The sequence below is a fragment of the Leptodactylus fuscus genome, chromosome 1 (assembly GCF_031893055.1).
Source record: "Leptodactylus fuscus isolate aLepFus1 chromosome 1, aLepFus1.hap2, whole genome shotgun sequence".
In the NCBI taxonomy this organism is placed as follows: Eukaryota; Metazoa; Chordata; class Amphibia; order Anura; family Leptodactylidae; genus Leptodactylus; species Leptodactylus fuscus.
The window spans coordinates 112311018-112383106 of NC_134265.1; the positions used below are offsets into that span (position 1 = coordinate 112311018).

Below are 72089 nucleotides of genomic sequence, written 5' to 3' on the forward strand. Positions count from 1 at the left end.
TGCACATATAAAACAACCTTTTCCTTCTACTATTACTTATTTCCAGTAAACAGCTTCTGTCCTCTCACCAGTAGTGTGAAAAGGGGGTGAGGGGATGCAAGTAGCTACACAAGGCCTTACTGAGTGGGGAAACAGTGGGGATGGCAAAGGTCTAAAGTGACAAGCTGTGCTGGAGTTTTTGGTTTGCAGTCACAGCAACTACGGGGTCATGTGTGAATCCATCACGTACATTAGTGAAGGGGTCACAGGGCGACATGGTGGTCTTTGGTCATCAGGTAGCCCTAGCCTATTTTGTATCCTTTTCATAACAATGCCACATGCCCCATAGACGTGATAATACAATACACTTGGTATGTAGACAATCTCGTATTTTACTATACACTTCTAGATATTAACCAGCCAATCCAATCGTTAATAAAACAGAAGAGAAGCTAAACGCAGTGTGTGAATTCATCGGTATCGGGGTAAACGTTCAGCACCTATGTGGCAAAGAACAGTGATGACAGGTTCCATCCCCCTGCCCTAGCGGCTCATGTAGTACCAGTCTGAAGTCCACGGACAGCCGGGGTCTCCACCCATATAGCATACAATGCCCACTATCTAGTATTATGAGCCCCTACTCGAAGACCTGTTGTGTTTATTATGATGAGCGCCGTGCCTCTCGACGTGACGTCATGGGAATATAGTAAATAACTACGCCCACAAAGAGCACGTGACTGAACCTGCCCACGGCGCTTGCGCTTAGTTTGCAGAGCGTTCTGTGGACGCGCTTTGTGCTCGTAACTCCCGAGCGCGCAGCCGCGGCCTCTCCGCCAGTACTAGCCCGGTGCCCGCTGCCCGCTGCCCGCTGCATGTATCTTCTCGTCTGCCATGGGCCTGCCCCCCCGGGATAACCGTACCCTTGACAACTGAGCTCGGGCCGACATGTTGTGTCCACAGCCGGAGAGCCGCCGCTGACAAACACTGGGCCGGAGCCCCGACCCCCCTGAGGAGACGCCGCCATGGCCGAGCAGACCTATTCGTGGTGAGAGGGGCCGGTGTGGTGGGGATGTGATGTTGTTCTGTAGCGGATGCTGGGGGTGGGCCGCACCGGTTGGGCGGAACGATTTCGACTGAAGGGGCTTTGTTTGTATTCCGGGCGGCCGTGATGGGTAGGATCATTGTGGGAGTACACAGAGGTCGTTGTGGGCCCCGGTAGTCGGTGGGGAAATGTGTGGTGTTTGCGGGCGGATGCGGTGGGCAGGATGGGCCGAGGGTGAGGGTTGTGTGGGGAGGATGGCGTCTGATTCCTCTGTACACTGATCATTGTGCCATTGACTGTACCTGCTGCCTATGGAGACGCCGTCTTTGTATGCGATGTGCGCCGTGTACAATGAGGGCTCTCCATATGTAAACAAAGGTCCTATAGGAGGCCGGGGTGCCAGCTCTTCAGGGGCATGCCTCTGCCTCACCATTGTGTGCCAGCTCTTCAGGGGCATGCCTCTGCCTCACCATTGTGTGCCAGCTCTTCAGGGGCATGCCTCTGCCTCACCATTGTGTGCCAGCTCTTCAGGGGCATGCCTCTGCCTCACCATTGTGTGCCAGCTCTTCAGGGGCATGCCTCTGCCTCACCATTGTGTGCCAGCTCTTCAGGGGCATGCCTCTGCCTCACCATTGTGTGCCAGCTCTCCAGGGGCATGCCTCTGCTTCACCATTGTGTGCCAGCTCCTCAGGGGCATGCCTCTGCCTCACCATTGTGTGCCAGCTCTTCAGGGGCATGCCTCTGCCTCACCATTGTGTGCCAGCTCTCCAGGGGCATGCCTCTGCTTCACCATTGTGTGCCAGCTCTTCAGGGGCATGCCTCTGCTTCACCATTGTGTGCCAGCTCTTCAGGGGCATGCCTCTGCCTCACCATTGTGTGCCAGCTCTTCAGGGGCATGCCTCTGCCTCACCATAGTGTGCTAGCTCTTCAGGGGCATGCCTCTGCCTCACCATTGTGTGCCAGCTCTTCAGGGGCATGCCTCTGCCTCACCATTGTGTGCCAGCTCTTCAGGGGCATGCCTCTGCCTCACCATTGTGTGCCAGCTCTTCAGGGGCATGCCTCTGCCTCACCATTGTGTGCCAGCTCTTCAGGGGCATGCCTCTGCCTCACCATTGTGTGCCAGCTCTTCAGGGGCATGCCTCTGCCTCACCATTGTGTGCCAGCTCTTCAGGGGCATGCCTCTGCTTCACCATTGTGTGCCAGCTCTTCAGGGGCATGCCTCTGCTTCACCATTGTGTGCCAGCTCTTCAGGGGCATGCCTCTGCTTCACCATTGTGTGCCAGCTCTTCAGGGGCATGCCTCTGCCTCACCATTGTGTTCCAGCTCTTCAGGGGCATGCCTCTGCTTCACCATTGTGTGCCAGCTCTTCAGGGGCATGCCTCTGCCTCACCATTGTGTGCCAGCTCTTCAGGGGCATGCCTCTGCCTCACCATTGTGTGCCAGCTCTTCAGGGGCATGCCTCTGCTTCACCATTGTGTGCCAGCTCTTCAGGGGCATGCCTCTGCCTCACCATTGTGTGCCAGCTCTTCAGGGGCATGCCTCTGCTTCACCATTGTGTGCCAGCTCTTCAGGGGCATGCTTCTGCATTACCATTGGGTGCCAGTTCTCCAGGGGCATGCCCCTGCTTTACCATTGGGTGCCAGTTCTCCAGGGACATGCCTCTGCCTCACCATTGTGTGCCAGCTCTTCAGGGGCATGCCTCTGCCTCACCATTGTGTGCCAGCTCTTCAGGGGCATGCCTCTGCCTCACCATAGTGTGCTAGCTCTTCAGGGGCATGCCTCTGCCTCACCATTGTGTGCCAGCTCTTCAGGGGCATGCCTCTGCCTCACCATTGTGTGCCAGCTCTTCAGGGGCATGCCTCTGCCTCACCATTGTGTGCCAGCTCTTCAGGGGCATGCCTCTGCCTCACCATTGTGTGCCAGCTCTTCAGGGGCATGCCTCTGCCTCACCATTGTGTGCCAGCTCTTCAGGGGCATGCCTCTGCTTCACCATTGTGTGCCAGCTCTTCAGGGGCATGCCTCTGCTTCACCATTGTGTGCCAGCTCTTCAGGGGCATGCCTCTGCTTCACCATTGTGTGCCAGCTCTTCAGGGGCATGCCTCTGCCTCACCATTGTGTTCCAGCTCTTCAGGGGCATGCCTCTGCTTCACCATTGTGTGCCAGCTCTTCAGGGGCATGCCTCTGCCTCACCATTGTGTGCCAGCTCTTCAGGGGCATGCCTCTGCCTCACCATTGTGTGCCAGCTCTTCAGGGGCATGCCTCTGCTTCACCATTGTGTGCCAGCTCTTCAGGGGCATGCCTCTGCCTCACCATTGTGTGCCAGCTCTTCAGGGGCATGCCTCTGCTTCACCATTGTGTGCCAGCTCTTCAGGGGCATGCTTCTGCATTACCATTGGGTGCCAGTTCTCCAGGGGCATGCCCCTGCTTTACCATTGGGTGCCAGTTCTCCAGGGACATGCCTCTGCCTCACCATTGTGTGCCAGCTCTCCAGGGGCATGCCTCTGCATTAACATTGGGTGCCAGCTCTCCAGTTGCATGCCCCATTGTGCTCATTTCTTCTTGCACTGTAAACTTCTCACTATTTGGCTCAGCTCCATATTTCATCTTATAGGAATGACTTGATTTTCAGTAATCCTTTAACAAAGCTGTACCACGCAGCTGCATCTTCTGCAATGTTCCTACAAGATGCACCACAGATGGCTTCAGGTGGCCTGGAGTGTATGGCGTTCTCATCCCCTCTGGGACACTATACATCTTGTGCTGTCTTGACTGGAGGACTAGTTTGGTGAGAAGAATTGAGTTCCTTCTGACCACAGGGACTACATAATGATCTATTAAGAGGAACTGTAACAAAGAGAAGTTTCACAGTTGGTGAAATATGTGAAAGACACTTGTTCTTGCGTTTTTTTTTTTTTTTTTTCTATTGTAATATGGCAAATTTAGTAATCCTTTAATCTGGAATTGGCAGGATTATTTGCCAGTCTATGCCCAGCATATGGTGGTTCTCTTATGAAGTGGCATAGCTTGGGTTCTGCGCACCAGTACCATCAATGCAAATGCTGCTGTGGTTACTGTGAAACCTCATTCATGGCTATAGATGCACAGTATGGGGCCTGAGAGTGGCCTAGGCCAGGCACAATCCATGCCTTATCAGTACAGCTAAGTGTGATTTCCTTGACTTGAATGGTGTTTATTCAGTTCTCTATATTTACTGACCCCACTGTTTTTTTTTGTTTTTTTTTACAACCTGCCAAACTATCTTGAAAGGGCAATACAGTTGACAAGTTGCAGTGAACTACAGCAAGTACATAGTGGGGGAATTGTATACATCAGGTAATATACATGGTCTTGGCAATATGGCGCATGGTACACTGTACTTCTCAGAATTGGTAAATGGGCCACAATAATGTTGTGACCACTAGGACGCTCTGACCGCATTGGTTGTGATCACAGCAGGTGGGCTGTCGATATTTGGTTTTTAATGGTGCATTGTGATGTTGTCAACAGTCTAATGTATGGAGGACACCTGATTGTCTTTTGTCGGTGGAGAGGTGTTGAGCTAAATACACATAAGGGATTACTGTCCTCCTGTTATCTAATGTGTATGCCCTGCCACCAGATGGTGAAGGACCTGGCTATTGGACTTTTAACATATCCAACCATTGAGTTCTGTGAAGCAAGCTGGTATTGGAATTGTCTGGTAGTGGCTTTCAATCCTTTCGCCATTCCAAACATGTGCATGTATGTTGGAAAAGTGTGCATGTTTGTGTCAGTCAGACGAGGGCTCTTGGGGTGGACATATCTACTTACCTAGATACATATCTGCAGTGTGTGTGTGTGTGTGTGTGTATATATATATGTATGTGTGTGTATATATATATATATATATATATATATATATATATATATATATATGTATATTAATTTTTTTTTTTTCCAATGTCGCTATTCCCTACATACTAGTTTCAACTGACTCCTGATCCTTATAATTATCCCTTCAATTTTGGTTAAATAATTTTTTTGGGCTGGGTAACAAAGTAAAATAGGCGTCAGCAAACTGTCACAAGGAGATTGGTGAAACTGGTTGTACCAACCATAGATCGGTGGGTGTTTCGACCTTATTTACATTTTTATAGCCCGCCTAATTGTATTTAAGGCTTTGATTTAAAAAAAAAAATGCAGTTTTTTTTTTTATGCAGTGTTTGCATCAAGTCTTCATATTCTTAGTCCCACTGAAATATGTCCACACAATAGGATCTGTGTAACATGGATCCCAACAACACTTGTGTGGGTCCTTAGTTCTTTAACTGTGCCAGCTTATGTTAAAGCTATGACCTTCCAGATTTCTCAGACATCTGCTTAGCAAGACTGACTATATGTAGGTCTCACTTTTTTTTTTTTTTTTTTTGTGCTGTGTAGCTACGTAGAGTGGTGACCTATGTTATGATCCGCCTATATTACCCAAAAGCGAATTTAATTCAAATCGCTTTTACCTCCATCTCATGAGTGCACCAACAGAGAGACGAACCTCCTCGAGCCTCAGTGTGGTTCTCATCTCTAGACCAGGACCTACTATGGTAGGTCTGCAACAGAAGGTTTGAGCTTCACATCGAGTTTGTGTGACCAAAAATTGTTGAGTCTCCTTGTGACTCTTTCACTCATGTATGTGAATGCATTGGCATTGCTACTCAGAGGATACGGCTACTTGTAGTTACAAAACAGTCTAGCAAGCTAGGAGTCGTCGCCAAAATAATGCATGCATTTTGTTAGTAATTCTTATAGGACATAGAGAGATGCAAGCAGGACTTTTTTCTCTACGCATTGGGTGAGTTATCAGTTTCGTGGACATTTAGGCCCCACATAGAGAGAAAAAAGAAATTCTACATTTTCCTCAGTGAACTTTACACCCCCCCCCCACTATACCTATCAGGAAAATGCCAGCATTTCTACAGGTATAATTGAAATGCAATCTTTTTTGAAAATTCAACTTTTCTACTGAGTTATATTATTTTTATTTTACTTTTTATTTATGAGTGGATAGAATTAGCCAGAATCCCATCCACTTTGCAGGTACTGTCAAATGCAGTGTTTGTGTTTGTTTTTTGTTTTTTTGTTTTTTTTGCCACGGCTTTTCATGGAGCAGGATAGAGCAGGTCCTGTTCTGCTCTGTGTCATCGTAAAGGATCGAAAGCCCACATAGATGTGGATGCACTCGGATGTCACTCAGAGGGTCATCCGACTGCATTTTGCTGCAAACTTGACCCCCATATTGGATGCGTACTTGGTCAAGTGCATAGGGTCTTAATGTCATATGCACATGTATCCTTAAAGTCTTTGTACAGCTTTATTGAAAAACTTTAAATTTAACAACTCCTGTTTTCCCCACAAAAGTCGTTTTTTTTTCTGTGTGGTAGTTGAGACAGAAAAAAATAATCACTTATTGCATGTAAAATTTGACTCTATGTAATCCAGCTCAGATTGGTCAATGGACAAAATGCTGTGTGTCTAGTTGTTTGTTCAGTAAAATGGAAGTTCTTTGTGTTTTATGCTGACATTTTGGATGGCAGACTGGGTGGTACGTGGGGCTATTGCCATCGTAAATTGATTGGGACTATTCTAGGTAAATGAACAGCGTTGTACAACACTTCCACAGAGCATCATGGCTGCTATTATAAAAAGGAGCCATGACTCAAAAAAATCTATATGGATGTGCTAGTCTTTTAGGTGTTAGCACAGATGTAGGTGACAGTGGAGCAAAAGCTTCAAATTGTCAAGTGCAAAGTAATTGTTCCAGCCCTTGTTTGTTCCAGGGTGTGATATTTTCTGAGGAAGCCAAAGCCATTTTTTGCTTTGATGTGACCATGATGCTAAGCTGTGAATAGACCAAGCTGTATCTTGTCATCATTAGATGTGAAGTAAAAGTCAAGTACTTGTTACTCACTGCTTCAAAACCCTTTGTGTAAAATAGAGGTGGGTCCTTTTCATGGGCGTAGTAATCTTTTAACAGAAAATATGGCAGTAAAATAATGCATGTAATATATGCTATTATTCACACATTACATTAATATCAATATACAGATTTTTCTCCCTGTTGTAAGTTTTGCAAGTTATTCTATGTAGTTTACCTACATAAAATACGGTTTTACCATAATCTGTGCTGTTTCAGTTCTAGGAGTTGTTCACATTTCAGTAAATAAATTGCCCTACTTGCCTTATGTGAAAGATGGATGTGCGCGTCTGTTTTTGTCGGCTGTTGTTCATTTGTTCTGCGTCAGTTTTTAGTTTTTGCTGGTGGATGTCATCTGCTATATGTCCGTTTTTACAAGACCATTAAAAAAAAATGGATGACTTTCATTGGTCTCTTTTTGGACTTGACCCACTAATCTGTTTCTATGGGATATAACTCAGACCTCAATCTGTTTTCCATTAAACTGTTCCATTGACTTCTACTGAGCCAGTGTGTACATGAAAATGGGCAATGGAGCATGTGCTTTTTATTTTTATAAATCAAATAAAGGGACATCTGAAGTTTCTCACTCCTGTTTTTGAGTCGTGACAGCCTTGTATTAAAAGAAAAACAAACCCACACAATTGTGTGAAAAAGGCTTTAGGCTTAAAGACCGTAGTGCCGTACCGTAGTACTTTACAGTCAGAAGGGCATTTCTGACAATCTGTCAGGACTGTCCTTCTGTACAAGCAGCCCCAATAGCGCTGTGCTCTGAGACTGGGGAGGAACGCCGCCTCCCCTCCTGATAATACTTGTCTATGGACGAGTAGAGGGGAGCAGAGGGGGGGGGGGGGGGGGGGGGCGACAGTGCGCTGAATTCAGCGCACTGTTGGCTGTCCAGCAGTATATAGAACTGCCTGAGCCCCAAACCTTTCATGGTTTGGGGCTCAGGCAGTTCTATATACTGCTGGACAGCCAACAGTGCGCTGAATTCAGCGCACTGTCGCCCCCCCCTCTGCTCCCCTCTACTCCCCTCTACTCGTCCATAGACAAGTATTATCAGGAGGGGAGGGGGCGTTCCTCCCCAGTCTCAGAGCACAGCGCTATTGGGGCTGCTTGTACAGAAGGATGGTCCTGACAGATTGCCAGAAATGCCCTTCTGACTGTAAAGCACTACGGTACCGGGAACGATAGCTCTTTACCCGGGGCACAGATCTGGATAGCAGATAGTGCGCTGAATTCAGCACACTGTCGGCTTTCCAGCAGTATATAGAACTGCCTGTGCCCCGGACCATGAAAGGTCCTCTTTAAGTTCACATCTGCGCATGGTTTTCCATGAAAGCTAAAACTGTGGTCCTCCTTGCATGACTTTTCTCTCTGCCGATTTCTGGCAGTTTCTTCAGACTCTGGTGCAGATTTAAACTTAGCCTTAGACTTTAGTGGACATGAAAGGACCAAGACGATGACTTTTTCTTTCTTCTGGAACAATTGGAATTTCTTCTATAGCTTCTACCGTTTCCGAGCAATCATTTGTTAGTTTTAGCATCCAATCCAACTTTTTGTGAATTGGACTGTCAGGTATGTGGTCCTTGACTCTCTGCTTCAATATAGGACCCACCCACCTGACAGAATATAACTAGCATTTTGCATACAGCACTTATTGCTCAGGAGTAGAGAGCGTAGTAGAAATTTAATGTCAAATCCTTACATCAGTGGAGCAGCATCTCTTGAACGCTGGAAGAAACTGGAGTTGGGGAAAGTGGTGAAGGGACCTGTTTAATTTCTATAGGACCATGTGATGGACAGAACACGGCAGTAAATAAGCCCTTATTGCATATGGAACTGTTTTTGCCAAGCAGAAGAGAGGATTGGTCTGACTTTTTTTTTTTTTTTTTTTTTTTATCTATCCTAGAAGTTGATGAGTAATAAATAGTCAGATCTACTTACTTAGCATATTTTATAATACTTAAAGGTATCAGTTTATACACGTGGTGATATTGGTGACTTATCTCATCCTGGTGGCTTTGACACAAAGGACATGTTTAAGTTCATGCACACAAATTTATTACTTCTGAATTGCAGTAGTATGGTAACTGAAGACTGTGTTTTAGGAAGAAAAAAAATCTTAGAAACCTTAGGCTACATCATTGATATCTGGTTGGTGATCAACTGCTCGAAGACATTTCTGTCTTACAGGCCACTTGCTGTCACAGTCTGACTGGGTTCAGTTAGCCTTCTCTATGGCTTGCTATTTCTAAATGGCACTACCTATTGTTGGCTGAAGGTAGAAATAGGCCAGAGTTCTGGTGTCGGGAAGTAGACGCTGTATTTTTTTTTTTTTTTAAAAAGCACCATGCTCTAACTTCTTCAAAAATGACCAGGTAGAAGCAGTAAAGATCCTCTAAGGATATATTCACATCTGTGCAGTAGTCTTCTTTGCAGTGTCCACCTGAAAATCTGCAGAGGGTTTGTTGGGCTCCGTGTAATTTTATTTTTATTTTTTCTCGGTCTGGCTGTCCGTTGTTTTAGTCCTCTGACACACCAGAATAAGTGTTAGGCAACGCTAGTGTCAACCCGACAATTCATTAAAAAGCCAATGTCCTTCATTCCTATGAAAGTAAATATGTAACATATTATGCAAGTAATTACACAGTATTAAACATTGCATAATGTAAATACATGTAATTTATTTTGAAGCTGGACATAGTAACATTTGTGGCAAGATTGGTCCCTAATGACTACAACCCTGGGTAAAACTCACCCGTTATAGACTACTGTGTTTAGCTGACTGCAAGTTTGCAGCTGCTGACCCAATGCAGTTACTGACTTTAGGTGTTTATAAAAGTGGAAATCCATTTTGAGGTGGTATAGAGCGTATGCCAGCTTTACAGCACTTTTTATATTGTGCCGTAGCGCATCCATACAACATTATTCATACATGAGTCCATTGTGTACAGATTAGTGTTAAGTTACAGTTTAATCTCTTCAGCTAGCCACAAACAGCCTAATGCAGTCATTCAACAAGACCATTGTCCAGTTTGACCCGGTCATTTTTAGTTCCAATTTTAGTTAAAGCTTATTATAGTTCTGATATGCCACAACATATTTCAGCATATAGTGCACATTGGCATATATGGCATCTGATCTAGAATCAATTTTACGCCTTTTGGTGTAGCATTTGTTGTTATCAGAAGCAGTCCTTAGAGCTCTCACTGCCATTTGGGGTGGCGTTGGAGCCGAGAACTGTAGAAGCAGGGGTGGAGAACCACTTGGGGAGTATCTTCTAACCAGAAGTGGCTAGTAGTTGGATCCGCCAGAGGGTGTGGCACCCCGCTGCATGGAACAAACAAAGACCATGGAAGCTGGCAGTGAAAGCACCAGGGCCCCTGGTTTCAAGCCCAAAGGGCAGGGAAGCGCTTTGAAGGCTAAGTGCAGTGCCCTGGGGGTGCTGGGTGGCCCCTGCGGTCCCTTATCTTGCTGGGGGTGGGAGCCCACTGAGTTTGGGCACATTGCACACACACTTTTTTTTTTTTAACATTTTCAGAGCACACACCCTATGCCTTTTTTATCCAGCATGGGTAATTTTTACAGATCTCGCAGATAGACTGGATCATACTAGGCACTCTATCCACTTGTTTGTCACTTTTTGTATGTCACCCTTGTCACAGTTTTTTTTTTTTTTTTGTGTGGATGAAGGGATGCGGACACCCTCTGGGGCCCTCCTGAAGTCTCCAGGATGGGTTGTGTGGCCATCAGGTTCCCACCTGCTGTGGAGGTGGACACAGTCTTAGGTGCTGGGAGTACTCCAGGTGGTTGCAGCCCAGTAGGAAACCAGACTGATGATAGGCTCTAGGAGTACCCTTGGTGGTGGCAGCCCGAGGGGAAACTGAGCAGTGTTGGTCTTTCTGCTCTGGCAGACTGGCTACTTGGTACCTTTTGGTCTAATAATCTTGGGGTTGTCGAGAGCCTGTTCTCTTTTGAGGCGGGTTTCTAAGCAGACGCATCCTGTGCTTGTGTTTTTTTTTTTTGTTTTTTTTGGGGGGGCACTTCCCACTATTTTCGTGCACTGGATTTATTGATGGCACAGTTTAGAGGCCTTCGAAAAAATCTGATCTAGAATGTAAAGGGGTTGTCCACTCTGGAAAATCCTCTTTGGTTAGAAGGCTCCTCAAAAATAAACTGTTTAAGGCCGACACCCCACGGGACGGAAACGCAACAATTTGCCCCCGGCGTTTTACAGTACAGGCAAAGTGGATGGGATTCTAGCGAATCCCAAGCCCACTTTGCAGTAAAAACGCCATGCGGACACACCGTGATTTCCAAAACCTGATTTTTGAAAATCGCAGCATGTCAATTATACCTACGGAAATGCCGGCGGTTTTCCCATAGGTATAATAAAAACAAAGTCCACAGAGGAAACCTGCAACCTTCTGTTTAAAGCACTGCGGGAAGAACCGCGATGCAATGCTGTGTTTTCCCGCATTGCTCTTTAGCTAAGGCTAAAGCCCCACGTTGCTTCCCCCAGCAAAAAAAAGTGCTGCGGGAAAAAAACGCAGCAGCAACGCATCACGGTTCTTCCTACAGCGCTTTAGACAGAAAGTTTGTAGAGTTTCTGTTATTATACCTATGGGAAAAACGCTGGAGTTTTTGTAGGTATAATTGACATGCTGCCGTGCTGGTTTTGTAAATCATCACGTGTCTGCAGCATGGTTTTTACTGCAAAGTGACAAGGGATTTGCTAGACTCCCATAAACTTTGCTATGACTGTAAAATGACAAGCTTTTTCTGCCACGGGCCTAAGGGTTGGTTCACATCTGCCTTTGTATTCTGTCCGGGGGATGTGCGTATGGAGACGCGCCCCCCCAATGGAATACAAACTCAATTGCAAGCGCTGTGCTGTAAAAGCACACGGACCCCATAGACTATAAGATCGTCTTTGGGGTCCATATGCTTTTACAGCACAGTGCTTGCAATTGCGTTTGTATTCCATTAGGGGGGTCTCCATGCGTACTCTCCCTGGATGGAACACAAAAGCAGATGTGAACAGGGCATAAGACTGAGGCTCCAATTTGCGGATTTTTTAGCAGATTTTGCTGCGTCTTTTTGAGCCAAAGTTAGGAGTGGAGTAAGGAGAAGGTAGAAGTATAAATGCTTCCTATATATTTACCATTCCTTTTGTAGGCATTCTTCGCATTTTATTAAATGTTCATTTTCCCTGTGGTGCCTCCGTAGGAGAAATGAAGCGTTACACTGTTTATGTTGTCCATGTAATGCATGGATGTGCCATGTTCTTCTGAAGCAAGATACTTACTGTATCTGCTCTACACTCAGAACTTCCTTAGAAGGATTTTTTGGGCTGCTGACCATTTTTGATACTGGTGACCTATCCTCGGGATTATTGAGGGTCTGGCTGTTCCAGGCATCCTCTGGCATCTGAACCCATACAGAGGATGGAGTAGTAAAACAGAGGGCTCTGTCCACAGACTATGGCCATAATGGTGTACTGCAGCTCCATTCCTTTTTACTTGACACTTATCCCCTGTTCACAGGAAGCGACAACCTGGATGTTCTCCTGAATTCTCCATGTGAATGGGTGTTTGTGCATATGCCTGACCAAATCTGTATTCCCTTCTATATAGTTGCCAGAAATCACAGTCCTGGCAGCTCCAGAAGTGAATGGGAGGGACGGCCAATGCTCCATTCATATGGAGTATACTGCGGAACTTCTGGATCCTTTAAGAGTCAGTAAGCCTAAGTGGCCATTTTCTTGTGGCCGGCAGGCATGCGTAGTCTGCTTTGCCCGAGCCCTAGAAGTTTGAACCCGGCTCCAAAAGAAAACGCGCAGAGAGGCTGTTCCTGAAGAAGGAGACAGCATTGGAGATTTCTCTTGCAGCATTGGGGATGCCCCTAGTGCTGCAAGAGAGCTCATTTGCATACAGACAAAAATCGGGATTTCTACCGAACGACGGTGTGGAGAAGACATCTAGAGGCAGGAGAAGAATAGCCTTTCTTAAGGCTATTCCTATGTTTGATTGAGGAAAAAAAAAAGATTTTAATGATAGAATCCCTTTAAACAGCCATTCATTGATAATATGGCTGTGTAAATAGAGCCTCTATGGGCTCGTTCACATGGGGCAAGAGGGGGTGGATTTTGGTGCTGAATCCACGGCAGAACCCGCCCCCTCACAATAGAGGTCTATGTAGACCGCTAGCTTACTTTTTTCCATGAGCATGTTGCCGCTCAGAGAAAAAAAGCAAGCTGCTTCAGCCCTGGCATCCGCCTCACAGCATCACTCTCCGGACTATGCCCATTCATTTGGGCCTACTCTAGAGTGGCAAGCCGCCACTGTCGCAATCCATGACAGTCGTGGCAGGCGCATTTTGGCCCTATTTTGACGCGGCTTCCCGTGCCAAAATCAGGACCAAAATACGCCTAACCGTGCCCGTGTGAACTAGCCCTAAGGCTACATTTCATGTGTTTGTAATGAGTATATGATGTGAATGCAGGAAAGGATTATTGATAGTTTTATCAGTAGTCTTAAATGTTAATACCTCCTATAAAAGTGCACTTTATCAAAAGCACAATCACTATGTGCTAATACCACTTGTAGTGATGTTTACAATGGCCATGGCTCCTATGAGCTGTTGCCACTGTTGAGGCATACTTGCACAACAACCATCTACAGGAATGACTGAGTCGTACATTAGTACATGGTTGTTACAAGTCTTGTAGAGTGGGTAGTGCTTTCTCAGGAGTTTGCTGCTCCAACAAGAGTCTAGTATTTATGTTTTTAGAAACTGGTTTAATGTAACTATGGGGGTGGAGGACAAATAGTGATTTAAGAAAAATAAAAAGAAAAAAACAAACCAGCTTTTCTGGTTGACACTACTTAACTTAAAGGGTTTGACTAAAAAATACTAGGCATGTTTGTCACTGTACACCCAAAGGTTAATGCCTAATTCTGTCAAAATTCGGCAGTTTTGCTAAGGGTCATTTCTTGAAATCAATAATAAATTCTTTGACAATAATCAAGGTAACAAAACGCCGCTGAGCATCCACAGATAATGGGGGTAAATGAAAATAATAAACATAACTTTCCTGTCCAAATTGTACAGCTCTTGATTGTAATCTCCGGGACTACAGGTTCCACCAGATCGGAAGGAATGTCAAGTTCATGGCTCAAACAACCACTTGACCAGTCACTAGTTTCACCAGTTGTATTGCATTCATGTATAAGTGACTGCTGAGGCGAGTTTAGCTGAGCAGTGTCGTGATGTTACTTTTGGTCTGTTCTGGGCCTAAAGACCCCTGAATCTGAACAGTGGAGTTGTAACAGAGGGCTGTATTAAAAGGTGAGTTATGCGGCGTTCACACTTGCACCGCTGTCTGGCCTTTATGTTTCTGCCTAAATCTCCGAAAAACTGCATAGGGGACGGCTTGCTGGCAGTCAGTTGAAAAACCCATTCATCTCAATGGGTTATTAAAGCAAACCGTCGGTGTCAGTATGCAGCCTCTCCATCGTGAAACTTTTTTTTTTATTTTTTTTTTGGACAGCACAAAGTCCTGCATGTACACCAGCTATGAGCATAGAAAGTCCTGGAGGGTGCACCTAATTCATTAGGAGGCGTGCATACAATATGGCAGTCTTAAAGATTTCCACCCATTGTGCTAAAGATTTTATTGGCATAAAGCTTTGAGGCTTATACAAGTTCTGGTTGCTGGTCACTTTTGGATAGTTGGAGCATCTGCATTAGATTTCTTTCTAAAGCTTGCCTTTGGAAAAAGCATTAAATTAGAGGGGTGGTCTGGGGACTGTTAATTTACTTACCTATCCCAGGCTATTGCAGCCGATAGACCCAGGGGTTCCAGCCACGTCACATCCCCCGGGTAATGTGATCCAAAGTAGCCTTCAGCCTCTGGGGTTGTCACTCCACCCCTACCTCCACTGATTTCACAGGTAATTATAAGAGATTGGAGGAGCGAGACAAGTTAGGGCCCGTTCACACGGGCACAGAGGGGGCGGATTATGGCGCGGAATCCACGTAATAATCCGCGCCCTCACAATGGTGGTCTATGGGGAAAAAAGAAGCGAGCTGCCCTTTCTTCAGGTGTATTTCACAGCTCATTGAGCTGCGGCGTCCACCTCGCGGCAGCAACCTCCGTAGTCGGCCCATTCATTTGAACCTACTCCGGAGGGAAAAGCCGCGACTGTCAGAAGCCGCAACAGTCGTGGCAGGCGGATTTTGGCCCGAGAGTGTAGTGACTCCCCACGTCACTTTCGGTGCCACAATCCGCCCCTCTGCTCCCCATGTGAACAGGGCCTTACCCTGAGGGCTGCCTTGGATCACATGACCTGGAGGTTATGATGTGGCTAAATCCCCTGAGTCTATCGTCTGCAATAACCTGGGACAGGTAAATAAATGAACAGCCACCAGAAAACCTTTTTAAACAGAACATCCATGTTGGAGGCATATCGTCCAAATTATTCAGAATTGATGGGACTAGTCAACCATCTGATGTTTACAGGCCTCTTGATTCTCCAAGATGTTGCAGCTGTTGAATGTTTTATTCGGATCAGACAGCTGGACTTCCATTGGCATGTATTTGCATATGATCAGAAGGTGGTGTGAATGGGCCCCTATTTTGTCTGGCCAGCCTTAAACACAGTTGTTTTATTCAGTAGAATGATTATCAGTTAGGGACACCCTCCACCCAAGGTGAAAAATTGTTTTGGGTGTAGTTGTAGGTGTGTAATTAAACATACATATTACTCACTGCCTTTCTAGCCTCCTTTTTTTTCCTCCTTGGCTGTGATGTGACTTTTTGTCTAGGCAGCTTGAAATCAAAGCACATGGTCCTGAGAGATCAGGAAAGCTTCTTCAGTCAGGACGATAAACTTGTCATTGACTGGTCTGCCATAAATTTACAGAAGCTCTTTGGAGAAAGTGAGCACTCCTAGAACTGCTGAAGATTGAAGATGGACAGCCATAGAAAAGTCATTTAAACTACATTCATGCGGGTAACACAGAAAAGTCCACAGCAAGCCTTGTCAGTTGTAGGTTTCATCCATTGTAGTTTCACTACAATGTCTCAGGTAGTGACATTCAGGCCCTTTGCTGATTGGCCTCAGAATTTTTAATTTATTTTTTTTCTTGTTCAATGGCCCCGCCTGATTTAAACGTTGAAAGGTATATCCATTTTTGCCTGGACATCCCCTTTGAGCCTACATGCACATGAATGTATGTACATAGTATGTTTTTCTCTGTACACAAGGCCTATAGCATATTTAGCAGCTAGCAGGCTGTTCATGTTATAGTACAGCACAGAGCGGAAAAGAGGTTAAAGCTCTGGCAGCTTTTAAAATTTTTCTATCTCCGCATTTTTTATCTTTTGGCAACTTTGCCATTTGAGGGCTTTTATTTTTTGAAACCGGTTATACCTACTTTTTAGAATATAACTTTAGCTATAACTTGTTCAGTTGATGGAGCGGTGTAAGGACATATTTTACAGGGTGCACTCTAGACTTTTTCTGTGATCTTTTTGGGGTATTTGCAACTCTGACTTTGAGCACGATTAACAAAAATGGCAGTTCTGGCATTGTTTAGCTCTTTTACCATGCATGGCAACTTTTGCAGAAATATCAATTGCTTGTTTAAAAAAAAAAAAAAAAATTACATAAAAGCCTACTGCATGGGGGGGGGGGGAATAGTGGTGTGATCAGTAGGGGGTCCAATAATAATAAATCAGCTCGACCCCCAACCACCAATTAGCATGTTGCCCCTTATTCTGCCCATAGGGGAAACTTGTTACTGGAATACCTCTTTAAGTTCTTAGTGGGGCATGCAGGGATCCATGTTTGCATTCAACACTACACCAGTTTTTTTTTTTTTTTTTTTTTTTTTTTTTTTTTTTTTTGTGGGAAGGGGGAGTTTTACATTTACTTTTGCCAGAAGTACCTCTTTAAAATGGATTCAAAATCAAGGTTATGATGCAGTAAAACAGGATGCTGACACAGAAACAAAGAAATCTGAGTAGTCCGTAAAGCTGCTTGCTGTCTATGAATGATATCACGTCAGCAATAACACAAGCGTTCGGATTTCCATTCGGGGGGTCCCAAGAAAAACCTAATCTGCATAAAAAAGGCTACCTTAGGAAACCAATAGAGTATAATGGGGTCCATGTGGTTTCCACCTGAAAAGGGGAAAAAATACGGAGAGGGGAACGGAATCCCTGAACATAGTACAACATAGGTGTGAACCCAGCGCTACTCAGAAATACATAGGTGTACATAATGTGGCCATGATTTACAAATACAGTACACACATAGGCAGCCTAAAATGCATAAATCAGATTATCAGTGGTTTATGCTGGATGATACATCTAGCTTATCTTTAGGTTGTCTAAGCTTATACCACGTATTAGTTGGCCTACTTTGAGCCAGAATTTTTGACATTATTTTGGTGCACTTATGGCTCATTTAAAGGGATTCAATCATTTGAATCCCTTTTTTTTTTTTTTTTTTTCCGACTAACAAGTAGGAATAGCCTTAAGAAAGGCTAATCTTCTCCTACCTGTCTTCCCCGGGCCACTGTTCCATAGATATCCCAGTTTTCTTCAGTATGTAAATGTGGGGTGTTCTCCAGCACTCAAACAGCACTGAGGGTGTCCCCAGTGCTGTGAGAACTCTCCAGTGCTGGCCTCGATCTTCTTCTGGCACACCTCCCCGCGATGTGGTATTCCATTAGCGGCTACAAGAAAATGGCTGCAGACTTGAATTTTAATCCAGAAGAAGACATTACGGGGAGGCGTGCCAGAAGAAGACAGAGGCCGGCGCTGGAGAGTTTTCTCGTAGCACTGGGGACACCCCCAGTGCTGTTTGAGCCCTGGGGAACGCCCGCAGTGGTGTGAGAGAACTCATTTACTATCCAAAGAAAACCAGGACATCTACAGAACGGCGGCACGTAGAAGACTTCTAAAGGTAGAAGAATAGCCTTTCTTAAGGCTATTCCTACATGTTAGGGAGAAAAAATGAGATTCAAATGATCGACTTCCTTTAAGCTGCTCTCCCTTTTTCTAAATATCCATACTCGCACACGTTGAAAATTTTTAGGCCAAACTAGATGTGCCGGAGATTTCATGTTTACACTTGTCTAGTCATAACAACAATAGTAAGGGCTAGTTCACACGTGAACTGCCTGCGCGGGTTTTGACACAGAGAGAGCTGCGTCTCTCTCTTGTCAAAACCCGCCGCGACCATCGCGGTCGCGGCTTTCACCTCCGCTGTCGGCTCAAATGAATGAGCCAACATGGAGGGTGCTGCAGCCGGGCGGAAGCCGTGCGGCGCAGCCCGCGCGGCTTCCGCCTGAAGAAAGAGCATGTTGCTTCTCTTCTCCGCTAGCAGCAGCCCACCGCTAGCGGAGAAAAGAAGCCCGGCGGTTTCCATAGACCAACATTATAAAGGAAGGTTTTGGACGTGAAATCCGCTGTCAAAAACCTCCCCTTATACTCACGTGTGAACTAGCCCTAAATCTCTTCCTCTGTGTGAGCAGTGACTAGCTCCAGGATCCTTTATACAGTGTACAGGGAAAGCTGGGTTTATACATATAGGCTGTGAAGAGAGCTGCCCCTCCTTGTTTCACTCACTGTGTTCCTGTCTTGAGCTTGATGCTTACTAAGGACAGAACTTCCCAATGACTAAGAGCTAGTTGGCAAAGATGGAGACACTTAGTGGCAGGAACTTTAGAGCATTTTTCTGGCAGAAAGAAGACACATTTTGAGCAAAGTTCACCACAGAATCGCATGCTCTATTAAATAAGACTAAGGTTGGGTTCTCATCCTCGCACGAATCTAAGGTGTTGCTGTCTGGCGGGGGGTCCGAATGACAGAGAGCCAGACTACTAAAACAATGGTTACCAGTGCACCCCATAGACTATAATAGGGTCTATCGGGTGTCCAATGTTTTTATACTGAAACTGGGAGAGAACTTTTCTCTGACAAGTTTTGGCGCAGTCTTCAATGGAGACTCTGGTGCGTGTGTGAACCTAGCCCAATTTGTATGATTGTGCTGATTTGTCTGCATGTTAAGCTTTATCATAATGTTGGAAAAATAGTAGCAGCAATAATACATTTCTGCTTGTTTATTACATCATAACAGCCTAATTCAAGAGTGTATAAGGGTCTAATGAAAGCTTTCTAGCTAAGTTACGAAGCTGTAATAGGCATACTGTACCAGTCCATAATCTCTACTCTACCTACTTATTCTTCTGTTTGCTTTTCTGAGATTCTATTCTTCCTTTGCAGAAACACGGATCTCCATAGACTTTAATGGGGTCCGTGTGCTTGCTGCAAGATTTCAGCAGGGAACATGCGGACAAAAAAGTACTTCACAATGTACTTTTCTGTCTGCATGACACGTGTGGAGATCTCGTGGCAAGCACACGGTCCCCATTATAGTCTATGGGGTCCGTGTGGTTTCACTGCACACCGCTTGCAAGCGCGTTCTGTAGTTGTTAAATATCTTGTATTTGCCGGTGAGACTTGTGTCCACTGTTAAATATCCTTGAAATTGTGGGATAGACTTGTGTCACATGTTGTAGGCCTTATCCACGATAGGAAGAAGTCAGCTTGTTATAAATCAGTGTAGAGGTTTATTAATATCTTGAAGGAAAACACAGGAACAGGGAAAATGTCCAAATAACACAAATATCAGTCAATTGTCAATAGCTTACATCTTCAGAGAGGTTAAATCATCTGGATATCTTGTAGTTACAGCTTGGTTCATGCTTGTCATCTGGTCTGGTCATCTGGGATATTCACGACATCTTGTCCAGGATGACAGAGAGGGATAGCAGACAGACCTGCCATAGATTCCCCATGGATCCCCCTCATGGATGACGACGACGACCCCCCACGTGTGTGTCTGTCACTCATTTATGTTCATGAGAGTGGGTGTTACCTTCCATCTTGTAGCTATGTAAGGAGATTTCTACTATGGTGTACTCTAACCGCACCCATGTACCCAAAATACAACAGATATGATGTCAGTAGAGTGTTAACCCCATGTCTGCTAGAGAATATTGTAAATATATAATATTTAACAGTAGTCCATTCAGGGGGGGTCTCCATGCGGACTCCCCAAATGGATTACCAAACGCAGATGTGAACCAAGGTTACCCCATATTCTGTGCCATTCTGTGTCTGCCTAAGGTGGATGTTATCTCAATAGGAAGATAACCCCCCCCCCCCCAAAGGCCCGCTGAGCAGTGTCTACTAAAGAATCAATGGATTGGAATCCTACAGGAGAATTTGAGGGACTTGTACTTGTGGTGTTCTGTTTTCTGTTCCCATTACATAGTGTGTTGTCAGTCGACTATAAATAATGATTAACCTCTTCAGTCACTTCAGAAGCATAGGAAAACCTCCCAATAATGTTACACTTTTGCATGAATATTATTGGTGTAAATTACACAGGTCCTGGAAGTACAGATCAATTTCTAAGTATTCTAATAATACATTGTAAAAAATGTGGTTTTGTTCACATGTTTCATCATTGGCCCATCAAAGATCAGTGGTGGGGAAAGCATAGATGTGAACTTGGCCTAAGAGGGAAAAGATAAATGAAAAGGGGAATGAGAAATGCCATCAAGGCTGTGGAAGCAGAATTAGTTGTAGAAGCAGTCAATAGAAGTGTACCAACTCAAAATTAAAAATGTCATTTATAATATTTAATAACTTACTAAATTACTATAGTACACTTGTTGATGATTATGCATAAGCAATCCATGAAGTCAAAAGTGTGATTTACTGAGTCCACACATCTGGTTGGAGTGGACTATTTTGCTCTGCTATTAAATCGGAAGGAAATATGTAGCCTGTATTAATGTATTCATTTTAGCTGCCGCAAGTCGCTCCCCTTACACTCCCTGTACGTCCTAGGATTTGCTTCGTTATAGTGCTAGATCCATAGTTGCTGAATTTTTCTACTAATTTTCATGCAGCAAAAAGGCTCTGTATACAGCTACTGTTGCCTATGGGAAAGCGGCAGTATTGTGAAGGTGATGTCTCATGAGCCTGGTTATTTCAACCGGTTTTGCTCAGCACCTCATTTATCAGACTCATCAAAGAGCTAATGTATCCACTTTAACCCATGACTTATTCCCTGTAAACAGTATGTTCATGTGATGGAGACAGCTGCGCAGATGCATGTCTATCCCATGATCATGGACTGACTTTAATCCACTGGATGAATGACGGCAAGCACAGATCTAGAAATTTCGTTATGCAAACACTAGCATTTATTTGCTGAAACTGGACTTCCCCTTTAGAAGGAATTGCATGTGTTGACCAAATTGACATGGGGACACTATTACCTCCTTTTTTGAGTAAATAATTGAAAAGATGGTTTGTCTGCCTGTTGTGGTCATAGATGGACTGTGTCTTCTTACAACCTATGGGCCCTAAAGATAAATTGAGTTTACAACCTCTCCCAAGTGTATTTAATGGTCACAATTGTGTAACAGAACAGTTACAGTGACAGATATACCTTTGTTGTGTGTCACTTTTTGTAGATTTTGGCAACAATTGTTTGCCCTTCAGACCCCTGGAGCACTGCTCTAGCTACTCAGACCACTACTATCTCCAGCTTGAGCCTCCCACTGTTATAACTCCGTCTCGGGTGCACCAGCTCTATCATTTGCACTTCAAAGGTAACTTTTCACCAAAAAGTGGCATTGATAACTAAATGGTATTTTGTCATAAGAGTTGAATATGCGGGCGACACGGTGGCTCAGTGGTTAGCACTGCAGCCTTGCAGCACTGGGTTCTGGTGTTCAAATCCCACCAAGAGCAGAAAACCATCTGCAAAGAGTTTGTATGTTCTCCCCGTGTTTGCGTGGATTTCCATCCCATAGTCCAAAGACATACTGATAGGGAAAAATGTACATTGTGAGCTCTATGTGGGGCTCACAATCTACATTATAAAAAAAAAAAAAAAAAAAAAGTTGAATATGCGTGAAGCAGGGGGAGAAAGGTAGTAAAAGAGTTTTCTGGGACTGAAATATTTTGTGTTATGTACTTAGGATAGGTCATTCATATTTACCTGGCAGGTGTAATACCTGCAGATCAGCTGCTCGATGCGGCTCTGGTGAATACCGCTTCTAATACCCCATCAGTCACGTCTGAAGTGTATGGGGCTCAGCAGCAGTACCTCCACGTATCACATAATGCTTATGTATCCTAAGGATAAATCACCAATATGTTAGTCTTGTAAAACTCCTTTCATTTGCAGTCTGTCCCTCACATAAAAGTAACATTACATGAGTCCATTCCCATGCTGTACATAGTGCCTCAATTTCTAGTTTGTGTCTTTACATAGATGAATGGTGATGTTGGACTCTGAGGCTCATAATTCTGTAATAAAATGTACCAGGGCATCATGTCTCTTCTGGTATATATGTGAGTTGTGCACAAGTGTTAGTAGGTACATACCCGGGCCTGTGGCCTGCCATGTCACATGCAATAGAATTGCTATAGTTAGAGCACTTTCCATTAGATTTCCGCAGACTTTCTTTCCTAGAGGTGATAATTGACTTTTGAAGTGGTTTTGCTGTAAAAGTCAAATTACAAATGCTTTTGTTACGAAAACGGTACCAAAAAAGTGAGATGTTGTCGCCATGGCAACCAGATGGGTCACTGCTGTCTTTTCTTTCCCAAACTGGAGTAGACAATCTAATAGTGTGCACAGGATCCGAAAGACGTGGCTTCTTTCTTTTAGAAACAGTGCCACACCTGTCCACAGGTGGCATGTGGAATTGCAGCTCAGCCCCATTCACCTAAATGGAGTTGCAATACCAGACACAAGCCATGGTCATACCATGGTCATAACTAATCTCTTATTTATGTAAGGCTGGAAATTGCAGTGGTAGTGGCTTGAGCCTCAAGGACTGCTAATCCACCGATCTAAACATTGAGAAAGGGCTCTGGAAATCCTCCTATATTCTTTGTAGCTATATTCTCTGTTCTAAACCCCTCTTACTGGTAATATATACCGTATTGCTTCTGGGGGCTTACTGTGGTGGTTTGGAGACATTTCTACTGGTTAGTAGTCGGAAAAAGGCTTAAGCTTTCATTCATGCCCTGCATCGGTATTTTGTAAGCCGAAGAACAAATAGGATGAACCGCTGGAAAGGTACAAATGTTTTGTTATACTACTGTCTTACCTGTACTGATGCAGAGTACACCAGTGTGAAAGTTTTGAGGCTAGGTTCACACTTGCGCTGAGCTTTGTTATTTCGGTCCGCCAGGGGTCCCGAACGATGGAGAGCCCTTCTGCTAAAACAGCAGTTATGCGCAGACCACGCCGGACCTATATATAGCCTATGGGATCCGCTCTGTGCAGAACTTTGTGCTTTCTTAGCCTAAGGCATAAAGTTTGACATTGGAAAATGGGAAAAGGCCTATTCTGCTATCATTCTACTGGTTGTGTGGCCTCATAGTAAACCTGTCCACATGAAGCATTACCTGGCATCGTACAACACTATGGACTACAGTAGCCTGAGGGTGCATGTGGTGCACTGTTCAACTTAACTCAAATTAATTTCTAGATGGTCTACTTCCGAGTGCATGTGTACTTAAGTATATTTGCATTTTCATCTATACACTTGCAGAACATTAATATTCATAAATTGCTGTTTGCAGTATGTCACATTTAAAGTATTTACCCTTCAAATCTCCGCTCCTGCACAGACAGATCTGTGAACGGGTTTCCTAAGGTCATTCAGGGATTTCCGTAGGCTTCAGACATAGCTGCAGTGACTGTGGTGTAAATGTGGTGTTTGCACAGGTTTACTCTGCTGTAGATACAGGTATTGGGAGGGTACCATAAAATCATTCATGTGGGAAATTTTTCTCCATTTAAAGATTAAGAATATTTTCTATTTTATAGTATAGGTTTACTAAAGCACCTTATATTGCTGGAAACCTTGTGTAGATGAAGTGAAATATCTGAGACTTGTTTTGGCCATGTTCGCTGCTTCCCTGTAAGAACAGACTGCAGCAGTTCACATTCCACAGGTTATTTACACCAAAGAAAAGTCTTGACCCATACAGCCATGTAGAAGTGCTGAGATTTCTGATATGGTGCACCGCAGTTACATTCACCTTTGAACATCATTTCACTTTACATACAGAACTAATCTTCAGAGACAATCTTATAACCTTGTAAATCCTTTTGTGCTGCTTATCTTGCACTGGGTTACAGCCTGGATACTGAGATGAGGTGAAGTCTGTCCCACTATGTAATATAAACTTCTGTGAGTTTGTGACAAGCTTGTTGACTGTTTCCAATAGCAACCAACAGATGTGTATGCAATCCAACCCTTTCCCAAAAAACGGGGTTGTTTAGGGAAAATAAGTTGTCTGGTGGCTTGGACAGTCCTAAGACAAGACCGGCACTAAAAAAATGGCTGCACTCTGTTGCATCGTGGCATCTCCAGTTTTCCTGGCTGGGTGCTGTTGTTGGCCCTAAAGGATGACCTCACAGGCAGAAGCTGTAGTCAGTGACATCATCCTGCAGTGTCAGCAATAGGGGCTGGCCATGAGTATTGGAACTGTCTCTCTGCAGCAGTGGAGGAGTTGAGTATATCTACCACTAGGAACTCTTAGATTCCTTAAATAACACATTTCCATGCTACAGATTATTGGGTAAATTAGCAGTCTCTTCCAATAGTTTAAATTCTTCAATATCTGACCCTGTAATCTTGCTAATGCTCTCTAAACTCTGTAGTGTGCGGCAGTAAAGATGCTCAATTGTTTACAATGGGCCATGTGCTGCCGACAAAGGCAAGCTATGGGGATAAATGTAACAAACTAGTGGACATTGGTTTCCAAAAACACTCCTAGGAAGTTCTGTTCAGAAAATATGTAGGGTATGGGTGAATGAGGGCATCTTTCAGCTGTCTGGCTTAAAGACACGATGCTGACTTTACTCTTTAGAAAACCTATAATTTTCTCTAGTGGTAAACTTGTATAGCAGAGAGCATATAAAAATATGCAAAAACAGTTTAGATTTCTCTGGATTCTTTGCTTTCCCCTCTTAGGCACTCTGTTTTCAGCACTGGCAGCTCTGTGCTGCTTTTCCAGGTCCTGGATTCACAATACAGCTGCAGGCCTGTCTGAAGAGGCTGCGCTGGAGACCTAACTTTGAACAGGATATTGTTTTACTATAGTCAGGTAGCCTGCCCCCATAGCACAAGTATGTTACCTGTGAAAGCTAGGAAGGAATGGAGCAACCTGGGGATTGGTTCTGTTCACATGACCTAGGGCGGGGCAATTAATTGAAAATGAACTGAAACCGAATGTCAGCCAGGATGACCGACGCAGTTTTGTTTTGTTATTACTAGAGATGAGCGAGTAGTATTTGATCAAATAGTAGTATTGGATTGAATACCTCCCTTTGCATAGTTATTGGTGTACTCTGTCGAATTCCACTCGGTAAACATTCGATTTCCCCTCCCACCTTCCCTGACGCTTTTTTTTTTTTTTTTTTAACATTAAAAACTATGCAGGGGAGATATTTGATCGAATATACTCATCTCTAGTTATTACAATATTTGCATTCTTGTTCAGACCTGACGGAGTATGATAGGTGGAGATTTGGGTCCTTAAAAATTATTGTTGCCTTCCTTTTCTGCGTGACTCCCCTTTGTCTTCAGCGCTTCTGGCTGACTGCAGAATCCACTGACTGGGCCTCAGCATCATGTGCTGTGTAGGTGCTGAGGCCCAGTTAGCATTCCCTGACATCCGCTAGAAGTGCCAAAGTCACGCAGGAGAGGTGAGCGACACTGTTTATCTTCACCTTCCCTAGCTCTCCGCTAATTATACTCTGAGGTCTGAAGAGAAGCTACAGTATAATGGTAGGTTTCAGTCCAAATGAAACCGCCGGGTGAATCTTGCGAGGTCTGTCCAGCATTTAAACTGTAAAATGGGTGTGGCTTAAAAGGCCTGAAACCTAAATAATCACCATTAATAGTAATCAAAGTAAATGCCCTTTTAATAGCAATTTTCATTTGGGTCATAATCTTCCAGTCCTACAAGGAGTCAGAACCAGGCCATGACCTCTGGGTCCATCATCAAGAATCAATAAAGTCATTTTAATTCCCTGGATATCCCCTTTAGGTGTCTGTACTGGACTTTCCCTTTTTAAAGAGGCCCTTTCACCTCCCTGGGCGCATGCGGCTTTATATACCGCTAGAAAGCCGACTGGTGAAGAGCTATTGGTGCCGATAACGTAGCTCTTCACTGTCAGAAGGGCGTTTCTGACAGTCAGTCAAGAACGCCCATCCTCACAGCAGCGCCTATAGAGCGGTGTAGAACCCCCCCCCCCGGTCCCTTCCTGATAGTGCTTGTCCATAGACAAGTACTGCGTGGGGGCGGGGGGGGGGGGGGGGAGATGAGGACAACATTCCTCAGCGTCATCGCTGGGCGGTAAGCAACGCCTCCTCTCACAGTGCAGTGCAATAGATGCTACTGTGAGGAAGGGCGTTCCTGACTGACTGTCAGAAATGCCCTTCTGACACTGAAGAGCTACAGTACTGGCACCAATAGCTCTTCACTGTGGACGCAGAACGTGAAAGCCGATGGCTTTCTAGTGGTGTATTACACTGCATGTGTCCCAGGTGGTGAAAGGTCCTCTTTAAAGCCTTGCACTGCTGTGGGGTGTTCTTACACTTGAGATGCTTTATTCAACAAACCATTTTGGGGCAAATGTTTCATATACCATAGCGCCTTTCCTTCCCGGAGTCCTGGGGAAAGGCGGATGGGGGTTGTCACAAATGCTGATTTTGTCAGCACATTTGTTTGTATACTCCTTTGTGTATGTAATATTGACATTAATTGTGTATTATATGTATAAAATTGCTGATATATATATATATATATATATATATATATATATATATATATATATTTATATTTATATTTTTTTATATACATTAGTGGTCTCCATAAAAAATTTTCGGTGTTGTCTACATCTGTGAGCTTTATGGGGATATTGATATACTTGTTGAATTTTTTTTTTTTTTTAGATTTGTAATTTTAGTAGAGATGAGCGAACAGTGTTCTATCGAACTCATGTTCGATCGGATATTAGGCTGTTCGGCATGTTCGAATCGAATCGAACACCGCGTGGTAAAGTGCGCCATTACTCGATTCCCCTCCCACCTTCCCTGGCGCCTTTTTTGCTCCAATAACAGCGCAGGGTAGGTGGGACAGGAACTACGACACCGGTGACGTTGAAAAAAGTAGGCAAAACCCATTGGCTGCCGAAAACATGTGACCTCTAATTTAAAAGAACAGCGACGCCCAGCTTCGCGTCATTCTGAGCTTGCAATTCACCGGGGACGGAGGTTTCCTTCCAGTTAGCTAGGGGTTAGATTCTGGGTAGGCAGGGACAGGCTAGGATAGGAAGGAGAAGACAACCAACAGCTCTTATAAGAGCTAAATTCCAGGGAGAAGCTTGTCAGTGTAACGTGGCACTGACGGGCTCAATCGCCGCAACCCAGCTTTTCGCGGATCCTGAATGGAATACACTGACAGTGTATTCCCGTATACCCGATTTATACCCCCGATACCCGTTCCAACGGTGTGCCCCCCCACCTTCACCCCAGAAATACACTGCAAGTCCCCTAGCAATAGAATTGGGGCTATATACACCCACTATTTTTGCTACTGCCATATAGTGCCATTGTCTGACTGGGAATTCAAAGAATATATTGGGGTTACGTGCACCCACAATTTTTGCTACTGGTATATAGTGCCATTGTCTGACTGGGAATTCAAAGAATATATTGGGGTTATAAATACCCTCATTTCTTGCTACTGGTATGTAGTGCCATTGTCTGACTGGGAATTCAAAGAATATATTGGGGTTACAAATACCCTCATTTCTTGCTACTGGTATATAGTGCCATTGTCTGACTGGGAATTCAAAGAATATATTGGGGTTACAAATACCCTCATTTCTTGCTACTGCCATATAGTGCCAGTTTCTGACTGGTAATTCAAAGAATATATTGGGGTTACAAATACCCTCATTTCTTCCTACTGCCATATAGTGCCATTGTCTGACTGGGAATTCAAAGAATATATTGGGGTTACAAATACCCTCATTTCTTGCTACTGCCATATAGTGCCAGTTTCTGACTGGTAATTCAAAGAATATATTGGGGTTACGTGCACCCACAATTTTTGCTACTGGTATATAGTGCCATTGTCTGACTGGGAATTCAAAGAATATATTGGGGTTACAAATACCCTCATTTCTTGCTACTGCCATATAGTGCCAGTTTCTGACTGGGAATTCAAAGAATATATTGGGGTTACAAATACCCTCATTTCTTGCTACTGCCATATAGTGCCAGTTTCTGACTGGTAATTCAAAGAATATATTGGGGTTATAAATACCCTCATTTCTTGCTACTGCCATATAGTGCCAGTTTCTGACTGGTAATTCAAAGAATATATTGGGGTTACGTGCACCCACAATTTTTGCTACTGGTATATAGTGCCAATTTCTAACTGGGAATTCAAAATGCGCAAGGCTCCCGGAAAGGGACGTGGACGAGGCCGTGGGCGAGGTCGGGGGAATGGTTCTGGTGAGCAAGGTAGCAGTGAAGCCACAGGGCATCCCGTGCCTACTCCTGTGGGGCAGCAAGCATTGCGCCACTCCACAGTGCCAGGGTTGCTTGCCACATTAACTAAACTGCAGGGTACAAACCTTAGTAGGCCCGAGAACCAGGAACAGGTCTTGCAATGGCTGTCAGAGAACGCTTACAGCACATTGTCCAGCAGCCAGTCAGACTCTGCCTCCTCTCCTCCTATTACCCAACAGTCTTGTCCTCCTTCCTCCCAAAATTCCCAAGCTTCACAGAACAATAACCCCAACTGTCCCTGCTCCCCAGAGCTGTTCTCCGCTCCTTTCATTGTCCCTCAACCTGCCTCTCCACGTCACGATTCCACGAACCTAACAGAGGAGCATCTGTGTCCAGATGCTCAAACACTAGAGTCTCCTCCATCTCCGTTCGATTTGGTGGTGGATGACCAGCAACCCACCCTCATCGACGATGATGTGACGCAGTTGCCGTCAGGGCATCCAGTTGACCGGCGCATTGTGCGGGAGGAGGAGATGAGACAGGAGTTGGAAGAGGAAGTGGTGGATGATGAGGACACTGACCCGACCTGGACAGGGGGGATGTCAAGCGGGGAAAGTAGTGTGGATTTTGAGGCAAGTGCAGCACCAAAAAGGGTAGCCAGAGGCAGAGGTCAGCAGCTTGGGCGAAGCCAGGCCACACCCGGAATCTCCCAAGATGTTCCAGTTCGTACCCAGCCCCGAAAAACTCCCACCTCGAGGGCACGTTTCTCGAAGGTGTGGAGTTTTTTCAAGGAATGCGCCGAGGACAGATATAGTGTTGTCTGCACAATTTGCCCCTCGAAATTGATTAGGGGCTCTGAGAAGAGCAACCTGTCCACCACTTCAATGCGCCGTCATTTGGAATCTAAGCACTGGAATCAGTGGCAGGCAGCAACGGCAGGACAAAGGCCGCCTGCCGTTCACGCCACTGCCACTGCTGACTGTGCTGGCGATGCACTCCAGAGGACGAGCCAGGACACCACTTCATCTGCCTCCGCCACTTTGTTGACTTCTCCCTCATCCTCCCCTGTTCCTGTCTTATCTCCTTCTCCTGCACCATCAAAGGCACCATCAGGCGCTTCTTTACAACAACCCACCATCTCTCAGACATTGGAGCGGCGGCAGAAATACACTGCTAACCACCCACACGCGCAAGCCTTGAACGCCAACATCGCTAAACTGCTGGCCCAGGAGATGTTGGCGTTCAGGCTTGTTGAAACTCCCGCCTTCCTTGACCTGATGGCAACTGCGGCACCTCGCTATGCCGTCCCTAGCCGTCACTACTTCTCCCGGTGTGCCGTCCCCGCCTTGCACCAGCACGTGTCACTCAACATCAGGCGGGCCCTTAGTTCCGCGCTTTGCACAAAGGTCCACTTGACCACCGACGCGTGGACAAGTGCATGCGGACAGGGACGCTACATTTCACTGATGGCACACTGGGTGAATGTAGTTGAGGCTGGGACTGCTTCCCAAACTGGCCCGGTGTACCTCGTCTCCCCGCCTAACATTCCTGGCAGGGACACGAGAAGAACACCCCCCTCCTCCTCCTCCTCCGCCACCGCCTCCTCCTCCGCTGTTAGATTGACCCCAGCTACGAGTTGGAAACGTTGCAGCACTGGCGTTGGTAGACGTCAGCAGGCTGTGCTGAAGCTGATCAGCTTGGGGGACAGACAGCACACTGCCTCCGAGGTGAGGGATGCCCTCCTCGATGAGACGGCAATATGGTTTGAGCCGCTGCACCTGGGCCCAGGCATGGTCGTTTGTGATAACGGCCGGAACCTGGTAGCAGCTCTGGAGCTTGCCGGACTCCAACATGTTTCATGCCTGGCCCACGTCTTCAACCTAGTGGTGCAACGTTTCCTAAAGAGCTACCCCAATGTTCCAGAGCTACTGGTGAAAGTGCGGCGCATGTGCGCCCACTTTCGCAAGTCGACAGTAGCCGCTGCTAGCTTAAAATCTCTCCAGCAACGCCTGCATGTGCCACAACACCGGCTTTTGTGCGACGTCCCCACACGCTGGAACTCAACGTTTCAGATGTTGAATAGAGTGGTTGAGCAGCAGAGACCTTTGATGGAATACCAGCTACAAAACCCTAGGGTGCCACAAAGTCAGCTGCCTCAGTTTCACATCCATGAGTGGCCATGGATGAGAGACCTTTGTGACATCCTACGGGTCTTTGAGGAGTCCACAAGGAGGGTGAGCTCTGAGGATGCGATGGTGAGCCTTACAATCCCGCTCTTGTGTGTTCTGAGAGAATCCCTGATTGACATCAGGGATAACTCAGATCACACAGAGGAGTTAGGGATAGCATCCGATCCGTCACAGCTGGAGAGTAGGTCCACACATCTGTCCGCTTCACTGCGTTTAATGGAGGAGGAGGAGGAGGAGGAAGAAGAGTTGTCCGATGATGTGATGGTGATACAGGAGGCTTCCGGGCAACTTCGAATCGTCCCATTGTTGCAGCGCGGATGGGTAGACATGGAGGATGAGGAGGAAATGGAGATTGAACTTTCCGGTGGGGCCAGAGGAGTCATGCCAACTAACACTGTGGCAGACATGGCTGAGTTCATGTTGGGGTGCTTTACAACCGACAAGCGTATTGTCAAAATCATGGAGGACAACCAGTACTGGATCTTTGCTATCCTTGACCCCCGGTATAAAAACAACATCTCGTCTTTTATTCCGGTAGAGGGGAGGGCCAATCGCATCAATGCTTGCCACAGGCAATTGGTGCAGAATATGATGGAGATGTTTCCAGCATGTGACGTTGGCGGCAGGGAGGGCAGTTCCTCCAGTAGGCAACCAAGTTCTCACCGGTCCACACAAACGAGGGGCACACTGTCTAAGGTCTGGGACACCTTGATGGCACCCCCTCGCCAAAGTGCCGCCACGGAGGGTCCTAGTGTCACCAGGCGTGAGAAGTATAGGCGCATGTTGCGGGAATACCTTTCCGACCACAGCCCTGTCCTCTCCGACCCCTCTGCGCCCTACACGTATTGGGTGTCGAAGTTGGACCTGTGGCTTGAACTTGCCCTATATGCCTTGGAGGTGCTGTCCTGTCCTGCCGCCAGCGTCCTATCTGAGAGGGTGTTCAGTGCAGCCGGTGGCATCATCACTGACAAGCGCACCCGTCTGTCAGCTGAGAGTGCCGACCGGCTCACTTTGATAAAAATGAACCACCACTGGATAGAGCCTTCATTTTTGTGCCCACCTGTGTAAAGCACCCCAACATGAAACTCCATGTCTGTACTCAACCTCTCCAATTCCTCCGCATCCTCATACTCATCCACCATAAGCGTTGCACAATTCTGCTAATACTAGGCTCCCTCCACCCTGATTTCCCCCAACTCTGCTGGTTAGAGGCTCCCTCCACCCTGCTTTCCCACAACTCTGCTGGTTAGAGGCTCCCTCCACCCTGATTTCCACCAACTCTGCTGGTTAGAGGCTCCCTCCACCCTGCTTTCCCACAACTCTGCTGGTTAGAGGCTCCCTCCACCCTGATTTCCACCAACTCTGCTGGTTAGAGGCTCCCTCCACCATGAATTGGTCCAAACTGGGGTTTTTAGAGGCTCCCTCCACCATGAATTGGTCCAAACTGGGGTTTTTAGAGGCTCCCTCCACCATGAATTTGCCCAAACTGGGCTGTTTAGAGGCTCCCTCCACCATGAATTGGTCCAAACTGGGGTTTTTAGAGGCTCCCTCCATCATGAATTGTTCCAAACTGGGCTGGTTAGAGGCTCCCTCCACCATGAATTGGTCCAAACTGGGTTTTCTAGAGGCTCCCTCCACCATGAATTGGTCCAAACTGGGCTGGTTAGAGGCTCCCTCCACCATGAATTGGTCCAAACTGGGCTGGTTAGAGGCTCCCTCCACCATGAATTTGCCCAAACTGGGCTGGTTAGAGGCTCCCTCCACCATGAATTTGCCCAAACTGGGCTGGTTAGAGGCTCCCTCCACCATGAATTTGCCCAAACTGGGCTGTTTAGAGGCTCCCTCCATCATGAATTGGTCCAAACTCTGCTGGTTAGAGGCTCAATCCACCCTGATTTTCAAAACAAATGTTGGTGCCAACCTCAACTTACTACAAGGGCCAAATTCACTGCTGGTGACAAGCTCTCCTCACTGCAAGTGCCAAATACACATGTTTCAAGGTGTTTTCCTACTGTCAGAGATGTGGTATTGAGTGTGTAAAGTGTGTAGTTGTTAGGCTGTGATGTTGGGGTAATAGAGGGTCTTTGGTGTGTTAGATGCCCCCAGACATGCTTCCCCTGCTGTCCCAGTGTCATTCCAGAGGTGTTGGCATCATTTCCTGGGGTGTCATAGTGGACTTGGTGACCCTCCAGACACGGATTTGAGTTTCCCCCTTAACGAGTATCTGTTCCCCCATAGACTATAATGGGGTTCGAAACCCGTTCGAACACACGAACATTGAGCGGCTGTTCGATTCGAATTTCGAACCTCGAACATTTTAGTGTTCGCTCATCTCTAAATTTTAGATAAATTACACCAAAAATTATAAATTATTCAAATTATTGCTAAAATTCACTCCAGCTTCTCACTGGCATAGGTTTGAATGTTCATAAGAAAAACCTAATGTGCCTCAAGCAAAAGCTCACAATTTGACACTTAAGAATACCTTTAACATGTGTCTTGCTCTCCAAGGTATGAGTTCTTGGCAATAGGGTTAAAGGAGTTTCCAATTTGATGTTTAAAGGGATCCTATCATTCAGACGGCATTTTTTCTCAGTACCACATCGGAATAGCCTTAAGAAAGGCTATTCTTCTCCTACCTTTCATTGTCTTCTCCATGCTGCCGTTCGCCTACAATCCTGGTTCTTGTTGGTATGTAAATGATTTCTTTCGCAGCACTGGGGGCGTCCCCAATGCTGCAAGAGAACTCTCACCAGCCGCCATAGTAATGTATAGAATCTCCCATAAAATAGTGGGAAAAAAAAAATAAAAATTAAGCTTTAAAAAATATAATAAAATAATATAAATAAAAGTTCTAAATCCCTCCTTTCCCTAGAATACATATAAAAGTAGAAAATGACTGTGAAACACATTATACACATTAGGTATCCCTGTGTGTGACAGTGCCCAGTCTACTGAATATAGGGTATCTGCAGTGCTCCTGTTCCGTGGGGAAGGGGATAATAGGAGCACTGCAGATACCCTATATTCAGTCAGGCTGAATTACAAGTGGGGGGGGGGGGGGAGAACAGTCCTCAAGCTCAACGAAGGGGCAGACAGACAACCAAAACACCTCCTCCCCTTCCCCAGCAACTACTGCACCCAAAAACTTCAGCCGTTTTAATTTCTGAAATTTTCCAGTAGCTGCTGCATTTTCCCCCCTAGGCTTATACTCGAGTCAATAAGTTTTCACAGTTTTCTGTGATAAAATTAGGGGCCTCTGCTTATACTCGGGTCGGCTTATACTCAAGTGTATACAGTATTTATCTTTTGGTTATTCTATGTTTATATCCAGACATTTAATGATATAGGTTGTTCTGTCAGTGAATGACTTACAGGGATAGCTATTGCTCACTGATAGGACTGCCCCATGACTAGACTATGAAGTATGCAAAAAGAAATGGCTGTCACTTGCTGGTAGGCCTGCCGCATGACCAGACAAATGTGCATATAGATATGTCTGTGGCAAAGCATAGAGCAAAGCTATAAATGAATAAAATACAAGTTATGCTGAACCTTCTCCCACAACACACTATATCCGTCTGCTGTAAAACTTGCTGTCTGCAGATTGGACTTTGAGTCTAAATCCTTATTACACAAGGCATAGTTTGATATATAGTACAATAAAAGGGTTTTCCCCATCTCTGCAGGTTACCACCTCTCCACCAGATGAGGTATAACTTTCCTATCAGTGGGGGTCTGACTTCTGAAACCTCTTCCTCCATTCTGAATTGAGTGGTGGTCCCGTAGCTTTTATCATTCCATTTATTTCAGTGTTGCAGGTAGCCAAAGTACATCCTCAAAGGATGCTCAGGGAAACTTGTGTGCCCGCCCTTCTGATGGGGTTGGGGTCTAGGAGTGTTTGATTGGACTTCTATCCTTTATCCTATAATAAGTGTTTATACTTCTATCTCAGTCTCTGAACGTAAAGTTCGGGTTCTTTTCCCATTTTTAATATCTCTGCTTGTTGTCTCGTAATAATCATATCCTTAGAATTCTCCCTTTCCTGTGTTGTTACTCATGGGATTGGTTACTGTGACTGTTTGCCTTGTTTGATGGTATATTTACAAAGCTTATTACTGAATAAGTCCCCAACTCCCTATTGAAAAGTGGAATTGGTGGTAATTCCCAGGTGTCAATTTATTCATCTTTTCTATCATGAAAAATGGGCAAGGCATCGTTCTTAAAAAGGACTTGCGATTGCTTGTGAGGGTACCTTGGCATTCCTGTACCAATTTTCAGACTGACATTGTAGTTTCAGGAACGGGCTTTTTCTTTCCTGATCTTTACACTGGGTTCACACTTGCGTTCGGCAGTCCGTTCTCAGGTTTCAGTCTTCTGCATCTAGAAGACGGAAATCTGTCATGCAGAGTCTGGCCGTGAGCGCTTTATGCTCTACGCAGCGAAACAGTGCTTTGTTTTTTTTTTTAAATAGGACACAGAGTACTGCATGTCTGACTCTGTGTCCGTTTAAAAAAAGAACAAAAAAAACCCTCTTTCGCCGCGGGCATAAAATGCTCACCGGCGCTCACGGCCGGACACCTTTCAGACCCATTCAAATGAGAGAGTCTTGCAGCTTTCCATCTCCTGCTCGGTTTTGTGAAAGAAACGGAAACTTGCAAAACTGACTCCCAGGCGCAGATGTGAACAAGCCCTTAGTAACAACTCCAGTATTACATTCACATGCGTTGTAGGTTTGGGATGACCTGTCGTAGGCTTATGGATGACTGGATTATTAAAGAAAGGTTATTTGCTCCTGTAGATGATGCGGAATAATACTGTGGGATGGATAGTCTTGGATTAGAAAACAAGGGCTCCTTTATTTCATAGACAAAGTTTAATTCCAAAATGGCTGTGTTGATGAAGATAAATGTTGTGGCCACTGTAAATCTTGGATTAATCTGATGTCCGCCCAGTACACTAGATATTAGACTATATTGGGAGTCCTCCGAACATTTCTATGCTCTTCTATGCATTGGATACAGACAGGGTTTGGAAAAATGCCGTATGTATGTAGTCATTACATCCGAAATTGTTGGAATTATCAGTTAAAAGTTTTGGGTGAAATTTTAAAATATCATGTTCGTTTAATGAAGCGGTTTTGGTTTGAGTTCCTTGCTGAGGGTTAGACATGTGGCATAGGTATGCAATGCTCTGTCCATAGATGTGTTAACCAAAATGTCCTCTTCCTCTACATGTACCATTTCACCTGCTGAGTGTATTCTTATTCTCCTCATATGAGAGCATTTGTGGTGAGCCAGAATTCACACCTGCAGCAGTGTCATGTCAGCCTGGCTTTGTTTGCCGCAGTCCCTTAGCATGGACAAGTGGGTGCTAATAGGCAGCTGAGTGTGTGTGTGTGTGTGTGTGTGTGTGTGGTGCTCATTGTGTGCCCCTGGGTGACAAGCTCTAGCTGCTCTCGGTGTGTCTGGAGAAGGTGACTGCAGTGGGAGCGCTGACTGTTATGGGGTAGAGAGGAGAATGTGCTCATTGTCCGGCCCTGACAAGAGTGCTCTGTGTTTTGGCCTGGCATTTCTACAGCCTCTGTGTGGTGGAAACCCCTGCCTGTGTGACAGACACAAATAGACTAAGACTGCAAACCAGTTATTAAGATCCCTCTGGCCTGTGTTGTGAGTTTAGAGACAGGGTTGGGTGGTGCTTTTGTCTTGCAACTGCAGACGTAGTCTGCATAGCGTGTATGTGGGTGGAAGCAGTAGTCTGTCGTCATCCAGCCATCATACAGACTTTATTAGGGTAATATATACTGTAGTGCTAAATATCTGGAGGGCCTCACATGCCTTGCTGTGTGTGTAACAGAAGGTGTATACAGCAGGGTTTAGTCTGCACGTGTTGGTTAGTCGTGAGGGGATGTTCAGGACAGTAGTCTGGTAATGTAACAGTGGAGACAGAAGGTATAGTACGGCTCACGCCTGTCTGGCTTTTGCATCCAGAAAGCAAATCTGTGTAGTAGAGCTGTAAAGTCTCCCATTATTATCTCTATCACAGCTAGGAGTGAATTTTGGTGCAAAAGTGGCCTTTATCATACATTTTGGTCCAGAGTCTGTGGTGAGATGTGTGATGATCTCCACCCGCTGTATAATGCAGTTGCGGCTGATGACATTAATACCGGTGCAAATACTTCACAGCTTGGAGATCTGGTTATACAAGTTCCAGTAATCATTATAAGGACTTGTGTATGCATGTCCCTAAAGAGGACCTGTCATCTCTCCTGACATGTCTGAATTATTAAAAGCCAAAATAGAACAATTATTGAGCATCTTTTCTTAGAATTCTGTTTTGTGCTGTTTCTCTGTTACTTCAACTAGAAATTTATGACTAAACTGGGTGTTACCAGGTAAGGTGGAGGTCCATCTTAGGTGTACTATAACATGCCTGTGTTTTTATTCACGTTACTCGTCATTTTAATTGGTGTAGAGTCGCGGGTACTGCTAGTGTGTGTGTATATGTGTGTGTATGTATGTGTATATATATATATATATATATATATATATATATATATATATATATATATATAAAATGTGTGTGTGTGTGTATAAAATATTTCTCTGTTTGTTCTTTGTGCAACCAAACGATGCATCAGGTGTCCAGGAAGGTTTTAGACCGGGCCACAACTGTCTTGGATGTTCCGTTCCTGAGATATAGTATTCCCAAAACGATGACCTGCATTAGCCAATACAAACCTGCAAGTCTTTCACTCCTATTCCAACTACCATACACAGGGTCACTCCACATGCGCTCAGCATTACGCCAGGTGTACCCAGCACTGATATCCAACACCGATATCCACACTATCACACATGGGAGGATTAGATACACAGCTCAGCACACATACAGTATTAGATACACAGCTTAGCACAGGGTATCGCACGTCAGAGGATTAGATACCCAGGTCAGCATACACCATCACAAATCAGGGGATTAGATGCATAGCTCAGCACATACTATTACACATGGGAGGATTAGATATGCAGCTCAGTATGCAGTATCACCCATCAGAGGATTAGATACACAGCTCCAAACACACAATCACACATTAGAGCTTTACTCCAGGTTTCCAGAACAACCCCACCATTTTTCTTGACTGCTGTAGGTCAGCTTTAAAGGGGCAAGGCACTGTTGATGACACTGTTACATAAGTTCACATTCACACAGCTTTACTACAGGTATCCATAACAACCGATCGCAGGTTTTTCACTGATATCCAAACTGAGATCACATGATGCTTATGGACATACACACAAATGACATACAAAATACATCAGTGCAAAAATGGGCAATTGTTATGGGGCCACCAAACAAACAGAACATGTAATCTACCCGTGCGAAGCCGGGGTCCTCCTGCTAGTAATAAATAACTACGTGCAATAACTGTTATAACTTATCGGCCTTTACTCGCTGGTCACTCCAGTGCTGATACACGAGTGGTCCTTAGCGGACTTTATCTTTTTCCTGTAGTGAGGATGTGCAGTGTGTACATGGGGCTGGTGCTGTTCTGATGGAACGACAGCACTCATATTGCATGGGAATAATTTATCAACTCCCTTTTGCCACAGAAGTTGAATAAAATAGTTGTAAACTGGCAATTTGTAACTATTTAATGACACTTGAGGCTATAATGGCTGCATGTGGTTTTTATTCGCTGGCATTTTCACTTACACCCCGAAAACTGCATACATATTAGAATCTATGACAACCGCAGATTTTTGCCTTGGCACAAGGCTACAAGATGGAAGCAACTATTTCCATCTCATTGTAAATTAAGAGCACGCTCTGCTGGGGCCAGGGACCTCAAGACTAGCATAAAATATGCCAGGATTGATCAATTCCCTCCCATGTTTCTAATGATTTGCAGGTTATTTCTTGTCATTTACTAATGGTTTGTGAATAGTAACACTGAACCTTTTTCTTCTTTCTACAGGGCTTACTCCTTGGTGGATTCCAGTCAAGTCTCCACGTTCCTTATTTCAATCCTACTCATAGTTTATGGCAGCTTCAGGTTTGTTATGACCAGTTTCACTGTATAAATGTGATGCATTTTGTGTCCTGAAAGGGGTTACTACTAATCTTTCATTGTAAGGGTATATTCTCAGGCAATCTCTCATAGCTGACAGCTCTATAAAATGTGATGAACAGCTGCTAATGAACTTTGGAGCCATTTGCCACAAAATATGTAATTAGTGATTTTTATGAGAGGTTTACAATATGACCTACTTCTTGTGGGTATGACTAATATGTTAAAAGCATACCTGGACTTTTGACAATAGAAATGCTGTTAGTTGAGATATTATAGGGAACCTTTCATCTGTAGGGTAGCATGAAATCCTGACTTACTCCCTCATTACAGTTAACCATGGTTTAGGCTAGCTGCACATGACTTTCACCCATGAAACTCGGTCCATGTGATAGCCAGATTTACCGTCCTGAACTTCGTGCTAGCTGTATAGCCATATAGTTATCTATGATTCTAGGAGCCCCTGCCTCCCAGCAATGTATTTTTCTGTACTGTAGTTGGTGCGGGACAGTATGTCGCTGGGAGGTAGGGACTCCTACCATCGATGGTAACTAGGATGCTGTGAGTCCTGCTCCCAGCATGAAGTTCAAGCCATTAACACATGGACCAAATTTCACGGGTGTGCAGCTAGCTTTACTCAGACATGCTGCAGTGTTTGAGAGAAGATTGTTATAAAAACACTCTGGACACACAAGGGGTGACACATTTAAGCAGCTTCTCTTTGGTCTCTCCCCACTGGGCTCAGCGTGATTGACAGGACTCTTCCTATTTTCTTATCACAATTTTTAGATATGTGATTAGACTTACATTTTTTATTATTATTATTATTATTATTATATATAAAATAAATTTAAACATGGCAGCTTTATTGCGAAACTATGGAAGTAAAGACACGACCTATTGTTAGCTTATGTTGGGATGTGTGTTTTTGTTTTTTTGAGGGTTTTTTTTCACATCTCTTTAGAAATTGCACATCTTTTGAGAAATAGTTTTTCTCTTCTCTTCTAGGTCTCTTAACATGGACTTTGAAAATCAAGATAAAGAGAAGGACAGCAGTAGCTCTCCAGGAGCATTTAGTGGGAACAGCACCAATAATAGTAAGACATGACTTCAGCTTACGTCCCCTGTGTAATCCTGTGTTAGCTGCCTACTTTTATTTCATTCTAGTGTCTTCTACGGTGCTGCTTTTACACAAATCTCTAACTTTAGGGTGCAATCTCCTTTATGGGAAAGTGGTATTCCAGTCTCATAAAATGAAGGAATATTGCTGGGATAATTCATGACTTTGTAATCATTGAAGATCTGACCTCTGGAACTCCTACTGAGCTGTAGAATAAGAGACATGAGGCTCCTTCTGTTCCTTGCGCAGTGTTGCTTATGGCTACTCGCTGAGAAGCTGTTCCTTTCAAGTAAATAGGAGCGGCCCTGCATCCCCTTCACTCTTAGAAGGCATGCTCCACCTATTACAAAGCGATGGCATATGGTAACACAGTGCAAAAAGGGCTGTGCAGCACAAACGACAGGCGAGAGAACAAGGAAAGCACACAGACACTGGGACTCTTGGTCCACACACTGATTAGTGAAATTATGGTTTTATACAGCAGACTGGTGCTAATGCCTGCAATCGGTGCCCGCACAGTGTATAGTGAAAGGGTTTTCTATTGAGTATTTTGATTTAAAAATAGGACGGTTCTTTTGATATTGATTTAAAAAAAAAAAAAAAATTATTGTAATTTTTTGATATTCACTATGTTCTCCTTATGGATTTCTCCAGCCAGGTTAATGGCTGTTGGTTAATTTTGCTCTATAGGGCAGTAGTTGGTCATCATGTATGTTCTATAGTCTCAGCCTGGCTGAATATAGCTTATCTGCAGTGCTCCTATTAACGCCTTCCTGATGAAACAGGAGCACTGCAGATACCCTATATTCAGTAGACCGGGCACTTTCAGACACAGGATACGTAATGTGTATGTGTTTCATAGTAATTTTCTACTTTGAGGGCAGGTTCACACCAGCGCCCGATCTCCGTTATGCAGAAACTGGGCAGGAGACGGAAATCGTCAGGCAGTTTTCAAACCCATGGGTTTGAAAAGTGTCCGCTGGTGAGCGTCTTCTGCTCTCCACAGCGAAACCTTTTTTTTTTTTTTTTTTTTTTTTTTTTTTAAACTGGGCACAGTCGGACAGCTCCTGAGGGCATCTCCGCTGTTAACTCTAGCTCGCGCCTCTGATCTCTGATTGCAGGCATAAGCTTTGGCATTACCGCTGTAAGCGTTACAGCGGAGGTGCTGGTTGCTATGGCGACCGCTCTGCAGAGCGGCACCGTTACACTTACAGACCCGGCATCCGGACCTGGCATCCAGACACTGGGGTGGGTGCCGGGTACATTTCAAACTGCAGAAGTACTTACAGTACTTCTGCTAGCACGCCAGGAAGCAGACACACACCGGTGCGGGCCTGAGCTTACGTCGGCCAAGTCACCCGGCGTGTGATGGAGGGATTGGGGGGGCAGGGTCTGCGTTCCTGGCCTGCTAGCAGAAAATTACCGTAAAGACTCTAGTATAAGCTGAGGAACACTTTTTCAGCGCAAAAACTGTGCTGAAAAACTCGGCTTCTACTCAAGTATATACAGTATATCTATAAATGTTTAATTCCTGCTTTAGAATGTGTTTACCTTTTTTTCTATGTTCTCTGGCATGTTCTTTTAATTCAAATACTTGTTTTGCATTTAATGGCTTTTGTAATACCTTCTGTCTGGTATGACACCTGTTCTTCCACTTCTCACAGTGTTAGGCTGGTTGCAGACAACAGTGCTGCAACTGGCCTGCCGTGATTTAAAAACACAGGCTGCACCCGGGGGGCACAGGTACAGTGCCTTGCGAAAGTATTCAGCCCTCTTGAACTTTTCCACCTTTTGCCACATTTCAGGCTTCAAACATAAAGATATCAAATTTTAATTTTTTGGGGGAAAAATCAACAACAAGTGGGACACAATTGTGAAGTGAAATTAAATTTATTGGATACTTTAAGCTTTTTTAACAAATAAAAAACGGAAAAGTGGGGTGTGCAAATTTATTTGGCCCCTTTACTTTCAGTGCAGCAAACTTGCTCCGTTCAGTTCAGTGAGGATTTCTGAATGATCCAACATTGTCCTAAATGACTGATGATGATAAATAGAATCCACCTGTGTGTAACCAAGTCTCCATATAAATGCACCTGCTCTGTCATAGGCTCAGGGTTCTGTCTAAAGCGCAGAGAGCATCATGAAGACCAAGGAACACACCAGACAGGTCCGAGATATTGTTGTGGAGAAGTTTAAAGCCGGATTTGGATACAAAAAGATTTCCCAAGCTTTAAACATCACAAGGAGCACTGTGCAAGCAATCATATTGAAATGGAAGGAGTATCAGACCACTGCAAATCTACCAAGACCCAGCCGTCCCTCTAAACTTTCATCTCAAAAAAGAAGACTGATCAGAGTTGCAGCCAAGAGGCCCATGATCTCTCTGGATGAACTGCAGATATCTATAGTTGAGGTGGGAGAGTCTGTCCATAGGACAACAATCAGTCATACACTGCACAAATCTGGCCTTTATGGAAGAGTGGCAAGAAGAAAGCCATTTCTCAAAGATATCCATAAAAAGTCTTGTTTAAAGTTTGCCACAAGCAACCTGGGAGACACCAAACCTGTGGAAGAAGGTGCTCTGGTCAGATGAAACCAAAATCAAACTTTTTGGCTGCAAAGCAAAACAATATTTTTGGCGTAAAAGCAACACAGCTCATCACCCTGTACACACCATCCCCACTGTCAAACTTGGTGGTGGCAGCATCATGGTTTGGTCCTGTTTTTCTTCAGCAGGGACAGGGAAGATGGTTAAAATTGATGGGAAGATGGATGGAGGAAATACAGGACCATTCTGGAAGAAAACCTGTTGGAGTCTGCAGAAGACCTGAGACTGGGACGGAGATTTATCTTCCAACAAGACAATGATCCAAAACATAAAGTAAAATCTACAATGGAATGGTTCACAAATGAAGGTATCCAGGTGTTAGAATGCCCAAGTCAAAGTCCAGACCTGAATCCAATCGAGAATCTGTGGAAAGAGCTGAAAACTGCTGTTCACAAACGCTCTTCATCCAACCTCACTGAGCTCCAGCTGTTTTGCAAGGAAGAATGGGCAAGAATTTCAGTCTCTCGATGTGCAAAACTGATAGAGACGTACCCCAAGTGACTTGCCAAGTGACTTGTAGCTGTAATCGCAGCAAAAGGTGGTGCGACTAAGTATTATTGCAAGGGGGACGAATAATATTGCACGCCCCTATTTTCAATTTTTTTTATTCGCTTAAAATATCCAATAAATTTCTTTCCACTTCACAACTGTGTCCCACTTGTCGTTGATTCCCCCCCCCCCCAAAAAAAAAACCCCCCAAAACAAAACATTTTTTATATCTTTGTTTGAAGCCTGAAATGTGGCAAAAGGTTGAAAAATGTACACGTAGTGCTTCCGCAGCTCCTTTCATTAAATGAATAGGAGCCGTGGAAAAACAGGTCCTATTTCTGTCCTATCTGATGTAGCCTGGACTGTTAGCTCACACACAGGATTGTGAAAATCAGTCGTGTGTTCGGGCTCATAGAAAAGAATGGGTCAGGTTGCTCACCGTGAATACACGGATAGCATACTGACCTGCAGCATGGTCGTCTGCAACCAGCCTTTAACCCTTTTTTTTTTTTTTTTTTTTCCAGCGCATTTATGAAATATAGTAATCTCGTTTCCAAGTGAATAGAGATAACTATGAGAGAGCACTTGAAATATATCCCAGAATATTTTGTGTACCAGGTGCAGTCATGGCCAAAGGTTTTGTGGCTGACACATTTTGATTTTCCAAAGTCTGCTGCTTCAGTAACCATAGAGTACCTGATTCAAAGATCTGAAGCACCAGAAACCACAAAATGTTACTTTCCTCTCCTGGTTGCCTGCTGCCCAAGGTTCTCCGGACAGCCAAAGATGTTGGGGGACTGCTGTGTCCTGTGATTGGGCTTCATTGGTACATGGCCGTGTGACAGTGTCACAAGCATGAGCTACGTGACTTGTAATTGGGCCTCAGCAGTCCCTGATATAATTAATAAACTCAGAAGAAGATTAAGATGAATTTTGGAGCCCGGTGAAGGTGTTATAAATTGTTTGCTGTTCTCCTATGGGCCTCCAATAATCATACTCTCAGTATAATAGTAGTCCCTGTTTGGATGTGTTCGGTCCAAGCAAAACTGCAGGAAAAGGCTTAAAAATAATATAACCACCAAACAAGATAACATACAACCTAACATTGATTATCTGAATTTTGGTGTTAGGCAGACTGTAAGCGAGTGAAGACCTCATTGGTATCGCTTACTTTTTCTTTTCTGGGCAATCATTCATTTATATGTCCCAAACAGGCAGAAGCTTCATTAAAGAAAATAACTTTACCCCAGTCCTCTGCAGTCCAATCCCTGCAGAATGTCAGTCTGTCCTTAATGTTTTTCATGGAGAGAATTGGCTTTTGAAAGAATGATGGAGCTACTTTCACGTTCTAGCCACATGATTGCCCTACTTTACGTCTGTAGACACAAATGAGTAATGTTGCTCCAGCTTGCAAAATTTAGTAATTTGTCTAGTTGTCAAATGTCTATGGCCTGCTTATCCTCTTCCCGACATCCGCCGTAATAGTACGGTGCTGCGAGGAAGGACTTCCCGCAAACTACGGCGGCATCATGTTGTGCACACAGAAACTGTGCGCACCATGCCCTGCGGGTGTCAGCCGTATGTTACGGCTGACACCCTCCGGGTCTCCGTCCTATTCCTTAGAGAAACTGGATAGGGGATGGCTTCCTGGTGGTCAGTTTTAAAACCCATTCATTTGAATGGGTTTTAAAAGCACACCGCTGGTGTCCGTATGCTGCGCCTCTGCGGGCGAAACAGGTTTTTTTTTTTTTTTGGGGCCGGACACAAAGTTCTGCTTGTCCGACCCCAAAAAAACTGTTTCCCCCACAGAGGTGCTGCATACGGACACCAGCGGTTTGCTTTAAAACCCATTCAAATGAATGGGTTTTAAAACGGACCACCAAGAAGCTGTTCCCTATCCAGTTTCTCTGTGGAATAGGACGGGACCCGGCAGGCAGATACGGGCGCAAGTGTGAACGCCCCCTAACACCCACAGTCGGAACTGGGTCCGATCGTGGGTGTTAACCCCTGAGGTGCTGCGGTCAAACATGACTGCGGCATCTCAGGGGTTTCCTTATGTTCCGGGGTCCCGATCAGCAGCAGTAAATAAGTTACAGGCACCCTAAAATGGTGGCATTGAATAGTACATCTCATTTCAGAAACAACAAGCCCTCATATGGCCACATGGATAGAATTTTATATATATATATATATATATATATATATATATATATATATATATATATATATATATATATATATATATATATATATATATATATATATATATATATATATATATATATATATAATGTTGTGTGTGTGTGTGTATAATCTCGTACAATCACAAAACCCCAAAAAAATCGCTAAATCATTGACATTACTGGCTGTAGCAAGAAGGAAATGTATAAGCTGGGACACCCCATATTTAGAGCTTATGAGGGAGAATACACCAGTGCTGATGCCTCAAATTCAAAATTTCCACCAAATGTCCTATTTTTTCATAATTAAACAAAACATCTCAACCTAAATTTACCACTATGAAGAAGTACAATGTGTCACGGAAAAACAATATCAAAATTACTTTGAGCTAAAGTGTTCCAAAGTTATTCTGCATTAAGTGACATGTTGGATTTGGAAATCCAGCTCTGTCAGGAAATCAAAAATTGGCTTCAGTGGGAAGGGCATAAACAAAACAGGCTCTTCACATTTGTGTGGAAAAATCATATGAACAACACTGAAAAAATTACCACACAATCGTAAAATATAATAAAGTTTATTTCAACTAAGTAAAAAGGATAACAACATAAGACAATACATGAGGGGATATAGTATACATAAATATACAGATGTACCAGCACAGGCGCCTTCACACGGTGAGGTATGCATGAGATGTAGATTTTTAGTACTGGATAGCAGTTTATACAGCATATATGACCTTATGTTATGTATAAGTTGTGATTGGGATACGTTATGTATCTGGGTATACTTGAGCATTGTTAATATCTGGTCAATATGGTTATAATATTTTTCAGTTCTGTTCTACTTAAATCTTAGCTACCTACTATGCTGGTACATCTGTATATTTATGTATAGTATATCCCCTCATGTATTGTCTTATGTTGTTATCCTTTTTACTAGTTGAAATAAACGTTATTATATTTTATGATTGTGTGGTAATTATTCAGTGTTGTTCAGTGGGAAGGGGTTAAAAGTTTTTCCCACTAATACTCTATTGGTCTACATTTAAATGTTATGAGAACACTGGTTTCCAAGTGCTATCGAATGCATCATTATGAGTGAAGTAGTAGTGTGCATGCTTGGCCATCTTTACTGTACTCTTATTAATGGGAATATCCCATTAATAAAGCTCTGCTGTCAATCATATCCCTCTAAATTGTTGAATTTGTGCTTCAGTGAGATGTACATACTCTGAAGTATTTTTTTGTCAAGACCCAAACCTAGGGCCAAACAAATATGTTTATTGCAGTCTTGTGTGATAAGCTATAGGATCAAATACATGAGACTATTATTTCTAATTTCAATGGGAGCGTTCACACTACCGTCATTGTCCGGCGACGTAGGTTTTTTCTGTCCGCTTGAAAAGTCGGACATCTTTACAAATGGACAGTTAAGGACAGGCACGGAGTGCAAAAGAACGCACCCGATCGCCCTTTAAATGAATGAAGACTGTCACGGACACAGCTAGTTTCCGCTGGCAATGTCTGTGCGAGATTTTGAACGGACATTAGGAGCGGACACTGACGGTAGTGTGAATGCCCCAATGGTGTAGAGATAGACGGGTGTGTCAAAATAAACTTTCAATATTGCCAAGTAAAATATAAAACAATGTGAATTTGTTCTCAGTCTTGTGTTATTTTACTTCTAAAGAAGTTGATGCACTTTCTTCCCTGGAGCTTTATCTTCATGTAATGTAACAACATAATCTATCTGTTGCAAATATTCCATCACTATACGTGCATACTCTACACTAAACCTCAACAACCAATGAAATGCTTTCCTTTTGCTGAAGAGGCTCAATATTACAACTTTTTGGTTTATGATAGTACAGTGCAGATGATCAAGCCAAGCAAACATTTAGGAATAGTTGAACTTCTTCCACAGATTGTGAATCATCTTAACAATGTCACAAATTTCTATCTTCTCCAGGTATCCAGACTATCGACTCTACTCAGGCTTTGTTCCTTCCTATTGGAGCCTCAGTGTCTCTTCTGGTCATGTTCTTCTTCTTTGACTCTGTTCAGGTGGTGTTCACGATTTGCACTGCAGGTGAGTATTTTTTCTTGTCCTCATCAACCCTGGCCGTACACGTAAGATAGTTAGCTGCAGACCTTTGCAAGATCCAGCTATTTCTGCCAAAGATCTGCAGAGAAATATGTTGTGTGTAGCCAGCCAGCTTAAGAATGACATTGAGTTTATAAAGAAGGAAACTAATGCCCAGTTTCTCTTTCAGTTCTTGCAACAATAGCATTTGCGTTTCTCTTGCTCCCTATGTGCCAGTATTTAACCAGGCCCTGCTCTCCGCAGAATAAGTAAGTGTGTTTTGTTGTACTCTGGAGAATGGAATCACTAATGCACAGATGCAAAGAGTTTTTTTTTTCTTCTTTTTATAATGAGGGGTCAGTACATTTTTACCTGTAGGATCAGGCTCAATATATGGAACATCAGTTTCAAGTAATAGAACTTTTGTCCAGCCTTAGAATAGAAGTATCAGTCAAATTACTTTATTAAACATCTGGTTAGGGAGGCTATCAGCTTACATATTAGGGTATTACAGTATGCACCATACCCCTAGAACAGTAGTAGATACAGACTAAGACTAGATTCACACCTGCACCTGGTATCCACTCGGTGATGCAAGCAGGACTTTTCTCTCCACATTTTTGCGCCCTTTTGGGGCAGAAATCAGTGAACCCCATTATAGTCTATGGGGGTCTTCTGGTTTCCACAGGTAACTGCTCTTTTTAAGTGGATTAGGTTTCCATTCGTGGGGTCACCAAGCAGACCCCGCAAACAGAAACCCAAATACAGGTGTGAACCTAGCATAAAAGATAATCCACTCTTTAGCTTAGGCTCAGCACTCTGGAAAAATAGTGGCGCTCAATGGTAGAATGCAGTGTCCAATATACAGTGAGTACAGAAAGTATTCAGATCCCTTTAAATTTTTCACTCTTTATTTTGTTACAGCCATTTGCTAAATTCAAAAAAAGTTAATTTCATTTCTCATTAATGTAGACTCCACACTCAATCTTGACAGAAAAAAAAAAAACCTGACATGTAGATATTTTTGCAAATTCATTAAAAAACAAAAATATCACATGGTCATAAGTATTCAGACCCTTTGCTCAGTATTGAGTATTTGCACCCTTTTGAGCTAGTACAGCCATGAGTCTTCTTGGGAATAATGCAACAAGTTTTTCACATCTGGATTTGGGGATCCTCTTCCATTCTTCCTTGCAGATCATCTCCAGTTCCGTCAGGTTGGATGGTGAATGTTGGTGGACGGCCATTTTCAGGTCTCGCCAGAGATGCTCAATTGGGTTTAGGTCAGGGCTTTTGTTGGGCCAGTCAAGAATGGTCACAGAGTTGTTCCGAAGCCACTCCTTTGTTATTTTAGCTGTGTGCTTAGGGTCATTGTCTTGTCGAATGGTGAACCTTTGGCCCAGTCTGAGGTCCAGAGCACTCTGAAAGAGGTTTTCTTCCAGGTATCTCTGTACTTGGCCGCATTTGTCTTTCCTTCAATTGCACCAGTCATTCTGTCCCTGCAGCTGAAAAACACCCCCATAGCATGATGCTGCCACCACCATGTTTTTCTGTTTGGATTGTATTGGGCAGGTCATAAGAAGTACCTGGTTTTCTCCACACATACTACTTGGAATTAATAGAGAATAGAGAATCTTATTTCTCATAGTCTGAGAGTCCTTCATGTGTTTTTTGGCAAACTCTATGCAGGCTTTCATGTGTCTTGCACTGAGGAGAAGCTTCCTTTGGGTCTCACTGCCATAAAGCCCCAACTGGTGGAGGGCTGCAGTGATAGTTAACTTTGTGGAACTTTCTCCCATCTCCCTACTGCATCTCTGGAGCTCAGCCACAGTGATCTTTGTGTTCTTCTTTACCTCTTTCACCAAGGTTTTCTCCCCCGATTGCTCAGTTTGGCTGGACGGCCAGGTCTAAGAAGAGTTCTGGTCGTTCCAAACATCTTCCATTTAAGAATTATGGAGGCCACTGTGCTCTCAGGAACCTTCAGTGCTGCAGAAATTCTTTTGTAACCTTGGTCAGATCTGTGCTTTGCCACAGTTCTGTCTCTGAACTCCTTGGGCAGTTCCTTTGCCCTCATGATTCTCATTTGCTCTGACATGCACTGTGACCTATGAGGTCTTATATAGACAGGTTTGTGCCTTTCCTAATAAAGTCCAATCAATTTAATTAAATACAGCTGCACTCCGATGAAGGAGTAGAACCATCTCAAGGAGGATAAGAAGGAAATGGACAGCATATGAGTTAAGTGTCACAGTAAAGGGTCTAAATACTTATGACCATGCGATATTTCAGTTTTTCTTTTTTAATAAATTCGCAAAAATATGTACATTTGTTTTTTTTCCTGTCAAGATGGGTTGTGAGTGTACATTAATCTATATTATAAAAATGAATTTATGTCTGTCTGTTGGTCTGTCTGTCCTTTAATGCGAACCAAACGACTAGACCGATCTTCACCAAATTTGGTACAGAGATACTTCAGGTATCCGGGAAGGTTTAAGACGAGACTCCAACTCGCTCGGACGTACCGTTGCTGAGATACAGCATTCCAAACACAATGCCCCCCCCCCCCCCTCCCTTAGCCAATACAAACCTGCAAGTCTTTCACTCATATTCCAACTGCAATACACATGGTCACTCCACATACACAACCCAACACTGATATCCAAACTGAGATACACGCATCAGAAGATTAGATACACAGATCAGCACACAGTATCACACGCCAGAGGATTAGATACACGCGTCTGCACACAGTCCCACAAACCAGAGGATTAAATACGCGCTTCTGCACACAGTTCCACATGCCGAAGGATTAGATACACGCTTCTGCACAAAGTACCAAACGCCGGGGGATTGGATACATGCGTCTGCACACAGTACCACATGCCAAAGGATTGGATACACGCATCTGCACACAGTTCCACACACCAGAGCATAAGATATGCACGTCTGCACACAGTACCACATGCTGTAGGATTAGATACGTGCATCTACACACAGTTCCACATGCCGTAGGATTAGATACGCGCCTCTTCACACAATACCACACGGGAGGATTAGATACGTGTGTCTGCACACAGTACCACACTTTGGAGGATTAGATACATGCCTCTGCACACAGTACCACAAGCCAGAGAATTAGATACGTATCTAAGCACACAGTACCACAAGGGGAGGATTAGATATGTGCATCTGCACACAGTACCACATGCCGTAGGATTAGATACGCGCGTCTACACACAGTTCCACACGCTGTAGGATTAGATACGCACCTCATCACACAATACCACACAGGGGTGGATTAGATACGCGCATCTGCACACAGTTCCACACACCAGAGGATTAGATAAGCACGTCTGCACACAATACCACACACACACCATAGGATTAGATATGCGCATCTGCACACAGTACCACATGCCGTAGGATTAGGTACACGCGTCTACACACAGTTCCACATGCCGTAGGATTAGATACGCGCCTCTTCACACAATACCACACAGGGGAGGATTAGATACGTGGGTCTGAACACAGTACCACATGCCAGATAATTAGATACGCGTCTCAGCACACAGTACCACACGGGGGAGGATTAGATACGCGCAGCTGCGCACAGTGCCTCACGCCAGAGGATTAGATACACCTGTCTGCACACAGTACCACACGCCAGAGGATTAGATACGCGCGTCTGCACATAATGCCACATGCCGTAAGATTAGATATGCACGTCTGCACACAGTTTCAATTACCGGATGATTAGATACGTGCCTCTTCACACAATGCCACATGGGGGAGGATTAGATGCACACATCTGCACACAGTACCACACGCCGGAGGATTAGGTATGTGCATCTGCACACAGTACCACACCAACAAGGATTAGATACTTGCGTCTAAACACAGTACTACACGGGGAAGGATTAGATACAACTTTACTCCAGGTATCCATAACAACTGATCACAGGTTTTTCACTGATATCCAAAATGAGATATACATAATCACATGACACTTATGGACATACACACAAACTACATACAAAATACACCAGTGCAAAATTGGACATTTCTTATGGGGCCACTACACAAACATAAAATGTAATATAGCAAAAAAAAGGTACAAAAAGGTTCAGCTCACCCACAGCAATGAGGAAGGAACAATGGTTCCGCAACGCGTCTGCGTTTTTTAGGGGGTTTACATTTCTTTTCTTTATTTTGTGATCGACATCAAATTTTTTGTCATTTTATGATGTTTTCTGATTAAAAGTTATATTTTACCATCGGAGAGTTGCCGGAGAAATTTGTTTTTGCCGTATAAAATGTAATATACCCATGCGAAGCCGGGTCCTCCCTCTAGTGTGAAATAAAATTAACTTGTGATTTTTAGCAAATGTCTGCAGTGACTCCAAGAGTGAAAAATGTAACTGGGTCTGAATACTTTCCGTAGCCACTGTATTATGCTTGGTTCACGGAATACGAAAGCAGGTGTTAAGGAGGCATTAGAAACCATAGCATTCAGCTCCTTAAAGATAAGGTGATCTTTTAAAGAACTTCAAAGTTGACTGTAGTATTCACAGCAAAGTGCACTGAAGGGGGATAGACTCATCCACCATAGGAATATTAATAAATAAAACTTTACTTTTATTAGATATTCTTTAAAACTGGACACAAACAAAAGTATAAAAAACTTGTCCCTCACCAATACCCGCTATATACAAAAATGAGCGATATATAGGGAGAGGAGATACTGCATTAGTTGTCCCTGCAAAGCCTCACTTACTCCCTAATTAATGAAAGATAGCCACCAGCAACATCACAGATTGAAATATGAACAAGACCGTATACATAGACACAATGGAGTGCTCCCCCACCCGTCTGAGGCTACTGGCCTAACGCCACACCAACAGAGAAGGGAGGTACCATCGGTCAGGTCACTGCTCAAATTGTCCGTGTATGGGTAGTATCACTAACTTCTCAATTTGACCCTACGCGTTTCTTCTCTATGGGAGAGAATCATCAGGGGTCTATCTGTAAGTTCCTCGCTCCAGGAACATAAACATAGCATACAGCAAAAAGCGGTAGATGTTCTGACCGCTAGCAGGACCGCCGCTCAAATGTTCAGCGGTCAACCAAATCAAATGACATTCACATTTGTGTGTTTGTTTTTTTTTCAGGATTTCTTTTGGATGCTGTGGCCGTTTTACAGTGGCAGAGCTGCTATCATTTTCTCTATCTGTCATGCTAGTTCTTATCTGGGTACTGACAGGCCACTGGCTGCTCATGGATGGTGAGTTTTTTTATTTTCTTTTGCAGTGGTTTATTTAGATAGTTAAGGATCCTGTTACGCGGCCATATATGGGCCATAACGTACAGTTTTTCAGGTGCCTCTGTTTCCCAGCCCAGGGGTCCTTTGACCTGAGGTTAAAACTGACTTATGGTGTTATAAGCTTCGAACTACTGTGGCTTTACTGTCCTGCACTCACTGAATGATGTAACTGGAGGACGCTAGAGCTGCAGTAGTTTTCTGGTGCTGTGATTCTGCCAACACATGGACCATAGTTAGATTACAGCTGTGTGAAAAGACCCAAAGTGATGCAGAGATACCATACACATTTTAAGAACCTTGGAATTACTTGCACTTTTGGCTGTAAAGCCGTTTCTTCTCTGTCCCTGTACAATATCTTGTAGTTGAATAGAACACATTACCATGTTTGGAACACATTAAATGAATTTCCTTTTTGAACAATCCATTACTTTGTTTCTCTTTCTAGCCCTTGCAATGGGACTGTGTGTGGCAATGATTGCCTTTGTCCGCCTGCCCAGCCTGAAGGTTTCCTGTCTCTTACTTTCAGGGTTGCTCATATATGATGTTTTTTGGGTAAGCAGAATTGTTAATTTCCAAAGTATTTGTCTGTTTTAGAGTAAATGTAATAAATAGAAAGATAACATTTGGTACAACTATCTAGTCTATTCTGCAGTTATTGACTGTGTATGGCATTAGTAGTTTCTAAATAATGCCAAGAATGTGTTTATGTACGTACGTGTATAATATGTACGTATGTATATATGCATATATATATATATATGATTTTGTCACAGGTGACACCTGCCCTCTATGCAGCACAATAACTATTGTTTTTAAATCCACACGTTCTTCAAAAAAAAAAAAAAAAAAAAATTAAGGAAGAAAGGTGTGTGAATGAACAAGTTAAGAAATCAAGGCTGTGCTGTGATTGATTGAGCAGTAAAATTCTTTTTCATTAGGCAGTTTCATAAATAAGACTTTTCAACAGAACATAATGTTTTCCCAACTAAAAAATTTCTTTGAGAACATCGAAGCATGTGTCTTTTTTTTTTTTTTTTTTTTTAAGGGGTCTCATGGAAGGAAAAAAAAAATTGAGGAAAGCAAAATAAATCATCCATATAAATTCTGTGTCTAATCCGACATTTCTGCTCCCTCTGCAGGTCTTCTTTTCTGCCTATATATTTAACAGCAATGTTATGGTCAAGGTAGCAACCCAACCTGCTGACAATCCTCTGGATGTCTTATCAAGGAAGCTTCATCTTGGCCCTAATGTTGGACGAGACGTACCTCGGCTATCACTGCCAGGGAAGCTGGTATTCCCCAGGTAAGATCCTCTAGTTGAAAAATGGTTTTCTAGCAAACTCTGTACAGAATTAGACTGCTGCTGTTTGAGCATTTTTAGAAAAGTTTGCGATTTATTTTTTTTTTTTTTTTTTTTTTTTTACAGTTCTACAGGAAGTCACTTTTCCATGCTTGGGATAGGGGACATTGTAATGCCAGGACTGCTTCTCTGCTTTGTTCTGCGGTATGACAACTACAAGAAGCAAGCAACCACTGATTCTTGTAGTGCACAGGGACCTGCCAATATTTCTGGTCGCATGCAGAAGGTCTCCTACTTCCATTGCACACTTATTGGGTACTTTGTTGGTAAGTAACCAGCATCTGTTAAGAACTTCTATAACATTGGTTATATATCCGTTCCAATACCTATAAAACTATTCATCATTCCTCATGCTTTATGTACTGAATAGAGCGGTGGTACTACGGAGTACCACCCTGGTCTTGGGATGGTAGAGGCGTTTTCAGTGTTAATTTCGTTGCTGTTTCATTACAGGACTGTTAACAGCGACAGTGGCTTCACGCATTCACAGGGCTGCACAGCCTGCTTTGCTCTATTTGGTCCCCTTTACTTTATTACCGCTCCTCACTATGGCCTATTTAAAGGTAAGTTGTATTCTTCCTTCCTTAGTTCTGTTGTCTTTTAATCACATGACCTCAAACTGCCAGTGTCCCAGTTTGTCTTAGTTTTGGTGAAAGTAGCTATCTATGTATTGGGGTCACAGGTCTTTCCTGTTTTAATGTATTATGAGGGCCCGTTTACATGTGCACAGAGGGGGCGGATTATGGAGCGTAATCCACGTCATAATCCGCCCCCTCACAATGGTGGTCTATGGAGACTGGCAGGCTACTTTTTTCCATGAGCGGCATGAAGCGGGCTGCCCTTTCTTCAGGCGGATTCCGCAGCTCGTCGAGCTGTGGCATCCACCTGGTGGCAGCAACCTGCGGAGTCAGCCCCCCCGTGTGAAATTAGCCTTACTGTTGTCTGGCCATACAATGGATTAGATTTACAAAAGATGTAAATGATCTGTGCAGTCTTTGCATAGTATTACACTATACACTATTACACATAGTATTAGCAATTACAAACCCTTTTCTCATTCACAGGGTGACCTGCGCAGAATGTGGTCTGAACCGTTCCACGCTAAGGCCAGTAGCTCTCGCTTCCTTGAGGTATGATGGGAACAGGAATCCAAGCCAAACCTGGCAGAAATATTTTCAGTTTGGTTTCTCTCTTCTCTTGATAAACTCAATGTATATGGACACAGCTACAACTGGTGGACCTCAAAGGAATTAATTTTTGTGTAATATGATGGAAGAAAAAAAAAAAACTTTCTAGAGACTTCTACGCAGGGTTCTTATCTCTGAAACAGGCCCTCAGCAGTGGACTATATTCCTGATGGAACATCACAGTTTAGACTAAATATATATAAAAAGAACTGGGATCCAGTGGACCCATATGGATTGTATATCTCGGATTTCTTCAAGGTCTGGCCTAACTGTGGCTCTATGTAGCATGTGACTTTAAAGGCCTCTGAGCTACGGACTATATCGGCTCTGTGAAACCTGTGGGACCAGACCCATGAGGAGCAGTGCAGCCCTCTAACCAGCTCTCCTTCCTGTTCATTGTTTTTTTTTGTTTTTTTGTTTTTTTGTTTTTTTTCTTTTCTCCTTTAATTTTTTTTTTTATTTTACTTTTACTTTTTTTTTTTCTTCTTCATTTTAGTTAAATATCTTCTGTGGTGTGAAGTGACTTTTTAGATCTCAGCCAGTGTGTGAGTTACTCAAAGTATATACATAGTCTGTCGTATTTAATTCCATTTCACCCTTCTCCCAATTCATGTTGCAGAGGGCAAGTCTGAGATGATTATATTTTCTATGGATAGTTTAAATATTCACAGAATAAGGCCAGGTCAGGTCAGGCCTGCCGTGTTCTGTCGCATGTCCTGCACTTTCATCTTTGGCTTTATATGACTAATCCATCCCAGCAAAGTGAAGCCTCGGTTCCAATCCAGTGTATTGTGTGCTCGTTCTGATGTACTCATGGGCTGTTTAGTGACTGTATTTGGTTCTGATCAATGTAGTGACCTAGGGCAGATGAAATGTTCCAAACCTTTGTCTTCATTTGTGCGCAGCCTTTTTAGCGGTTCCCTTGGACTCTTGCATGTCAAACTTGCTGCGCTCATCGCTCCCTCCATAATAATGTTACCTTCCTGTAAATACATATTTTCTTTTTCTATTGTTTTTGTATTTTCATTTTGTTGTATTTCTGATCTTTCCATGTGACTACCCTCACTCATGAAAAAAAAAAACTAAAGAAAAATACTCCTACAATTATGGTGCTTTATGTCTGCCTGAACTACTGTTTCTTCAACAGTATGCTACTTCTGGATGAGCTTGGACAGTTTGGCTGGAAAATCGTCACTCTGTGGAACATAATGCACAACTTTTTTGCTGGTAAACCTGGACGTACCAGGGTCATTTAAAAAAAATCTAAACCTAGAAATGAAAGATACAGGTAAACTGTTCAGGAGTGGTGTGCATTTGAGACATAGCCAGCAGCAGTGGGTACCCCAGCAATCGCCCTTCTCCCCAAGCCTGCTCTATCAATGTACTTAAAATTACTTACATGTGGGCTGGCTGATTGACAGAAGGTCATATGATCAGCACCTGACTTCCTCTTCCTCCTCCATCTTCTCTGTTCTATGATGTACATTGAAAGTCTGACTTAACAACTAGATTAGAACTGACTTGAGGGGCGCACAGTTCATTGAAACCACCATCCTATGTGTCAATCAATGTGCCCCCTCTTAATCTGTCTGAGTGCGTTGCAGAGGCAATTCAAAAGTTTGCTATGGGGCTCTGTCTTTCGAGTTATGCCTCTGGCCCAGTGTCTAATCGGACCACAACTGTAGTTCTGTGTCAGTCCAAGAGTGGTGGTTTTGTTTGGTCAATAAGTGGGCAGGAATAGCTGTTTCTATTGAGAACTGTTCATACTGTTTGTACATAATGATGATAGGGCATTTTTATTTTTAAGTTCCAACCTAAATTGAAGATTAACCCTTTCCCGACATCCGCCGTAATAGTTCGGCACATGCCGGGTGTGTAACTATGGTGACCGCCCGGGAGCCGAGCGGCCACCATAGCCGCCGGGTGTCTACTGCTTTTTACGCAGTAGACAACCGGCGCTAATGTCTCCGATCGGTCCCCGGACCAATCGGAGGCATTAACTCCTGGCGCTGTGGTCAGAGGCGCCGGAGGTGCCATTTTCTGAATAAGAAATAAATCATTGTAAACTGGGCTGACAGCCCTACAAGGTACCGGGATTTTTATACCTCAATTTTCTGACAACTCCCTTTAATTCCGTCACACTAATCATGTACATGGAGAAGAGCGAAGGAGCTGAGTCCTGTCCATATACAGCAGATGCTGGCTGTATAATGCATCCAGAACCCCACCACTAATGGCTGAGGTTGGAGCAAACGCCAATCAGATGTTAACACTTTATATGCTATGGTCATATTTAACTGTAGTGTCTGAAGTGTGCAAGCGAGGGCAGCGATTGGTTGCCATGACAGCTGTGATCCTAGTGAAGGCTCCAGGCTTGTCATTACATTAATTCTATTATACACTGTAATAGAAGTCAATGAATTTTTCTACGCACTGCAATACATCACAGTAGTATTGCAGTGTATAGTATGAGCGATCAGACTCCCTAGGGTTCAAGGTCTCTAGGGAGTCTGAAAATAAGTTTAAAAAATAAATTATAAGTGTAAAAACCTTAAAATTTCAAATCATCCCTCTCCCTTCCCTAGATGACATATAAAAATAAACAATAGTAAACCTTAAACTCTGTTTTACCACACTCAAAAATGCCCAAACTATTAAAATATATAATTATTTATCCCATACGTGAACGTTGTAGTGGGGAAAAAATTCAAAATGGCTGTTTTTTCAACACTTTGCCTCCAATAAAAAAAAACAAAAACTGAATAAAAGCTGAAACCATCAGACCTTCCCCAACATGTCATCAATAAAAAGTCATCTTGTCCTGAGTAACAAGATGCCATACCCAGCTCCATACACATAAATATGCATAGTTTTTAAAAGGTACCAAGACATTACAAATACTGTGTAAATTTGGTATCGCCATGATCATACTGATTCACAGAATACAGGTAATATTTAGTTTTTACCACAAAGTTCCAATGTCTTCAACCCTTAAAGAGGGCCTTTAATGTCCTTGGGAACACACGGTTTTATATACAGTCATGGCCAAAAGTTTTGAGAATGATACAAATATTAATTTTTTACAAAGTATTGCTTCAGTTTTTCTAATGGCAATTTGCATATACTCCAGAATGTTATAAAGAGTGATCAGCTTAACAGCAATTACTTGCAAAGTCAATATTTGCCTAGAAAATGAACTTTAGCCCCCAAAACACATTTCAACATCATTGCAGCCCTGCCTTAAAAGGACCAGCTAACATCGTTTCAGTGATTGCTCCATTAACACAGGTGTGGGTGTTGATGAGGACAGGGCTGGAGATCAATCTGTCATGATTAAGTAACAATGACACCACTGGACACTTTAAAAGGAGGCTGTTGCTTGGCATCATTGTTTCTCTTCTGTTAACCATGGTTCTCTCTAAAGAAACACGCGCAGTCATCATTGCACTGCACAAAAATGGCCTAACAGGGAAGAGTATCGCAGCTAGAAAGATTGCACCTCAGTCAACAATCTATCACATCATCAAGAACTTCGAGAGAGGTTCCATTGTTGGCAAAAAGGCTCCAGGGCACCCAAGAAAGACCAGCAAGCGCCAGGACCGTCTCTTAAAAGTGTTTCAGCTGCGGGATCGGGCTACCAGCAGTGCAGAGCTTGCTCAGGAATGGCAGCAGGCAGGTGTGAGTGCATCTGCACGCACTGTGAGGCGGAGACTCTTGGAGCAAGGCCTGGTCTCAAGGAGGGCAGCAAAGAAGCCACTTCTCTCCAGAAAAAACATCAGGAACAGACTGATATTCTGCAAAAGGTACAGGGAGTGGACTGCTGAGGACTGGGGTAAAGTCATTTTCTCTGATGAATCCCCTTTTCGATTGTTTGGGACATCTGGAAAACAGCTTATTCGGAGAAGACGAGGTGAGCGCTACCACCAGTCTTGTCTCATGCCAACTGTAAAGCATCCTGAAACCATTCATGTGTGGGGTTGCTTCTCAGCCAAGGGAATCGGCTCTCTCACAGTCTTGCCTAAAAACACAGCCATGAATAAAGAATGGTACCAGAATGTCCTCCAAGATCAACTTCTCCCAACCGTCCAAGAGCAGTTTGGCGATCAACAATGCCTTTTCCAGCATGATGGAGCACCTTGCCATAAAGCAAAGGTGATAACTAAATGGCTCAGGGAACAAAACAGAGAGATTTTGGATCCATGGCCTGGAAACTCCCCAGATCTTAATCCCATTGAGAACTTGTAGTCAATCATCAAGAGACAGTTGGACAAACAAAAACCTACAAATTCTGACAAAATGCAAGCATTGATTGTGCAAGAATGGACTGCTATCAGTCAGGATTTGGTCCAGAAGTTGATTCAGAGCATGCCAGGGAGAATTGCAGAGGTCCTGAAGAAGAAGGGTCAACACTGTAAATATTGACTTGCTGCATTAACTCATTCTGTCAATATAAGCTTTTGTTACTCATAATATGATTGCAATTATATTTCTGTATGTGATAAAAAGATCTGACAAACACACATAAAATCCAGAGGGCAGCAGATCATGTGAAAATATAAGATTTGTGTCAGTCTCAACTTTTGGCCATGACTGTACAGCTAGAAAGCCACCAGTGTGCTGAATTCAGTACACTGTCAGCTTTCCCGTTATGTGCCCTGGGGCAAGAAATCTCAGTGCCCTTACTAATAGCTCTTCTCTGTCAGAGGGGCATTTCTGACAGTATAGCCGCACTGAGGAACGCCCCTGCTGACTGTACTGTCAAAGGAGGTGTTCCTTACCGCCCAGCCATGACTCTGAGCTGTGAGCTCGGCTAGACTGTCAGAAACGCCCCTCTGACAGTGAAGTGCTATTGGTAAGGGCACTGATTTCTCTTGCCCCAGAGCACATAACAGGAAAGCCGACAATGCGTATATTTTTTTCCCGCTAACAATAACCGATCATTAACTCTGAAAAACTAAAAATGTATGGCTCCTGGAATGTGTTGAGGTAAAAATGTAATTTGACTCAGTCCTGAAGGGGTTAAAAGGAGTGGTACTCTTGGAATAGGCCTAAAAATCTAAACTAACAATGACAGTAATTTTTTTTTTTTTGTAAATTTTATTTTTCCTTGCCTATTAAGAGAACCCTTTCCCAATATCCGATGAGACCCAGTGGTAATGCCTGCAATCAGTGGCGAGGCTTGGTGGTTGTTTGTGGGGTTTTGCTTTGTTTAAATAGTTTATCTAAAAGTTACTTAAATACTGAGAAACACATTGGGTATCCCTGTGTCTGATAATACCTGGTCTACAAACTTCTAAAAATTTTTCCCCGAACGGTGATTGCTGTAGCAGGAGAAAACTAAATCAAAAGTGCCAAACCAAGGTTTTTCGCTGTTTCGTCTCTGATAAATTTAATTTTAATGATCAAAACAATAGTCCAAAATGGTATAACTAAAAAGTATACCTAGCCCCACAATAAAGACTCTAGGCATTTCTGTACATGGCAGAAAGAAAAAAAAATTACGGGTGTTCGAATATAGTATCTTTAAGAAAATTTTTTTTGCAAAGTTCTTGTATTTTTAAGGGGTTAAAATGGCAATAAAGCTATAGCTATGTGATATCCCTTAAATCGTACCAAAACAAAGTACAGTTGACGTGTCCTTTTCGCTGCACAATGAACATTGTAAAGTCGCACCAATGTTCTTTTTCTGATTCAGATTTTTTTTTTTTCTTCGCAGTACATTGTACAGAGTAATAAATGGTACCATTATCAAGGACAAATTGTCACACAGACATTAAGCCCTCATATGGCTCTGAACAGAAAAATAACATTTAGGGTGCATTCACACTGAGTAAACGCTAGCTTATTTTGTAGAGTAAAATTACTTGTAAATTTTGCTATCCCATTGACTTCAATGACATTTTACAGGCGTATTTTTTACAGGCGTATTTTTTACAGGCGTATTTTTACACTTGTAAAAAAATATCATTGAAGTCAATGGGATAGCAAAATTTACAAGTGTAATTTTACTCTACAAAATAAGCTAGCGTTTACTCAGTGTGAATGCACCCTTATAGAGTTTGGAAAGCAGGCAGTCAAAAACAAAAATTGATAAATGCCTCCAACTAGACAGGGTTAACAGCAATTGTGCCTATCTGCATAATTTTTGTTTTTTCCCTGTGGGGTATGACTGTGAAAGAAAAATGGCCACCACTGCTCTTTTTTATGTAAAATGCATCCTGAAAGGAAAAGGTGGAGCTGCTGGTGTGGTTGGATGGAGTTAAGAGCAGGGATTAAATGGGTTCTCTATCTCAGTGTATCAGCCAGGCTGCCTGCAGTGTCTGCTTCTCACTTCCTGTATTTCTCTTCCTCTTGCTGAACGGGACAAACAACACTTCTGCAGGTCAGATAATATGCACATTCTTGTACAGAATGGACTTGTGTTATGTGTGTTTACATAGAGAGATAACAGCTAATTGCAAACTGTAATTAGCTGAACAAATTGTCCTGCCAGCACGGAGTAAGTGACATCACTTGTCCTACCTCCCAGGTCTGTGGTTATACAGTAGCAACGAGGTGTAAACAATGGAAGGAATAAGGTCATATAGCAGGCAAACAAAGCAGAATTTCTAAAGCAATATATTTAGGAAAAGTCTTCAATTTACATAAGCTACCAGTATAGATAGGATCTTTGAGATGGGACAACCCCTTTAACACCGTGACCTCTGTTTTATGCTGTATATCAACCTGAGAAAATTTCTAAGAGGTGACAGATGTTGTGCTGCTTCACCACATCCTGATATGTGCAGAGTGCAGCCCTGGTCAATTCCTCAAATTCCTGTTGGGTGGATACGTAGCCTGAACAAAAGCCTTGGCTTAAAAGGAATGTACCTCCAATCATTTTGAAATATTAGTAAAATAGAATAAAACTCTCCCTATTTCGTGTATATGATAATGGGGGCTGCCATCTTGCCTGAGCTGCTAGTCTACAGCCAATTCCTTGAGGTGTATGGGATAGTTTTCTAGGCATGCTGGGTAGTGGATGTAATGATGGCTCACTATGGGTATCTGTAGAGGTGTGAACCTCTCTCGTGATCCTGGAGTGTTTGATGGAAAAGGTTACTGCTGTAATGAAAACCCCTACAGAATTAGCAGATATAAAGCTGCTGGTAGGTTTTATTACGGTAGCTTGAGTGAAAATTATAAAAAGTATATTGCATTTTATTTAACCTTTTTTGCCACAATTTTGTGGTATGACTTTCTGATCACTTTTTATTGCTTTTTTTTACATTTTAATTCTATAAATTATATTTTATTATATAATTTATTTTGGATAGTTTGTACTTGCATGCACATGCTTAAGCGTAGCAGGCCAAGGCAGCTAGGAGGCCAATGTTAGGAATTCCTGTGTTCTCACAATAGCAGCGCTGATGGGGTGAGAAAGGGGCCCCCTTTAAACAAACAGATGTTGATATTGCACATAGCATCTGAAGGTTAATCTGTCAGTGTGTATAAACCTGGAAGTGAGTTTAGCAGGCATATACATGTGCTGTATTAACGCACTGACCATTAACTATATACTCGGTGTACGGTGCAGTGTGTTTAAGGGGTAATATTATACAACGTCAGCTATTTTATATACATAGTTTGTAATGTTGGAAATTCTGGCAAAGTTTTTTTTTTTTTTTTTTTTTTTTTTACATTTGACACGAGTAATGTGTAAGGAAAATACATGTATATTAGCCAATGACAAATCTTTCTTTAAGCACCCGGATTTAATATAGCAGCCATTTATATATATATATATATATATATATATATATATATATTTTTTTTTTCCTACTGTTGAAGCCCAAGTGTACAGGTCTGTTGAATATAAGAATAAAGTTATGGCTTTTGGTAGATGGGTAGTAAAAAAGAAAATGAAAAATGCCTGTACCAAGAGTTGTTCCTATGACGCTAGGTTCACACCTGCGTTCAGGTCTCCGTTCTGTGGTTTCCGTCTTCTGCATGCACAAGACGGAAACCACAGACCGGGTCCGGCCGTGAGCGTTTTATGCTCTCTGCCGCGAAACCGGTTTTTTTAAACCAGACACAGAGTACTGCATGTCCGACTCTGTGTCCGGATTAAAAAAACGGTTTTGCGGTGGAGAGCATAAAACGCTCATCGGCGCTCACGGCCGGACAGCTTTCAAACCCATTCAAATGAATGGGTATGTAAGAGTCCTGCAGGTTTCAGTCTCCTGCCTCTGTTTTGTGCAGGAAACGCAAACCTGCAGAACGGAGACCGGGCGCAGATGTGAACGAGCCCTAACCTGACTTGTTACCAGCCTGGATTTGGATAGTGGTGGGAATGGGTCAGGGGGGATGTTCCTTCTAGAGTAGGGTGTGGGTCCCAGAGGGTGAACTCTTACCTATCATGACATGAATGTCTCTTGTGGATAAATTGCTTTAATATCTAAAGAGAAGTTACACTTGTACATACATCAAGTCCATTTCGTGGACTATGTAAAGCTGTCTAATCCATGCCGCTATTTTTCCATCATATGAATTTGTGGTAAGTAACAATAATAGGACTTTACTATATAAAACATAGTTACATTTTATGGTTATAATAAAGACTTGTTCATACCATAGAACTTAATGGAGGGGGATGGTAAAGGGAAGGTGCATGGTTAAAAAATTAAAATATAATCCAGTCACCTCACTATACATCATATTCAGCCCATATCTGTGGGATTTGTATATTTAACATAAAACCAAAACTAGATCCAGATGAAGTAATGGGAACGAATACATTTTCCTTCAGTCCCATAATGGGATCTCATTTTTGGTGGTACATTTATGACTCCTATGCATATTCTAATGTAAAAGCATTATGATCTGTACATATACTTTTATTTCAGCTGTAGCTTTTTTATGTTCTAGCTTATAAAGCTGTGACGCGAAGGGTGGCAAACAATTCCACAATGTAGGGCTGTGGTTTTCCTAGTCTTGCTAAATCTATTTAACTAGCTGTTTTGTAAGTGAGACAGGAGGAAAAAGCCATAGCATAGCTGTGTAAATGAAGTTTGTGGTTCTGACCATACAATGGTTTGTTCTCTGCACTAGACTTAGAGGGGAATGTTTACGTGACTGAGTGTGTATTGGCCTGAGTTACTGGCCTGCACCCAAGGCTGGTTTTAGACAATGTGGCCCTGGGCAAATATAAAAGCAGGGCCCCAAATGCTAACATACCAACACCGTCATATTCTGTCCTTTTAGGGTGCATTCACATGGAGGAAAATGGTGAGGAATTTGGTGTGGAATTTCAGTGCTGAAAAAATCCTTCTATTGACTCCAATGGGTTCCTTTTTCTAGCAGAAAAAGGAACCCATTGAAATCAATGGGAGGCTTTTTTTCAGCGCTGAAATTCCACCCCAAATTCCTCACCATTTTCCTCCGTGTGAATGCACCCTTAAAAGTCAGTGCTGCACATCTTGTGGGGCTGATAGTCTGAAAAGATCAGGAGAAGGAAAAAAAAAAATATATATATATATATATATATATATATATATATATATATATATATATATCTGTTCTGAAAATGTGTGTACCACTATACTGGGAAAATTATCACTGGCCAGACAGCTACCAAACAAAGAGATTTCCCTTTCGCTTTATTACCACAGAATCATTGAGACCTTTTGTGTCCCGTATTGGCTGATCTTGGAATTCTCTTCTGCTCCTGCCAGGCATGTGAACGTATTTTAATACACAAGGCCGTTATGCTGAGCCATGAATGCTCTGTGCAGTTTTGGGGGGGTTTTTTGTTTTTTTTGGTAGACATTCGGAAAGAAATTTCTCTTTTAGTTTTGGAGTCTATTTTCCAGCGCCGGTTCCAGGCTTTGCTGTCAGCAGCCAAATTTTTGCTACACTAGGTTTGGAAAATAACAATGTAGTGTGAAATCTGATTAGACATCTTGTGCAACATTGGCTACCGCATATACAACACTAAAGTGTCTCCAGCTGTTACCAATATAAGTATTCTCTTTCACTGCCAGGATCATGTTCACAATTTTCTGAACATAATTCTTTGAATTATAATATTAAAAGCAAAAAATAAAATTAAAATCATACTATGTCCCCATATTTTTTGTCAATAACACTTTATAATCATGTTCGCCATGATCTAATATGTTGTAAAAAGTCAAAGGATTGTGGCTGACAGACTGATAACCCAAGCAGTGTCCTCTATACATTGGAGAGCGGACTGTAACAGTCTGAGATTTGTCTTCCTGTTTATTGCATATCTGTGAAGGCTGTAGGGAAGCCCCCAGGACACATGCTAAGTACATTCATAGGGCTCCAGTAGCCCAATGGAGGCCAATACAGACATTGTGGGTTTTCCTAAACTGGAATATGTTATTACACCACTAAAAATAAAGTTCTAGTGTAGACTACAATATTCCATGCTGCAGAATGCAGTGATAAAATGCGTATACTGCGCTGTTGCCTTTTATTGGAGAAACAAAAATAAATACCGTATATACTGGAGTATAAGCTGAGTTTTTCAGCACAGTTTTCATGTCAAGCGATGTGCAATGGTGGGGATTGGGGAGAGAGATATTGTTATATACACTCCAGAAACTCTGTATTGTTTGCACAGTGTAGACTTTCTTTAGGTTGGACTCGCATTCTGCTGCGGTTGTTCCAGAGAGAGAATCTTATCCAGCCAGAAGGTCCACGGGGAGTGCAGCGGGATGCCCTCACTGTCCGGCTCCTGCAGCAGCTCCATACCGGTGAGCTTGGTCCGGTGATGGTTCAGGTGCAGCTGCTCGTCGCTCTCAGCCTTCAGCTGCCGCCGGTCCGGACCCATGGGGAGTGCCATCTTCCTGTGGATTTGCTGCCAAAACGCCACCAGTATCGTCACTAACTACGCACCTGCTGACTATCTGCGCAGTTAGTGATGTGTATATATACGGTAAGTCACTGTTTGACAAATATGCAAAGTTTCATGATGAATCAGTTCCTTTGACATCACAGCACTTTGCCCTTATATATGGGCAGTGCTATAAACATTCTGCTGCGGTTGTTCCAGGGAGAGACCTGTCCAGCCAGAAGGTCCACAGGGAGTGCAGTGGGCTGCCCTCGCTGTGTGGCTCCTGCGGCAGCTCCAGGTTGGTCAGCTCAGTCCAGTGATGGTTCAGGTGTAGCTGCTTGTCGCTGTCTGCCTTCAGCGACATGAAAATCAGAATTGTCAAAAGCGGATAGTTTTTTTTTTTTTTTTTAAACTGACACCATCTTAAAAGATGGATTTGTGTATCTGCTGTGCAACCGTTTGAAATCCTTTTCAGACCAATCCATATATATATATATATATATATATATATATATATATATTTAAATGGTTTGGCAACGGGCGGGCACCAGGTGCAAGTCTGAATCTAGTGGAAAAAGCTATTCCCTTCCGTCCTACAGCAGCACGATATGGGGTATTTCTACCCCTATGTGCTGGTAGGAAAGGTGGAATTTTTAATTGGCATAATTAATTGCAGGACAATACCCCTATGAAGGCAAATGGGACAGGTGGCGGCAGGCTCTTTTGTGCTCCCATTTTTTCTTAAAAGGATTTTAAGGGTTAACTACTTTTTAGTAGTTTTCTTCTCTTCAGCTGTTCATCCACATCTGGAGGCAATTCAGAGCAGCTTACCTGTCACTCCTCCATTTCTTTCCTCAGAGGCAGAGCTGTCAAGATCCAGTATGACAACATGGCGACCGTAATAAACAGGGAGGCACCAGATCGTTATCCCTTCTCAGCGATGAAGGTCTGATTCTTACCTGGGCAGAGAAAATTCTGATCCATTACTCCACAGTTCTAATTAAGGGCTCCTTGAACATAACAGCTGATCAGTTGAGTCGGGGTTTTACTGTATCCGGAGAATCGTCTCTCAAGATTGTTCCACCAGATTGCCCTGAAGTGGGGTCTTCCAGAAGTAGACCTTATAGCACCCAGATGCAATGGCAAGGTAGAGATGTTCTGCTCACTGTAGCAGGAGCATTATCCCTTGGCAGTGGATGCTCTTTCCATGGAGGTTCAGGCTGGTGTACATCTTCACTCCAGTTTCCATAATGCATGCCAAGGGTTTTGACGAAAGTCTGACAGGACCAAGTCTTTGTGATAGCCATTCTACCATTCTGGCTAAAAAAAGGGCTTGGTTTTCCCAGCTCATGTATATAAGTCGGGGGATCTATTGGAGGCTTCCCTCAACCCAGAACCTGGTTTCCCAAGGAACTCTGAAGTGCCAGGATCTGAGGAGATTCAACCTGAGAGCCTGAAGGTTGGTCAGTCAGTATGAAAATCTAAAGGACTGTCAGCAGCTGTCCTGAAGACCCTTTCCTGCACAAGAGCAGAATCCACCCATAAAAGCTACCTAAGGAGAGGTAATATCTTCAAGGAGTGGTGCTCCAGACAGGAAGTGAATAGTTCCCAACTTTCTATGTGAGTGATTTCTAAATTTTCTTCATGATAGTTTGGATAAGGGCCCTTCCCCTGTCACACTTAAAGGGGTTGGCCACTGTTAAGCTGAAAAAAAATCACAGTGCCCCAGACAACTCAGAAAGGTGGTTATAGGACAAATATGCTGTAAAAATAAAATTTTTCTCACCTGTTCCCCATTAAAATGAGATTTTGCAGTGTAAGCTCTGCCATTTTGTGGGTGTGGGACATCAACAAATTGAAAGTGAAACTCCTGACCTGCATTCCAGTGCTGGAGCTGAGGTACATCACATCTCTGCCTCTTTCCACAGATAGGACGGGATCACAAAGCTTCATTCATCTCAGCACCTCTGGCTAGCAGAATGCGCTGCTCACAATGACTGTCACAACACGGAGCTGAATCCTAGGGGTCCTGTGCATCTAATAACCGCGGTTGGCCGCTATGATTAGTCCAATTTGAATGGAGTGCCAAAAATGCCTGCTTTAGCGCTACAATAAAATGCCAATGGACACCATCGATTACAATAGAGTTGTGACTAAATACTATACTACCTAAGGACCTGGTCCTTATCAGTTATAGTAAATAGCCACCTTAGCGTGATCTATTTCCCACTAGCCTCTGTCCGAGACTACTTCTGCATGTTGTTGGCAGCGATGATCCGCCTATATTCAGCAAATTGCTGCCAGCGATGGTTTACCTGCTCCAGCGGTTTGGCAGCTGTTAAGCTGTCCTGCTGCTGAACCTTGTTCCTCATACCGTCCTCTGATTGTTCTGGCATCGCAGCAGCTCGCTGGAACACCATATGATGAGCATGTTGTTGGCGCAGATGATCCCCGTCAGCTCCGCTTGAGGAGAACTCTGTTGACTTCTGGCTACATTCATAGCTCTCGCTGTTTTAGAATTTTGAAACAAATTAGATTTTCTTTTTCCCGGCATGTTTAAAAGTAGCAAACTGCCAATTTGGATGAAAGGTGTTTTCCCATCCATTGTGTCAACATGTTGCCTGGAGCAGATCAGATAATATGCAAATGCATGTACAGAATGGACTGAGGGTCCATTTTCGTTTACATAGGGAGATAACAGCCCTGGCTTTCTCAGAAGCTGAGATAAGAGCAGTGTAATATAGTATGTGAACATAAATTCATAACAGTTGTGAAGCCATGTCATTTACTGGGATAAAAAGTAGCCTATGTTTTAATCGAGGTTACAAACTATGTGCCAAATTTCATTCAAATGATAAACATCCAAACACACAAACTTTCACATTTATAATATTAAGTAGGATTACTGGTCAGGGTCAGGACCTTTTTGCCCCCTAGTGGTTGGGTCCTGAACTGAAGTAGTATTTAGCTAGCTCACAGTGAAATGACTAAATCTCTTACTCCAGAAGGACCAGGTCCTCACCAGGTACAATGTTTAGCCAATTCTATGTGAGCCATCTATTTCCCATCATTTTTAGGGACCATTTTTGCCCCCTACTGGTCGAGTCCTGAATGCTTATAGTATTTAGCTACTTCACAATTGCCTGGCTAAATCCCACTCTCTTTAAGGACCTTTATAATAACTTGGTTCCAGCTTCAGTTATGTTTGTGTAGGTTCACACCTGCGTTTTGGAAAACTTATTCTGTTTAAAAAGCGGTTACCTGCATACCCCATGGACTATAATGGGGTCTGCCGGGTTTCCACCTGAAAAATGCAGAGAGAAGTCCAAATTCTTATGACCCCACAGATGAGGGGTTAACTTGTTGCAGATAGCCCCTGTAAGTCTACCCCTGCACTGCTAGCAACTATTTCACCAATAGCTATATATTTCCTGTGCACTCCCCAAATAAGCATTCTACTTCTCTCTAGTGCAACCCCATTGTGTTAATAAGCTCCACAGCTCAAAACACCCCAAACAAGTTTCACACAGCTCCCTATGTGTCTTTTAAGACCGAAGCTCAATATGGTGGTAACACTACAGCAAAAACTGCAGTGGTTTCCAGTCCCTGAAAAGTGGATAGCAAATCTCATCCATGCATTGCAGAAAAATACCCGCCGCGGAAACCGCGATTTCCAGATTATTTGTGCTTTGGGAAATTGCAGCATGTCAGTTATACCTATGGAAACACCAGCGGTGTCCTTATCGGTATAATGGAAGCAGAAAGTCTGCTGAGGAAAAAAAATTGTGTGAAAAGTGCTGCAGGAAATCACTATGCATTTCCATAACGGTTTTTACCGCAAGGCTTTTTGGCTGAACCCAGCTACTTGGAGCCTTGGCCTAAAACACATTATCAATCACCCATGCACTGCCAATGGAGGAGTTTCTTTGTGCCTCTCATGCAAACCTAACATAGATATGAAAGATTATTCCATTTTTCATAAGCCTCTTGTGCATCGCCAAACTTCTTAAATGTACCTGCAGTGCATGGAGCACACACAAGCAACCCCCCGCTCTCCACATGTCCCCCCACCATACACCCCACATCTCTCCCCCAATGGTATATGTGTATCCTTCATTTTTCCCCCAACAGTACACTCCTCATCTCTTCCCCACAGTAAACAATGCACCCCAGATCTCTCCTCCACATTAAACAATGCACTGCACATATCTCCCCCCCCCACAGTATACCGTACACCCCACATCTCTCCCCCAATGGTACATGTGTATCCTTCATTTCTCCCCCAACAGTACACCCCTCATCTCTTCCCCACAGTAAACAATGCACCCCAGAGCTCTCCTTCACATTAAACAATGCACTGCACATATCTCCCCCTCCCACACACAGTATACCGTGCATCCCACATCTCTCCCCCACAGTACAACATGCACCCTACAACTCTTACCCCATAGTAAACCATGCACCCCAGATCTCTCACTGCACCACGCAATGCACCCCAGATTTGTCCCCCCCCTACAGTACACATGCACCCTACATCTCTTACCCGCACTACACAATGCACCCCACATCTTTAACCCCACCGCACACCAGGTACCTCACAACTCTCCATGTTCCTCCACTGAAATGGGATACAACTTTTATACGTATGCAAGGACCTTCTTGCAAGCATAGACACGCCTACCCAGTGACAAGGCTAGTCAGGGGGGTGTGGCTTCAAAAAAATAGAGACAGAAGTAGAAACGAAAATGAAAGTCTCTGAGTAAATTTATGATTTACTAGCTTCTGCCCTCGACTTCGTCTGCGTGTTGTTGCCGTCAATGATCCGGTTGCTCTAAGAGCCGCTTGATGCTTAGCTTGCTTAATCCTCCTCCTCAGCTCTGCTTGAGGAGAAGTGTGTTGACTTCTGGCTACCTTCATAACTCTCATTTTTGGAGAATTTTGCAACAAATTAGATTTTCGTTTTCTCTGCATGTTTAAAATTGGGAAACTGCTAAGTTGGATTAAAGGGGTTTTTCCATCTCAGTGTTTCAGCACGCTGCCTAGAGTGTCTGCTTCTCACTTCTTGTATTTCTCTTCCCCCTCCTCCCTCTGGCTGAACAGCACACAGAACACTTAGGCAGATCAGATAATATGGAGATGCTTGTACAGAATGGACTGTAGCTGAACGATTATCCTGCTGGCAAGAGCAGTTTAATATAGTATATTAACATAAATTAATAACAGTCGTGAAGCCATGTCATTTACCAGGATAAAAAGTAGCCTATGTGTTAATCCAGGTTACAAACTATCTATGTGCCGAATTTGTTAGCTATAAAGTGGACAACCCCTTTAAGGCACTTTCAGCCCTATCCACCTGCTCAAGCAGACGACTGTCTCAGCACCCTTAAGAAATCTGGAAATTAAGGGGGTCTATGAGACTTAGGCCAGTGTGGCAGCTCCCGTTCCATACTGATATCTATCCACAGCTCTTTCTGGCCTCTGCGGCCTGCCATTTGAACTATTGGAGGAGCTGGACCTTAAGTTTTTGGCTATCATAACGAAGGATTATGTAGATAATCTTGTTTCCCTTAGTCCTAACAGCGGCACAATGTGGGGTATTTCGTGCCCCTGTGTGCTGGTAGGACAGGCGGAATTTTAATTAGCCATGTATTAATTTCACATGGCTTGTTCCCTTTAAGAGGGCACAGATACCTCCCCCTGTGCGTAAATAACAAGTAATAATACATACATTCCAAAATAAACAACAATAGGGGGGGATCCTTGTGCCGCTGTTAGGACTAAGGGAAACAAGATTATCTACATAATCCTTCGTTCCCTGTCGTCCTTACCAGCGGCACAATGTGGGGAAATAGCAAGTAATCCCCATAAGGGTGGGAGATTAAACACAAGCCGAATGTAATACAGTGCGCCCGAAGGCAGTAGCTTCTGAGCCATACCGATCAAGTCGGTAGTGCTTCACAAAAGTCAATTCTGAAGACCAGGATGCTGCCGCACAAATTTGGTCCAAGGTGAGAGCCTTGACTTCT

General features: G+C 43.5%; 1 protein-coding gene across 1 annotated transcript; it reads left to right on the top strand.

Moving 5' to 3' along the window:
• Positions 1–725: 725 nt before the first annotated feature.
• Positions 726–56473, top strand: SPPL3 (signal peptide peptidase like 3). The gene is made up of 11 exons (XM_075276470.1): positions 726–1024; positions 38784–38861; positions 39885–39973; positions 47243–47362; positions 47547–47625; positions 52525–52637; positions 53122–53228; positions 53816–53979; positions 54103–54302; positions 54490–54599; positions 55101–56473. The coding sequence occupies exons 1-11, from the start codon at positions 1002–1004 to the stop codon at positions 55170–55172; spliced, it is 1155 nt and encodes a 384-aa protein (XP_075132571.1). The 5' UTR covers positions 726–1001; the 3' UTR covers positions 55173–56473.
• Positions 56474–72089: the final 15616 nt, after the last annotated feature.

What these genes read in the sequence shown, in the direction of transcription:
- SPPL3 (XM_075276470.1), top strand. Translation starts at nt 1,002, where the DNA reads ATGGCCGAGCAGACCTATTCGTG. An exon ending in CCACTGGCTGCTCATGGATG is followed by an intron (nt 52,638 to 53,121) that starts GTGAGTTTTTTT and finishes TTCTCTTTCTAG; the next exon opens with CCCTTGCAATGGGACTGTGT. An exon ending in TCACTATGGCCTATTTAAAG is followed by an intron (nt 54,600 to 55,100) that starts GTAAGTTGTATT and finishes TCTCATTCACAG; the next exon opens with GGTGACCTGCGCAGAATGTG.